This window comes from Trichosurus vulpecula, chromosome 3, assembly GCF_011100635.1.
Source record: "Trichosurus vulpecula isolate mTriVul1 chromosome 3, mTriVul1.pri, whole genome shotgun sequence".
NCBI lineage: Eukaryota > Metazoa > Chordata > Mammalia > Diprotodontia > Phalangeridae > Trichosurus > Trichosurus vulpecula.
Window position 1 is genome coordinate 22422390 of NC_050575.1, and position 72089 is coordinate 22494478.

Below are 72089 nucleotides of genomic sequence, written 5' to 3' on the forward strand. Positions count from 1 at the left end.
TTCATGCATCCTCTCTTTGAGATCAGTATGTTTTGCTAAGTGAGCATATTTTCTTTTAATGTTACTGGTTTTTGCTTCTCTTCTTTAGATTGTCCTTCACTTGTGTATATTTGCATTCCTAATCCATTTTCTCTCTTTTGTTTCTTTGATTATATTTGCCATCACAGATTCCGGTTATTTTTATTCTGCTCATTATTTTTGCTATGCAGGTCATAACTTCTGCTCTGATAATTCTCATTTCTCTTTAGGACCACTCAGGAACAGCATGTTATGGTTCCATGCTCTCCTCAAATTCCATAGGGTTCTCTATCTCTTTAAGTATTGGATCATTTTCCTTTGCTTTGCAGTATTTATTCATAGTTATCGGAACTTGTTTAGTACATCTGGAGGCCAAATGACCTTCTGTCGTTAATATTTTCCTTGTTGATTTATCTGTTTATGTTCAAGGCCTTTGAGTTTTCTTCTTCCTGAGGTCTTTGGTAATTCCAGATATTATGATATGAATCGAGATATAATTTCATAAGGAGGAGAGGTCATTGAATGATGGTGACAAAGTGAGAGACTGGAACTGGCAAGGGGAGACAAAAAGTATTCTCCTCCTATACATGTAATGGTTATGAGAGAAGGTATAGTCAGTTCTGGAGACAATGGCCAGGCACATAGTTTTATCAAGGAAATCTGAGTGACAATATGAGTAAGAAAATAGAAAGAGAATAAAGTTGAATATGAAGAAAAACATGTTACTTACAGGAACAGGAATTTCATAGGTCACAATGGAAGAGAAAGATAGAGTTGGATTGGGATAAGGAAGAGATGAGCCTAAGGAGAATGGGAATCAGAGAACAGGAGGTAGGGGTTGAGGAGGAGGGAGATGGTTTATTTTTTTTCTACATGAAGCTTAAGATCTATATTGTCTATAGTTTGTTTTTCTTTTTAAGTATATGTAACCAATGACTCAAAGCTTATTTTCATGGGACACTCCTCAGGAGTAGAGATTAATTATTCAATGTTCCTGCATGAGGGACAAAGTTGATGAGAATTTGATAGTGAGAGATGTGGTCTTCCGGATTTCAGCTTCTACACATGTTTCTAGTCTCTATTTCCCTCAAGGGAGAAAAAAAGACCCTGGGAAGAAGCTAACATTCTAGTAGAGGAGCTGGAAACCTCGATCATGTCCCTAGCCCCAGCTTGCTACACCAGGGATTTTAGGGAATTTTCTTAGTTGACTTAGCCTCTTAGTTATCTCACTCTCAATGGCAGCATATTCACTCTGTATTGTTTGATACATTCTTATACATATACCTTGTGATTTGGTTTCTATTGACTTGGATAAATGTGTTTACTTGCTATTTACTACATGTGTTACTGTGGAACTGGCATTTGATAGGAAGGAAGTCAAGCCTTGACTGTATAGCTTGGGGCACTCCTTCCCCATTAAAGGACAGCAATTAGGAACTCAACTTGAACCTAAAAATTATTTTCCCCAGACTAACAATATTTAAGGGAACAGATAGATATAATTCTATTTAGCTAGACCCTCTCTCTGAGAAGGGTAGAGTGATCAGCCTCTGGCCCCAACCTCCTATTTCCCCTCCTGGCAGAAATCAAAATCTCCCTTGAAAAAGGGTTGGGGGGAAGGTGGGACTAGAGATATTTGTTCATGCCTACCTGAAAATCACATTTAGAAAGACTCATGTGGACACCCATAATCTACACAGGCAGCACGATACATTCCTTACATACATAATTATTTCAACTTGTAGCTTTCAAAGCTGTCCTGCTTGTTTGTGCTTCTTTAAGAGTTTCCTTCTGTTCCTTCTCTGTATTTTTAAAACAGATACTTCATTGACCCTCTTTATTTTACTTTTAGGGAGCTGATGGTTCTGTGGCACAAAAACTGGGAATGACAGGTTGTAGTGGGAGTTTGCTAGCTACAGCTGGTAGCAGCGGTGGGTGGGAGCAGCTCCACTTAAAGAGACAGGTCATTATTTTATTACTGTTTCTATGGCTTTAGTTCTTTGTTTCACAGCTCTGTTTGCTCCCAACCAGGGATCCATGGGGCAGGGGGTAGTGAGCAGCAGTGGGCCTCCTTCGGGTGGACAGCGCAGTATGGGGACTGGAAATGAGGATCAGGGAAGGCCTGTAGGTGTGTAGTCTGAGGATTCAGCCTTCTGTACCAGTCTCAATGTGTTGGGCAGGGCCATAAAGAATCCTAAAAGCAATCACGCCCGAGTCGTCTCAGTTTTAAGATTAAACATTAGGAGGCATCTAAGTACAATTTTTCCATACCTACCCCACCAATGCCAGTTGTTAGGGATAGAGTCATGAGCTGAAGGCACCTTGGATCTGACCCGGGCAATTCCTGATATTGCTCTATTCCTCCCATGATTCCCACAATTTAAAAGGCTTTTGGAGACAATTTTCCCAGGTCCAACTGAGAAGTGATAGCTCTTATGAAGGCAAATCTATAAGCTTTGGTGAAATTACTGCCACCCTCCCTCTCTTAACCACCCAAACCTTTCAACTATTAAAAGGAATTCCTGGAATCATGTTGAAGTACGTCCAGTGAATAAAATTGTTGGTGAAGAATTGCCTTTGACCTCAGGGACTGGACTGAAGTCCCTTGTTTATTTTTAAAAATAAATTCTTATTGGTATCTTCTGTTATTACATTGCATAATTTTCCTCCTGGATCCCTCTCCCTCCCCCAACATAAACATTTCCATATATAAGGAACAGAAGATTATATATGAAATCATGAATCTCTTTTATATACAGATTTTTTCAAGTATTTAGCAAATATAACACATTTTTAACATCTTTTTAAACTAATTCAACACATTAGTTCCCTATTCCACCACCAGAAAAGAAAAACAAATCCCCTAACAAATATGCCTAGTCAAACAAAACAAATTCTTGCTTTGGCCGTGTCCAATAAAGGTATATCTCAACCTGTACCGGGTCCATCATCTCTAGGTCAGGAGATGGGTAGCAAGTTTCATTGCAGGTCCTCTGAAATCATGATTGGTCATCGTGTGGATCAGTTACTAAATCTATTTGTACTACTAAACTTGTTTGCCTGTTACAATGTTGTTACTGTATAAATTGTTCTCTCTTGGTTCTGTTTCCCTTACTCTGCATTAGTTCATACAAGTCTTCATAGGTTTCCCTTAAATCATTGCTTACAGAACAATAGTATCCTATTATATTCATATCATAATTTGTTCAATACACTTCTTTGGTTTCTAACAGTCCTTTGCCACCCTCAAAAAGAGCTGCTGAAATTATTTTTAGATATATGGGTCCTTTCTTTCCTTTAGTCTCTTTGGGGTATAAACCTGGTAGTGGTACCACTGGGTCCAAGTGCACACAGTTTCTGGACTTTTGGCATGAGTAATTTGTGACTCCACGAATAACGCATTAATGCACCTGTTTTCCAACGGCCTCTCCAAAAATATTAATTTCCTTTTATTGTCAACTTTGTTCATTTGATAGTCATAAGGTAGAACCTCAGAGTCACTTTAATTTATGTTTCTCTAATTATTAGTAATTTGGAGCTTCTCCCTCCTCCCATCTATTGATAGCTTGGATTTATTCCTCTGAAAACAGCCTCTTCCTATTCTTTGACCATGTATCATTTGGGGAAAGAATTTTGTTCTTGAATTTGAATCAGTTCCCTGGAAATCTGAAATGAGATACTTATCAGAGATTTTTCTCAGTTACCTGCATCTCTTCTAATCATAGCTGCACTGGTTTTGTTTGTGAAAAAAATTTTAAATAATCAAAACTGTCCATTTTCTCTTTTGTCATCCTCTATCCTTCGGTCTTGAACTCTTCCCCTTTTCATTATCTGAAAACTAATTTATTCCTTGTTTTTCTACTTTGTTTTTTGATGTCCCTCTTTCTAAGTCACGTACACATTTAATAGAGCTTATTTTGGGACATAGCGTGAGATGTTTCTGCCAAACTGCTTTCCAGTTTTCTTTTAATCTAACAGTTTTCATCCTAATAAAAGGGATATTTGGGTTTATCAAATACAATGCTACTGTGCCTATTTTCTTATTTATAGTGTGTACCCAACCTGTCCTACTGGTCAACCTCCCTTTTGCTTTGCAGCATAGTTTGATTTCTAAACTTCCTCCCTTTCCGCTCTTTTCTTCCATTATTTCCCGAGATTCTCGACCTTTTGGTCCTCTAGGTAACTCATTTTTTTCTAGCTCTATGAAGCAAGTATTTGTTAGTTTCTTACGATATTTAGGTAGTAATGTCATTTTTCTTATATTGGCTGAGCCTACACATGAGCAATTAATAATTTTGCATTTACATGTTTTGTGTAAAGAATGTTTTATATTTGTATACTTCTTGTGCCTCTTAGCATATAGATTCCCAAGTATTTTGTATACTTTTTTTCAATGAAATTTCTCTCTTCTTGCTAGGTTTTGTTGGTAAAATATACAAATGACTTATGAGGGTTTATTTTCTTGCGATTTTGCTGGTCATTTTTTAGTTGACTTTCTAATTTGCTTAAACTCTCAAATCTTCAAAGTATGATTACTTGACGTCTTCTTTTCTTGTCATATGGCTATGCTCATATTTTCGCAATGTGTAAAATGGTAAAAAGGACAAATGGATATTCTTGCTTTTACCCTTTAACTTCTCTCCATCACTTGTTTGTTCTTGGATTTCAGGAAATGCGATTTACTATATTAAGGAAAGGCCCATTTGTTCCTATTATTTCTAGTTTTAGCATTAAGTGATTTTATCAGACTTTTCAGCATCTACGGATATAATCTTATGGCTTGGTTGGTTTAACATTTTTCCTAATATTAAACCATTCCCGCATTCTAGGCATAAATCCAATCTGGTCATAGTGTACAACCTTCACATGCTGCAATCTTCAAATTTAAATGATTTAAATCATCAATGACCATTAAGGACTTTAGTCTATGGCTTTCTTTGATCTTAGGTCTCCTTGGTTTAGGTATCAAAACCACCTGTTCATCATGTTTGGTATCATTTGCTAGTAAATCTCTCTGTGGTCAGGGTTTTGTTTGCTTTCATTTGGGAACACACTTATGGCTTCTTCCATTTTAGAGGGGTTAAGTCCTCTATTTTCTGTTAAACTGAGCATTTCACATTTTCATAAATATTGATCCATTTCACTTAGGTTGTCAGTATTACTGGCATATATAATAGGGCAAGTAACTTAACTAATGCTTTATCTTGGCCTGACAGAGGTACACTGAAGTCTTCCGCTGTTTGAAAAGAAATGCTTCCTAGAAACCTTCCCTTTAAGCATTTAGATGCTTTGTCATTCAGCGCATGCATGTTGAGGATTTATTGTCCACGGTACCTTTCAGCACGTCATTTGCTATTTGTTTTATGCAGGTCTGATTTTATCTGAGACAATTCCTACCCTTGCAATTTTTTTAAACTCCAACTGGGGCAAAACACATTTTGATCAAGACCCAAATTTTAATTGTCATTTACTTTCAAGTTTTTTTTTTTCAACAATTTATTAGATTCTGCTTGCTAATCCATCCGGCTTTCTTCCATTTAATATGGCCAAGTTCGTCCCATTCAGTTATAATCATTAACTGTGTATTTCCCTCCATCCTATTTTCTCATACTTTTCAAGACACATCTATCTGTAGTGACCTAGTGTCTCCTCTGTGGGCCATCTCCACCCTCCGAATTGCTGGCTCAGTCAAACCTCCATCACTAAGCATTTGTCTTTCATACGTGTACCCAAATCTGACTGCCTCTCCTCTGAAGCAGTTTAGTGGCACAGTGGATAGAGTACTGGGCTTGGAGTCGAGAAAACATGAATTCAAATCCAGCCCAAGATACTTAGTAGTTGGGTGACCCTGGACAAGTCAGTTAACTTGATCATCTGTTTCTTCAACTGTAAAATGAGAATAGCACCTGCCTCACAGGGTTACTGTGAGGATCAAATGAGATATTTGCAAAGTGCTTAGCATAGTGCCTTGCACATAGTAGGCACTTAAATACTTACTCCCTTTCCCCCTTGCACAATGGCCCATCAGCTAAGGTCTTAGACAAGCCCAGTTCCTAAACAACTAAAACAAATTATTACTAACCTCTGTTGTGGATTCATTTCACAAAATTCCTCAACATTCTAAATAGCTGTCCAGCCCCCAAAATGAGCAGAATGAACAACCCCCCCCAATTGTTAGATTAGCTAACAAAGCCCCTTCATGCTTTAGATCTGTGATCCTATTAACTAAGTTTAACAAGGAATAGAGCAGCCCACACTATATGTTCACTTCCTCAGAATGGGAGTGGAGCCCCATGTGCTGCAGGATTAAAGGTGATGGGATTTGAAGACAAAAGGCCTAGACTGTAAAACATGTCACTTTCTACCTGTGTGACCCAAGCCAAGATCTTTTCCTCATTTTAAAAAAGAGGAAGTTGAACTAGATAACCTTTGAGATTCCCTTCCAACTACAATGCTATATCCTATGGTGACTCCACTTTCCCATTATGCCATGGTGCAATGATATAATGAGCATTCACACACACAATCTGCAATGTATGTGAATTAAAATTTGCCTTATAAATCTTCAAATTCAATTATGTGATATTACCCACAACATTACTCACCAAGGGGGATATTAATTTCATCACACACAAAAAAACTGTTAACAGCGGCTCCTATGATTTCCCAAATGCTAAACACAACCACTATTTTCTCATTGGGTACATAAAAAGCTATCAAGGACTACTGCTTTAGCAAAAGTCCCCAACCTGTGGGCCAAGGATCCCTCAAAGTTACTGTAAGGTGTCCATCTCATTAAACAGCCTAAGCAGTAACGATGCTGTCTGTAGCGTGAATGTCTCACATGTACATGTATTGCTAACTTGCACATACATTCAGATACTCTTGTGAATAAAATACGAATTCAATTAAGTCACTGAATTCATAGTAGTTTTAAGCTATTTTTTTTTCCAATCCATGATATAAGTTGGGATGGGCCATGGGGAAGGGACTGATGAGGTCCATAAAATTTTTTATGAGCACTACACAGCATAAAAGTTGTAAATTACTGCTTTAGTGCAAAATTCCAAAGTCCAACATCAAGAAAATATCCAAGGTTTCCATTATATCTATTCTACACCAATTTAAAACTCATGCAGTATAATCCAGTGTATTTATTTCTTGTTAACTTTTTGTATAGTTTTGTATCTATTTGATTCAAAACACAAATGAATTATTTGCAGGTTTATCATAGATATTCTATGGTAATAGCCAGTGTGTGTCAGAGCTTAAGAAATTTGCAACTCTCACTAGGAAATTATTCCCTCAACCGTCAAGGCTAAGCAGCATCTCCCAAGACAGACAAAACATTCCCATTAGAGTAACCGTCTAAGAGTACAACTCAATCTGAACAGAGACCAAAATGTACATTTCTTGGGTGTGTTTTACCTTGATACACACCCTACTTCACATCTACTAAATTCAGGAAAACATCTTACCCATGATATCATACATCCATTAAAGATCTGCTTAAACTCTGGCGACCGGGATATACAACACAGCTTAAGAAGCGTATTTCAGGCCTAAAAACCTGATTAAAATATGTCCCCACACTCATTTAGCTTGTATTCCAAATAGGTTAACATACATGGCACTTGCTAGGAGGGAATCTGTTCATTTAAGGAGCGTCTCAACATACAAGCAAAGAAAGAATTAGGGAGCCATCATTTTCTGTGCTACGGAAAAACCTCAGAAAGCCATGCCTTTCTTGTTTCCCTCCTTCCCACCCCCAACAATGTTTAAAATACATTTACACCTGCAAGCCTTTGGCCAGAGCATCCTAATAAGCTTGATCTCCAGCTAATTACAGATCTCTGGCCTAGATCTCCATAACAACCTTCTTCCTCCATCTGATCAAATATAAAAAAAAAAGGAAGGAACTGCTGCTTCAATAATTTCAAAATAAACAGGGATAACATAAGAACTAGGGGAAAACATTCAACATATTGGATGGTGTACTGATGCATTTTTCAGTTTTCATATTCAATACATGGATTTCCCTTCGAGAGAAGAAAACAAACTAAATAACTTGCAATATTAATCTGCTTTCTTTGCTATTTAGAACAAAGTTGACAACTTAAAGCTTTATGATAAGTGGGCTTTAATATAAACAAGTGCTGGAATTAATCAATGTCCATTTCAGGAAGTTTCTTCTCAGAATCTGGGGAGGCGCTTGGATCTATATTCTGCTCAGTGGACTGAGCCCCTCCGTGGCTATTGTCTTGTCCTTCTACTGGTCCATTCTGTTCCACATGTTCATCATCTTTTGGAAGCTCCACTTTGGGTCTAGGTTTTGTAACTATAGGGTTACAGGTACTTGTAAGCTCCTAAAACAGAAAACAAAATCATGGGGAATTTTTTGGCAAATGGCCATGAAACAATTTACTTATTTTATTTCAGTCCCACCTCTGATGCTTACTATCTATGGGAGCCTAGGCAAGTTATTTAACTTTCCTGGGCCTCTGTTTACTCATCTGTAAAATGAGGGAGTCAAGATTAAAACTACCTCTACTGGCTCACTGAGCTCTAGATCTACAATCGCAAGTGCCAACGGGGCACATTTTATCCCAAGTTCTATAGATTAAGATGACTTAAATGTTGCTCTCGAAACCATGCTGAGTCATGTAATTAAAGGTAACTAAATGGGAATGAGGTCATAAACATGTAAGACAGTAAATTACTTTAATTTTTGCTTCAATATCCTTTGTCTTTACAACTGGATCCACAGTAAGACTCTGTTTGTTCTGAAGATTTAGCTTGCTGTTCATCCATTCCATTGCTTCATTAGTGCTTTTCTCTACTTTCAACACATCGGCTGCATCCAAATGATCATACTGTTCTTCCTATAACAGGATGAAAAACTAATCAATAAGTCAGGCCAGCTGCCTTAAGATGTTTTCCCCTCCCAAGACACAGACAAGATTGCACCTTACACCAAAGTAGAGGTCAGATTATACACTCAGAAAACTAAACATCTTTATTAAAATACACAATAAATATGAAACAAGGTGCTTTCAAATGTCTTTAAAGAAAAAATAATTCCCTTATTGATACTGTTTTATTAGGAGAGGTTTTAAACTCCAAGAACATCTGAAGAGAGTATTAATGGAAAAGATTTCATTAAGATTTAAACCATTTTCCACATTTGAAAAAAGGTAGGAGCTGAAGAGCAAATCCAAATGTATTAAAAAATCAACTTTTATTCTTGTAGAATCCAAGAAGGTGTCAGCTTTATTGAATAAGCATTAGAAAGCAATAAATATCATTCAGCTATTAAATAACAAATTAATGAATATTAGAAATAAAAATTAGAAATTAAGGGTTTTGAAAAAAAAAAAAAAAAAAAAAGAAAGAAAGAAATTAAGGGTTTGTACCTCCAATTTGTAGAGGCAGGTAGGTGGGGCAGTAGATAGAGTCTTCTAGGCTGGACTCAGAGTCAGGAAGATCTTGAATTCAAATCCAGCCTCAGACACTTAATAGCTGTGTGACCCTGGACAAGATGCTTATTAACCTTTGTCTGTCTCAGTTTCTTCAATTACAAAATGGGGATAATAAAAGTACTCACCTTGTAGTTAGGTATGTCGTGAGGCTCAAATGAGATGTGTAAAGTGCTGAGCACAGCGCCCGGCACGTAGCAGTTATAAGTCTAGCTAGTATTATTAGTGTACTGTACTGTCTACAAGTGGAAGTGGAGGGAACACTAAAGTATCTAGCAATCAGAGCCCATGTAGGGCAGTAACAGCGATGAGACCCAGCACCAGAAGACTTCAGCTGGACTGCAGTCCAGGTTCTTGATGTATACTAGCCACGTAACCCAGATCACGTAAACCTGTCTGTGCATCCTTACGTGTAAAACGTGGGCAAAATACTAGAGACTTTTATGCAGTGATAATGCCTGTGGAGTATTTTAAGAAATCTCTTCAAAAAGAACAGTGATATCAGCAACCTGGATGACATTTTTGTGACAAGAATATCACTCTTTGAAAGAAACAAGAAAAAAATAACTGAAACGCCTCAAAACTATCCCGTAAAAGGAAAAAGATACCTTGTTTCTGAAAGAGTCAATAATTTTCATAAACATTTGGATTTGTTTTCCCAGTTCTTCAAATGCCTTTGGTCTTTCTTCAGATTCCTGGAACCGATTTTTAATAGGCTGACCCAGATTCTTGGTGAAAAAGAGATACACAATGCATTGTCAGAGCAGTTTCAGGGTAACCAGAATTTTATTTTTTCTACTGTTAAACAGAACACTGAAATATAGAAATTATCATATTTGAAACAAGTATATTCAATTCCCACATTTGACATGGGGATAATCAATTCCAAGTCTAAGCAACAAGTCAGTTTCTGGGCTGCTCCCCCAGCACAGCTTCCCCTCTCTACCAAATACAGCAGTCATGCTGAAGAATGCCCAAGTCAGATGCCGTTAACACTTATTCATGCCAGAGCAGGAAGCTAAGCTGCAGGTCAGTGAAACACAGCACATAGTAAGTGCTTACTGACTTGACATTGTATTCTCCTTAATGCACGAAATGTTAATTTAACTCTTTAAATTCCTAAACCTCCCAATAACATTAACAGCCTGATCCTTTCAGCATTGTCATTCAATTTCCTGAGCCAAGTTTTCAGTGCTACACTTTGCTGATACCAAGCATGTATTTGTTACAATGAATTTCCTGATGTTACAACGTGTAACTTTACTATTACCAATGAGACTCAGCATCTTATTGCATTTCCCCTTTCATTATAAAGGCAGCACAGTGGATAGAACACTGGGCCTGATGTCAAGAAGACCCAAGTTCAAACCCACCTGAGACACTTCCTGGGCAAGTCACATAACCGTCTGCCTTGGTTTCCTCATCTGTAAAATCCTTTCTGTCCTGCCCCTCAGGGTTGTATGTAAAATGGGATAATATTTTGTAAATCACTTTGCAAACCTTAAAGTCTATAAAAATGCTAGCTATTATTACTATTATTTTTATTATTATATCTTTATTAAGACAAGAAATCACCAGTTACATTATCTCTATACCTTGCAGGTAAAACTGTCTTGTAATAGGTCGGTGGATATTTTAGGAAGCCCTCAAACTCTCTGGGAATGAGGTCCAATATGGACCTGACTTCTGCTGAATTTTTTCACTTGTTACAATAGTATTTCAGGAAACTTCAGTTCAAAGTTTATTATAGTTTCATTATGCCACAATAAAACATCATTTTAGCATTACTGTACTAGCCAATTAGCAGTTACCTTCAATTCTGTTAATTTATCAACATAAACATGTTTGGGCTGGTCTTCTCCATCTTCATACAACCAATTCTCAGTATCTTCCAATTTCAAAGTAAAACTGTTACGGTCCTAAAAGTTAAAAAAAATTTAATACATATAACCTGGAAAGAAAAAATAATGAGCTTATTAATTATGTTCAGACAACCATCAGGCAATTGGCTCCTCCCTTTCATCACCAAATAAGAAAAAGCAGTCCACACTGGCTGCCTCTACTCCCTCCCCTCTCTCACTCACTCGATGACTCTGCAATCTGGCTTCTGATATCATCACCCATATGAAGCTGCTATCTCCAATAGGCCCAATAGGAGGGCACAGCACGTGACATACTATTGAATAAAAGCTTCCTTGGTGATACTGCTCTCGGCTCTGTGTGGCCACTTCTCAGTCTCCTTTGCTGGACCATCATCCATCTCCAATGGTAGTCGCACCAGCACTCACGGATTCACTTACCTCAACGCAGATGACTCTCGGACCAACGTATTCAGCCCTACTCTCTTTCCTGAGCGGTAGTCAGTCCCATATTCCAAATACGGAAGCATCTTAACCTCAGCGTGCCCAAAATACAACTCAATACTCTTTTCTCCAAACCCATCCCTTTTCCCAGCCTTCTTCTTTCTGTTGATAACACCACACTCCTCCTAGACTCAGTAAGTCTCGCTGTCTCCTTTCTCCACTCACTAATCTCTCCTCTCTCCACTCCGGCCCTCGCAGAGTCCAATCTATCTAAACCCACAGCCAACAACATCAAAGCTTGGCTCAAGAAGCTTCAGTGAATTCCTCCTGTCTCCAAGATAAAACACCAACGACACTGCCGGGCTTTTCATGGCCTCTGCAATCTAAACCCAGCCCATCTTTATAGGTGAACTTCACGCATGTCCCTTCACACGTCCTCTGCTCCAGCTACAAAGGCCAAATGATGTGCCCGCCTCACTGCTTCTGCAAAGGAAGGCTGTACTGTTCCCATTCCCTCTCACCCCCACATTCCCACGCCTGGAATAAACTCTGTTCTTACGTATGCCTCCATGGAAACTAGAGACAACTGGCAGTGCCACGGATGGCCGAGCCTGGAATCGGGAAGACCCGGGTTCAAACTTGGCCTCAGACACTTACTGGCTGTGTGACTGGGAGCGAGTCACATGACCCTAGTTTCATCATCTACAAAATGGGTACAACAGCACCTACCCTCCTGGGTGATTGTGAGAATGAAATAAGACGTGAGAAGCGCTCAGCACGGCGCCCCCCACGGCCAGCCTCAGATAAATGTTATCACTGTGACTACTCAAGACTCAGCTCAAACGGCACTGTCTGAAGAAGCTCCCTTCTCTCGATGCCTCAGATTGTATTTACTTATATACTCCCCCAAGCCCCCCACGCCCCATCTGAAGGCGATTCCCGAGTCCCTCCTACTTTTACGTTATCACGCTAACTCAACAATGAAAGCTTGCTGAGTCCATGAAACTCTAGGCTGAGCAGCTTCAACCACTGTTCTCTCTGGATCCCAATGATGACTCATGAGTTCACTCACAGACCTGCACAGGGCACAGACTTCTCACTCCCCACCCAGCACTCACGTCCTCACTGACAAACTTCTCATACAGGCCGTTCAGTTTGTCTCTCATCTCATAAACGTATTCTTCCACCGCGTTCTTGGCGTCGTTTCTTTCCTTCTCCAGCTTATCCTGCATGATCATCTTACCCTGAGGAAAGGGAAAATCCATAAGACGCTGGCTAAAGACGCTAAATTACGGATGTGAGAATGTTATGAACACAATTTACAAGAGCAGAAGGGGGAATTACAAAAGCTTCCCGCCACTCTCCCAAACAAGAGAATGACTTTATTGAGGATGAAAGAAGGCCATTTTCATTTCAGTACTGAATTCTTTAAAAATTTCAAAGAAGATTGTATGCGAATATTTCAACACATGTGGGAAGGGGAACAAATCTATGGAGAACTAGAAACATAAGCAGAAAATACTGCAGCTAAATAAGAAAATTTGAAAACGAAGGGACTAATTGGTGGCCTCTGCTGGTACGACTCCATAATAAAACACATTGTATTAAATGCTCCTTACAGCACATTTAATACAGCAGAATAATCCAAAATAAATGCTTCCTCCGGCCCGCAATCCAAGTCACTCTGACCACAGTACCTGTTATATACTATCTGAACAAGAGGAGGGGGGGAAAGCTCAAGAACTCACCTAACAGTACACTTCAAAGGATAGCTATAAATCTCTGAATTCTACAAATTACTCCTCAGAACAAGACAATCTGTAATGATTCAGAAGATTTTGCTGAGCTATATGAACTACTATATCTCAAGTTAAAATCTACTTCATTTACTAAACTCAAACGTCTCTATGTTCCAAAGTATTAAGTCATTAGTTCGCAACTGAGAAAACACGAAAAATTACCTCATTCTCAATGTATAAGTTCAACATTTCTCTTCCTATCTGCCATAACAACTGATTTTCAATAGGGAGATCCACAGTGGTGGTTTTAACTTTTGCCTTCTTGGCTTGAGGTGGCTGGTCCATTTTCTTATCTTTGGACCCAGGCTGAGAAGTCTACAAAACAGAAAACAAAGACAACCAAACACATAAGGACAGACTGCTTTCAACTTTCATTTGGGTTCTGAAGCAAAGTTTGACCTAAGTCAGTTTGATACTGGAATGCATTCTCCACCCAGAAATAGTATGATAAATTACCAGTAGTTAGGTTCTAAATCAAGTCTGAAGAAGGCTTTTAATCCCACATTGCAATATATTGTAAAAAAAAAAAAAAAAGTTCTGCTTTATGTAGGCTTTAAAACTAGATGACTCCTAAGGTGCCTTGGAACTTAGTACATGAACTAGAATACTAGTCTAGCTTCACCTTAATACTTATGGAAAATTTTCTAGTAAACTGTAAACTCTGCAAGAAACCAGAGCCTTAAGAAAAGAATTATCTTCCTCATCACATGTGGTAAGCGGCTTCCCTTTTACCTTTACTTGCTGGGTAAAGAGTATTATTTCCTTTGACTTGCCTAAATCCCCAGCAATGCTGGAAAAAGAGGAGATCATATCTAAGTAGGTGTGACAGCAGGCACTCCTTGTTGCTGTTTGCCAAGCTGTTCACATGTAAACTAAATGCTCACTTAATAAGCCACCTGGACAAAGACCAAATCATCCCTCACAAGCTCTTTCACCGATACAATTTAGATTTGGAAGCTGATTTGTATAGCTAAAGAAATCCATCCACCAAAATTGGTTATTAAGTTATCAAACTGGATAACAAACAATCCTTTCCTAAGGTTGAGGTCAATACTTTAACATCCCTTCAAAAGTATTTGATGCAAAACATCATTTCAAAAGACTTTCACAGATATTATCAAAATCAAATGTAAAAATCAAGTTCAAAATAGGATCAAAGTCATTTAAAAACATGTAGCTGTACCACTTGGATTATTAAATTTAAACTCAGTTATGTTAGTGTTTAAACAGATGTTACACTTGTAGGAAAATCCAAATCATGCAAATTTTAAAAAATAAAGTATCAAAATGAACTCCAAATACAGGCTTTTGCTGAAAAATCAGTTTAAAACACAAATACACAGTGTCTGTGAGATATTTTAATTACTTAAGAGCATTCTAACCAGTCATTTGGACTAGTTACCACCCTAGTAACATTGAAATTTCCTAATGGTTTGTATTATAGCCAAATGCTGGCCATGGTTAATGTAAACTACAAAATCTATATAAAAAAAAATCCTTCAGCACTAAAACAAACACAAAAGATTTCCTAATCCTGCTTATTTTGGAGATTCAAATGCAATCCATACCTCCATTTCTTCAGATTCTGTCTTATTTTCCCCTTGTACTGGATTTTGGTTTTCCTCAGTTTTCTGTTCATCTTGGTCTACCTGCATCTTCTGTGAAAAGATGAGATCAGATTTTATATTACAGCCAAGCCAGAAATACATATTTTATGTTTAACAATACAACACAACACAGATATTAATCTGTGGTCAATATGCAAGTTATAGGCACATATAGGCCTTATACTAGATCCACCAAAAATTATAAATGGAAGCATGACTAATAAATATTACACAATAAAAAATTAGAAGAAAACCATATTACCTACCCGAGGGAAATGGCAATTACAGAAGATAAAAAGTATAATTATACAAAATGGAAAAGCTGCTCTGCCATTCCCCAATAATACAAGTAATAATAGCTAATAATAAGTTAAAATAGCATTATTATAGCACCTTAAATTTGCAAAGTACTTTTAAAAAAAATCTCATTTTGAGGATTCTGGGAGGATGGCAGAATGGATCAGAAAATTCCAAGCACTCAAGATTTTCCTGGACAAAAGATAAAATAGCACCTTAGGATCAACAAAGTGCAGGTAAAAATAAATAAGAACAGGGGCACAACAGAGGGCTTCTGGGGATAATTCAAGAAGATCAGAAGAAAAATTTCAGGATGAGGTTTGGTTCCTGTGAAGAGTAAAATACCTCCAGGCTATGGTCAGCTTTAACAAACCCTGGGTTAGTTGGTTGAAGAGGCTGCCTCAGGCCCAGCCACAGGAACTTTTACCCTTGGGACAGTGAGGTAAGTTGGGCATCTGAGCTCGGGAAGATTGAGGAATTTCTGCTGATGAGGAACACCAGACCCAGCTGTGCTGAGAAGAGCAGTAGGGGCAAGAAGAAAGGTGAGTGCAAAAGAAGTGGGGCAGAAAGCCCCTGGCTGTGAGCACTTACAGGAGGTTGTAGGTTTGGCTTTGGTTCCAGGCTAGTATTTATGTTTTGAGTTTTGGGGGTTTTTTTGGGCAGGGGGGAGAAGAAGCCATCAGGGTTAAGTGACTTGCCCAGGGTCACACAGCTAGTAGGTGTCTGAGGCCACATTGGAACTCAGGTCCTCCTGAATACAGGGCTGGTGCTCTAGTCAATGTGCCAACTAGCTGCCCCCACCAACTGTATTTAACATCCAAAGATTATAACTAGACCAGGACTGCAATCTGTTGAATACTAATCATCTAGCCAGTCTGTTACTATTTTTGTACTGGGTTTAGAGTGTACAGGCTTTTGGGGCCTGAGATTACCTCTTCCTCTTTTGCATGCTGATCTGTTTCCATAGGCTCTTCACATTCATCAGACTTGTGTACCTCCACAAGGGATGCACTAGATACACTGAAAATACCATGCACGTTGACTCGAACTTTTACTTTCACTTTTGAACTGGATCCATCAGTCTGAGGAGTCACCTTCTGAACCAAAAATTGGGCTAAACATACCAGGGACAAAGGAGAACAATGTTAATTAATAAAGGAAACTGTAACTGTAAAATATGCAAAAAAGGAATGAGAACAAGAAGCTACAAACGGAGATTCAGAGTAAAACCAAACCCTAATACAATTAGTATACCATTGCAATCGCAAATAATTTTCAATGGTTACTTTAAGTAACATAAACCTTAGGGGTACTCTCAAAATCACTGTCAGTCAGCTTTAATTCTTTCCCTTTATACCTAGATAATGTTTTATTAATTCTTGCTTCTACAACAGCACTCTACTCCTCTTCATTCAAGCCATCCTAATATATGCCTGCCAATCTGTGCCTGAATTAATATAAAAGCATCTGTAATGATCAAAATGGCTCCACTGTCTCAACACTTCAAATCCATCTTTCATGCCACTATCAAATTGTCTTACTACACAACCTGAACTCACACTGTCATGGTCATCCACATAATGCTTACTTTAATAATTTCCACTTATTTACCACAGCTAAAATTCAAATTTCTAACACTCAGGCACCCCACAACCTACATTATCTCCTACTTCTAAACATGCTCCCCCAAACATGTACTGCCATTTCTATACTTGTGCTTGAGCTATCTCCTAGTATGAGGTGTTTTCTTACCTCTTACCACCAATACAAACCCATCCATTATTCTTCATGGCCTTCCCTAACCAGGGTAACCTGGTCAATGACCTCTCCATTCTCTAGAACCAGACAACCCCTTTCATGCCTTTGGCATTTAACATAAACTGAATTGTAATATTTCTTGTATTGTTTATATTCCACTTCTTTCTAATCAATTATGTACACCATCAGTTCTGAAGCTTAGTAGGATCAGGGCTAGAAGGACTACCTGAGAAAGTCTTCTCCCATATTTTATGGATGAGCAAACTGAAGACCAGAGAAGTTAAGTGAACCCAGGTACTGATTCTAAGCTTCGCATTCTTTCCATTGCACCAAACGGTATAATTTTTACAGATCTCCAAATATTTCTGATCCCTCAATTCTCCAAGTATACAGGAACAATTCTGAGAATATCCACCATTTCATTCCTAACCCCTTTAAAATACCTATAGCAGGATCTGGGTAAGGTAAATCCTTAGGAGAACTATAATAGGCCTCGAGAGTAAACGGTTCCTTTCTATAAAATGTGAGAACTTTAGAGAAAGGGGCTGCATGATTCTTCGAGAAGACTTCACAATCACTAAAAAGAAAAAAAAAAGAAAGACATTTAGAATAACCATATTATTTTAGAGTACATTCTAACTTTAATCTATTCTTGGCTTTTATCAATTCCAATTTTTTTCTAGAAAATATTTTACCACAGTCTGTTAAAAAAATGTATAAAGATACAATTGACCATAAAGTCAGGAGGGGAATGGGCTGTCATCTACCTTAAATCCCCTAGCATGGTGCTGAACGATGTACATAAAATATTTACTCTAATAGCTTTTCTGGTGATAAACCTACCTTATTTTAATCTATGTTACACACAATTCAATTAAATTGCTAGGAGATCTTATTACCTTATTCCTTCTTCTGCTGGGGAATTCCATCGAAGAGATATTGGATATGGCACTACATCAGTGGTAGAAAACTCTCGTACTTTGAAAGCAGGAGACAATATTGCACACTAAAACAACAAATTAATCTATTACAGATTGGTCAAAATATGGTCAAAATAATACCATATATCCAGTATCAACATATTTATAATTTGATTTCTGACAAATCTTTATTGGTCTACCTTAAATATGAATTTATGTATTGGAATTCACACTCTTATTATGTTGTGTCCAAATCAGCATTTGCTAAGCAAGTTCTGTAAAATTACTTATCTGTATGGTCCATCCAGAGCTTGCCAAGCCAACAAAAGAAGACTTTGGTGACAAAGGAATATAGTCTAACAATGTCTAATTTTAGTTCCTTCCCCCTTTCTGCCAATCAGCACAATATAATTTGTCAAAATTCTAGTAATTACCTAGCTTTAGAGTATATATATTTTGCTATTTTTGTAGCCAAATTTATCTTAAATTTCTTAATTTGTGCAATTAAGTATTATTTTATCCCAGTGATGTTACTTTCCATTTTAAGAAGTTATGAAAACATACTGAAACCTGCTAGTAGTTCATGAAATCAACTCACCTGCAAAGCACACCCTCGTGTGACTGCTTCATCTGCATTTAATGTTGTACTGAGTTCTTTACCAAAGAATTTGCTGATCTTCTCTTTCACTGCAGGGATCCTAGTGGCACCACCAACTATCTCTACTGCATAAATATCCTCTTTCTTTAACTCTATTTAAAAGAATAAGAAGTATTCAATATTGCCTAAAATATTTACTTGAATTATAAGCTTGTGATGAACTATAAAGATACTATGATTTCATTGCATTTAAAATTTCATTCCCAAATATCTTTTTCATCATTAGTCATATTGAATAGACAATGGAGTTCCAGAGTGAAGTTAAAAATATAAATTGAGTCAGAAAGGAAAGAATTGTATGAATGACAATGACAGAAATACATCTAGAATATACATAATACGGCAATCTCTGGATAAGTGATTTTGTTTTCTAACAAGAGGTACTCCAAGATAAGGGTTTACCCTGTTAGAGAAACAATGTTCTGACTGGTTATCAGAGTCCCCCATTCTGAACCTGTATGCTGGTATTTGGGTCATATAAATAAAATTTCCTATGAGACAGGAGCATGTCTGGTTACCAGCTTTGCTGGTACTATCAATCTGACAAGGAAAAAAAACAGGTTTTGTTTTGGGGGCTTTCTTGTAAAGAGAGAAAACAAACTTTTAAGCCAAGATGTCATGAATGGTTGTAGCCAAAGCATCCTGGGTGAAGGAAGCTTGTTCTGGGATCGGTCCACCTCCAAAGCTTTCACATGAGTCTACTGTAGCATCTTAACCCCTCTTTCAAGATATCTTTATTTCTATTCATTAAACAATCATTTATTGCCTTTATGTCTATTGCCTATTATGTGTAAAGCAATCATGTCTATATCTAACCTCAACTCCTCTCTCTGCAACTGAATCCATTTTCGCTTGTTCTGGCCTTCCTGGTGATAATGGTTGATCACCATCTTCCATAGAAAAGCCTTTCGTATGTATACCTAAGGACAATTATTAGGGAACACTCAGCTTCTCTTCTCCAACCTAAATATAGCTTATGTAACTATGATGAGTATAAGACTTAATCTTTTAGGGTTTTATCTACAAAACTGGGATCTAGGCAGCACGCAGAAAACATCACAGAATTTGTATTTTAAAAAAATGGTCAAAGTTAGTATCACACTGTCAAACTTAAAAGACATTCTTTCTGTTAAAAAAATGGATAAATCCAACTTTTCCAGGAATTGTACTTCTGTAGGAGTTTGTTGGGAAAAGACAGTCTATTTCAAAACAAAATTTCAACATTTTTAATTTTAAAAAAAATTTTTTTTAGAAAGTCAATGACATTTAGAATTAGCTTGTCCAACAAAATGTTCCACACTAATGAAACACCAAAATTCTCACAGGCAATGAGACAATCCTTATTAGCATTAAAAAATCCTCTAATTCAGAATATCAATAAAATTTTAATTAAAAAAAAAAAAGAGAGCCAACATTTTACTTAATAGCATCTGAATTATAGTTATTAAGGATTTATCTGGATTCTCTATCTTTGAATTTTCCTAAATATCTGTGTTGGTAAGCAAAATGGTGTAGCATCAATTGAGTTGGGACTTTCTTACTGTTTTAAAATGACCAATTAAGTGTCTTTGAGTTTTACTAGGTACTAAGCCCCAGGCCCAAACCCCAATTAAGTGCTAAACCTATGTGGGTGTGAATTGGTAACCAAGGTGGGGCCCCAGGTGGGGCTAGGCTAACTAAAGGAAGGCCTAGTTTACACATGAGTTTGAGTGATAGGTTTGGGACATCAGAGGCTTTTAGACCACGTGGGTTTCAGTGGCCTCTTTGTGATGATTCTAGGTCACGTGGGTGAGTCGGGGTGTGTGTGTGTGTGTGTGTGTGTGTGTGTGTGTGTGTGTGTGTGTGTGTGTGTGTGTGTGTGTGACTCACCCCTGACCGTGTGTGTGTGTGTGTGTGTGTGTGTGTGTGTATGTGTGTGAGAGAGAGAGAGAGAGAGAGAGAGAGAGAAAGAGAGAGAGACTCACCCCTGACCTTGAAAAAGATATAAGACCAGGAGTTGGCTTTCTATTTTCTGGAGCTCTTACCCACAGCAGTGGTGGAGTGGTGGCGCATGTGACTCTGGCCCAGCCCTTGGTATGAGCTCTCGGGCTGAACCTACATGTTGGTAACTATGAATCTGTATTTGATCTGTTGATGTTTGTAATTTGTTTGTATTTTGCTCTGAAGTTCAGGGTGCTGGCTTTTTCCCCTGAACTAAGTGAGTGATATTTGTATGCTGAATTAAAGTAAGCTTGTCAACCCCTTAACATTGCTTTCCTTAGTAAAGCAGATCAAAAGAACCTATGCTTTTGCAGCATGCTGGTAGCGTGCTTGTTGTTGGGCTTCTGTTGGTCTTTCACCCCCACAACAGCTGCTAGCCGGATTGTTGAAACAATATTAGAAAAAGAAAAGTTAGGAAGAAGGGGGAAGGGGTAAAAATCATCCAAAGTAAATCAAACAGTTCCAATTATGGAATTTTTACAGGCAATTGTAGGAAATGGTACTTAAAATGTCTAAGTTTCCATTGAAGTAGTTAAATGTTTGGCTTTGAGATACATTTATTTATTCCCTATTTCCTAACAATGAAGAACTTACTGGCTTGTTCCAAAACACTTCGAAGTGGTGGCTCCACTCTAGCTAAGAGATCATCACACATCTCCAGAAATTTGCTCCTATTTTAAGAAATGATAAGTTAAATTACATTCTCCTTTTAACAAACCAGGATTTAAAAAAAACAACCAGCTACTCACTCCCTTAATATCATAAGACTTCAGAACTCAGTTGGACTGTGCCACTTTAGATCTTTGACCACCCAACACATAAGTCTCAGTAAAAACTGTTAAATTCTCTCTTTGATAGCCAAGAAAATAACCTTCCTTCAATTGTTAACAACTGTAAAGTACTATCTTTAATTGCTCTTAACTTCTACTTCATAACTTTGAAGGTGTTAGATCATGCTTTTCCAAACTTATCAATCAAGTATCTATTAAGCACCTACTAAGTACAGGGCACTCTACTTGCTAGTCTCTGAAGTTGTAATGTAAATATAAAGAATGAAATAATGTGTCTCTCAACTTTGTCAAAAAGGTTCATGGCCAAGAGTGGGCTCTGGGTTCTTGACAACTATGCAAAATAAAGGTGAGCTCTGTCAAAGTCTATATACCAAGCTAGAAAGGCCTAGAGACAGACTACATGTTGTCAAGAACTAACTCATAGAAATTTCAACAGGCTTATAAGAAAGCCATCGGGAATGATAGCTTCTGAAGGAAAAATTAAATAAGCAACTACCTTTAATTTCAACTATTTGTTTGGAATTAACTGAAAATTTCTAGTTTATGTAGCTTACTTATGGCAATGCTCAGCTAACTCAAATATTAATCAAAACCTGCAAATGAATGGTAGCTTATTTTATTAGAAATTCATTTCTCAGTCACAGTGAAAATAAAAAAGGTCAGTTTAATTTGAGGTTTCAGTTTTGCTCCTCACAAAATTAGCTTATTAACCATCTCAAATAAGAATCAATGATTATATCCAAGTTTAAGGCTTATGATTAAGAATAACACAGTAAAAATCAAGCTTAAAAAAGTAATTTTTAACCCTTATTTTGAAATCCTGAGAGATACCTGTTCATAATTCCAGATACATCAACATCATTCATGAAACATTCTATGTTCATAGGGAGGTCTGAAGCGTTTGCACTCATCAATTTCTTGAGCTTTTCACACTCCTGAGAAAGTCGCAACAACGCACGAATTTTGGACTTGATGTCTAGTTTGTATTTCTTCCCAAATTCTTCACAGAAGTGATTTACTAACATTTCATCAAATTTTCTACCTCCCAATGTTGGATCAAATGCAGTGGCAAGAACCTAAGGAAGAATATGATAAAATGACTCCAATTAGCCATCAAGTGAAAAATGTGTTGTTATTAATAAGCATCAATTTTTCACATTGACATACTGCTTTAATGTTGGCAAAATATTTTCTTTACAGAGACACCATGAAGAAGGGAGATTATCTGCTTAAGTTAGTATCCAAAGAGGGTAAAAACAAAAATTAGAAAAAAACAAACTCAATGTCTTTAAATAACAGGTTCAATTTTCTAAATAAAAGGATGCCTAGCCCTATTAATACCAGACATTCTAAGAATCTCAGTGCTGTCTAAGCCTTGGAAGCTTACAGCACCTCTAGCTTCTCCAAACTTCCCATCTCCACTGATTGACAAGGGGCTAAAATACCCCTTGACACAGGTGACTGGATGCCTTTGCTCTTTTCAGTACTCCTTTTCCTAAAGGTTTAATACTTGAAAAAGCATTATGAAATTGGATTTAAATAATTATTTACATTTGAGTACATTATACATATTAATTTTATCATATAAAATGTACTGGGTACGTATAAAATTTACTGGTCACTTAAGGTGTGTCATTTTCTTTTTGTCTATTTATTGCTCTATGTCCACATGCACATTTCTTTCCCTTTTATATAAGTTGTTAGTATGTAAGCTATTCTTACCTTCCTGCTCCCCTTTTCCTCACATTTTTATAGAACTTTTAATAAACACTTATATCCCCAAGCTTATCTATCGCAGAATCAAAGAATTTCAGAGCTTAAAGGAACTTAAGAGTCCACTGAGTGCAACCCAGACTTGAAAAACAATTCCCTCTAAACAGAGTAAGTGTGAACACAGCTGTTTCTGAAGAACTCTTCATCATGAACAGTCACCTCCAGAAGGCAGCCCACCCATTCACAGAATCATAGAATAATCTGGAAGCACTCTCATTTTACAGAGGTAAAGTAACTTTCACCCCAAGATCAGAAAGGCAGTAAGATTCCAATGTAAGATTTGAATACAGGTCCACTAATTCCAAATCCAGTTATCTTTTTCACTTAACCACACTGTTCTTCTACAATACACTATGGAAAGGCTGTTTTTGTTTGAATCAAGCTTAAATTTAACCTTTGTTTACCCCAGTGCTCCCTGAACAAAAAGAACTACATAATCCTCCTTCAACATGACCACCCTTCCAAAACTCAAACACTGTTATCAGTCCTGACTCCTCGTACCACCCCCCAAAATCTCTTTTCCAGGTTTAATAGCCTCAGTTCCTTAAACTGGTCTCATGACAAGGAATCAAGGCCCTCCACTGCCCTGGCTTCTCATTTCCTTATGGCTTTCCAGTATATCAACCCTCCTAAAAGGCAAGAGCTAGAACTGAACACAGAACTGCAAGACTGCATAACCATTACCCAATTCCTTATTCCTGAAATCTATGCCTCCCTGAACATAGTTCAGGTTTGCATTAAGTTGTTTTTTCTTTTTGGGGTGTGGGTTGCCACATTACTGCGCTACCCTATAATGATCTTGACTTTTGCCCCAATGAAGCTCCTAGATCTTTTTCAGACAAACTACTATCTAACCATGCCTCCCTTCATCTTATACTTACGAAGTAAAATTTTTGAGCCCAAGAGTAAAGATGTTACATTTATCACTACTGAATATCATCTTCCCAGAATGAAATCATTGTCGCAGCCTGACTAGATTTTCAGAGATATATCGTATCAGCTATCCCTCCCATTTTCAAATATCTGAGAAGGATGGCATCTATGTTATTATCCAAGTCACCGATAAAAATAATAAATGCTATACCAAAAAACTAGGTAAAGCATACCTATAGAGCACTCCTGTAATACGTCAGTTTTGCAATCTTGTTTTTAAAAAAAGAAATCAAGTTAGACTGGCATCACTTGTTTTTGCTGAAGCCAAGCTTGTTTTCTGATTACCACTTCCTTTTCTAGCTGCCAACCATCTTTTAATAGAACATTTTAGAATTTTGACAGGGAGTGAAGTTACTCACTGTAATTTGCAGGCTCCACACTCTTCCCTTTTCCAAAAATCAGAACAACTAATGCCTGACCTTCTTTTCTTTAGCCCTAAGATTTTTTTTACTTGCCACAATCTTTCAAAGAGTGACTCAGCAAAATCTGCCAGTTCTGGAATAGTATAATTAAATTACACTATATTCCCATTACGTTGGCACACTATGATTTAGCCATCCTTTCCCCAACTACAGGACACTTCAGGTTCCAGGTTTTTGCAATAACAATGTCACTATAAGTGTTTTACTATAAACCTTTTTTCTCTGATAATACTCTCCAAGTAAATTCCCTCAGTAAGAAGATTACTGGGGCAAGGTTGTTTTTAAAATAACTTAAGCGGTTTTCTACCAAATTTTTTTTTTTTGGAAAATATATGCAGCAGCATACGGCTTTACTTGTTTTACCACAGGCCTGCAAAGCACTGAATTATGGCATTTAAACTAGTTTAGCCTTTTTGATGGGTGTAAGCAACTTACTGGCGGATTTTTAGCCTGCATGCCAAGACGGTTTACAGGATGTGGCTGCTACACACACTCCAGCTTCTTGGAGCCACAGATGAGATTTGGATGAAGGTGGACACCAAAGGTGGACAAGAAGCCCCTCCTAGAACACCCCACACACCTCATGGTGTCAAGGCAGTCTTAGTGTGAAAAAAGAGTGAGAATCTACCCATCAGTTAGAGGGAATCCTTGTAAGCACTGAGCATGGTCTGGGGAAGACCAACCCATAGACTTGAGGTATAATTTGCCACTGAGGAGGGGATGAACATGCAGGACCTACATGCAGGTCCTGTCTTTGCCAGGCCCTACCTATCAGTTGTGGGACAGGAAAGATAGAAGGCTCTTTTTGGGGTTTAGAAGTAGCTGAGCAAAATGCCGTAATAGATTTTTTCTTCTTTCCCTCTGTTTTTAAAAGGTCATATGGGTTTTTTGGGTTTGCCTTTTAAAGCCAGGGTCCTTTGTTTCTTATTATTTCACTGTCTTACTATGATTTGAACTACAGAGAGATTAACAGGTATAAGTTTACAATTAAAGAGGCAAAGTGTACAACTCAGATGCCACTGCTACTAAGTTATTACCTAAATAAGTATTGCTACTTAAATGTGCTAAGTTCTGAAAGTTTTACTTCTTTAATTATCATTTTTTTGTTGGATCACAGTCAGTAAACATTTATAAAGCACATTCTACACTGTGCTAAGTGCTGAGTATGCAAAAAGAAGCAAAAGACAGTCCCTGCCTGCCAAGGAGCTCACAATCTAATGGAGACAACATGCAAACAAATATATACAAAGCAAGCTACATACAGGATAAACAGGAAATAATTAACGGAGGAAAAGCAATGGAATTAAGAGAGGTTGGGGAAGGCTTCTTGTAGAAGGTGGGATTTTATTTTCAACTTAAAAGGAAGTCAGTAGTTAGAATGGAGAAGGGAGGGTGTTTCAAGGCATGGGAGATGGCAAGACAGAATGCCTGCAGCGGAGAGATGGAGTATCTTGTTTGGATCGAGGAATACATGTCAGGGAGTAAGGCATAAGAGTACCAGACAGGCAGGAGAGGCACTAGGCTATGAAGGGTTCTGAATGCTAAACAAAGCTTTTTTTATTTGCTCCTAGAGGCAATAGGGAGCCACTGGAGTTTGAGTAGGGGGATCAATGTGGTCAAGCACGTTCTAGGAAAATCATTACAAACAATTTTTAGGCAATCATGCAAACAAATCCTGGTACCTAATCTTTCCTACTTAACAAAAACAAAAGGCTCCAATCACTTTTCAGATTAGCAAGAACAATAAAACCTTTAAGTTCTGCAAAGTGCTTTACATGTTATCTTGTCCTGACAACTCTCGATGCAGATGCTATTATCAGCCCCATTTTATAGATGAAGAAACTGAGGTTGAGAGAAAAGTGACTAATTCAAGGTCATACAGCTAGTAAGTATCTGAGGCTGAATTCTGAACTCAAATCTTCCCGACTCCAGGCTGCAACTCTTTACAGTGAGGATTAATGTGAGCATTATATTCAGCGTGAACATGTAGCAGAGTCTTGGGGTACACACACAGCTAGGTGAAATGTGAATGATGATCTAACAAAGACTGAGAAAAAAAGGACATGTGGGGAGGAGAGAACCAAGAGACTCTCTAAAGAGAACCTGTTTATAAGTGTCAAATGGAGCACAGAGCTCAGGAAGGATGAGAATCATTGGTAACTGCAAAAAAACAGCTTGACTTGAGTGATGGAAATCAGAAGCCGTAAAGATTACAATAGGCTAAGGTAGAAAAAGAAAGAAGACGAAGGGTAGGCATTGAATTTAGAGAACTTTTTCTAGGAATTTGGCTCTGGAAAAGGAATAAAGATAAAAGAGAAGAGGTGAGTGATAAGGTCAATTTTCCTCCTAAGAAAGGGGAAAACATAAGTATGTCTGTTGGAGCAAGGAAAGAGCCTGTGGACTAAGAGAAAATGAAGATAAGACAAATAAGATAAGACAGGAGAGAGAATGAAGAAAAGAGAGGAAAGAAACTTATGATAAAAGAGGAAAAAAGGGAGAGATTCAAGATGAGAGAGGAGACAGATGATTTCAGGGGAGACAGCAGGGAATGAAAGGTCAATCTAAAAGGGATGGCCCCAGACAGAAAGAAAATGCAAGAAAGAAAGACAGAATGGAGGATGATGTAAGGAATTTTAAGATACAGAGCAGTAGCCATTATCAGGCACAACAGCCAATATTTCCATAGTACCAAAGAATTTTACATATATCATCTCATTTGGTATCTGGTATATCTCAATAACCCTGGGAGGTGTTATTATCATCTCCATTTTGCAAATGATAAAACTAAGGTTCAAAGAACTTAACTGGGAATAAGAAGGAAAGGAATAAGCACTTATATAGCACGTACTTTGTGCCAAGTGCTGAACTAAAAGCTTTTACATACATTATCTCATTTGATCCTCACTACAACCCACTGTACTGCCAGCTGCCTCTACAGTTAACTGATTTGTCCAAAACCAAGTCTAATCAACACCAGAGACAGAATGAGAATTCAGACATTCCTGAGTCCAAGTCCAATGTTGTATCCACAATGCCAACATGCCTTTAGTACCTATATTAAATTTTACAAGACTTATAAGAACAACACCCTATGATGATACTATACCACTTTAGCACACAAATCATAAAACCCTAAAGCCAATTTTAATTAGTGGGTACAAATAATTTAGAAACTACTAGCTTATCTCAAAATCCATTTCCTCCCCCACCCAAATACCGCAATCACATTACCCTGATAGAAAAGGGATATTTACTTTGAGTTTTCCTTTGTTGAATGCACACACAGACACCTGATAGGCAGAATGTCCCATGTCAACAAACACAACATTTCTTGGTTTCTCTTCCATGGTGGGCAGATCTTGTTTATAGATTCCATATGCAAGGGCAACTGGAAAGAAGAGAAAATGTTCTAAGTTTATTATAACATCATTCAATGACAGGGAACATTTCACAACAATAAAATTAGAGGCATTAAAATGGATTTTCTATATTCAAATTACATTTAAATGGGAACTCTGTGAGATATAAAGGAAAAATATAGCACTTACATTTTATATTTAAGAGAAATACTTTCTTACATAGTTGAAATTCGACTTAAAAGAGAGCTGGCCTTGAACTTAACTAGTTATGTGACCAAAGGCAAGTTACTATCCTTTCAGCTTCAGGTGCCTTACGTGTTAAATGCAGATACTAAAAGTATTAACAAACAGGGTTATCTTGAGGAAAATGCGGCGTAAGCCTTAGAACACTATCCATAAATGCAAATGCCTTGAGGCTCTCCACAAGAGGCTGGAAAATGTGAATTACAACAGTTACTCCTAAAAAGCAGTTCCTTAAAATCTGTGCAGGTGTACATGACTTTTGCTTCTTGAAGCATCAGAAGCCAAAATCAGAACCCTTTCTAGTGTCACTACCAAACTGTCATTTTTGTTTTGTGATACCCTCATTATGTTCTTCCCCTTCCTTCTCCAATGCCTTCACCTGGGAATCCTGACCCCAAGCTATCCCTGTTCCTTCTACTCCCTCCTCCCTAGCCCAGCTACCTGTCAAGCTCTCCTGAGGCCCTCCCTACCCAGCTCCTCTGCTACAGAGAGCCTACATTAGAGAAGAAACAATTACTTAACCAAACAACGGTTTTCACGGACATTCTGGGTTTTAAATTTTCTCCCCTTCCCCAAGACAGTGCACAATCTGATACAGGCTCTCTATATACATTCCTATTAGATACATTTTCACATTAGTCATGATGTAAAGAAGAATTAGAACCAACGGAAAGACCCACAAGAAAGAAGAAACAAAACAATAAAAGAAAAGGAGCAAATAGTATGCTTCCATCTGCATTTAGATTCCGAAGTTCTTTCTCTGGATGTGAACAGCATTTTCTATCATGAGTCTTTTGGAGTTGTCTTAGATCTTTGCATTGCTGAGAAGAGCTAAGTCTATCAGAGTCAGTCACTGAACTGTATGGCTGTCACTGTGTACAGTGTTCTCCTGGTTCTGCTCATTTCACTCAGCATCAGTTCATATAAGTCTTTCCAGGTTTTTCTGAAGTCTGCTTGCTTATCATTTCTTATTACACAATAGTATTCTATTACATTCATATACCACAACTTGTCCAGCCATTCCCCAACTGATGGACACCCCCTCAATTTCCAATTCTTTGCCACCATATAAATTCAATTAAATTTTCTAAAACCAAAACAATAAACTGTTAATACAAGCAAAAAAATAGATTTTTTTTTATCATTAGGATTTCGATGTGTTTACAAATAATGAAGTTTCAAGAATCCCACTTTTATATCAAGGTACTCACACCAAAGCTCTAAGAGTCCATTTTTTTTACATGGTTTCACTGATAGAAGGAAGCTCTTCCTGAGGACACTCCTCCTACCGATCTAAGGGAGTCAATTGCTCTAAAACCTTAGTCTTGTCGTTTAGGGCGCTGAGAAGTTGAATGACCAGCCCAGAATCACACAATATATAAGAGGCAGACTTGAGCCCAGGTCTTCTAGATTCCAAAGTCAGCTCTATCTGCTAATGCCACAAGTGAATTGAATCACAGAAGGCAGCCTGTTATTATTAATAGGGTTGGACTTGAAGTTATGGGACCACTCTGTATCCCACTGCAAGGCATTTAGTAACTATGTAACCAAGGACAAGTTATAACCTCATAAAGCCTCAATTTACTTATGAATAAAATGGAAATATTAGTGCTCAAACTGTCCACACCACACAAAACCATTGTAAGGAGAGCACTTTGCAAATCTTAAAGCACTATAAACACTATATAAATGTAACTTACTACTTACTTCCTACAAGTAGTTTAACTAAGACAAAAAAATGGTTAGATGTGCTATTCGACAATTATCAATCAGAATATTTCATATCTTAACTTGCTTTTATTGTTACTAACCTACAGTTTCACCAAAACTCCAGATGAAATATGTCCTGTTCTATTTATTTTGTTACAGGTAACCTGATACACTGCTTCATGAATTAGCCAGAATGCCAAAAAAGCTTGAAGCCTTCCAAATAAAATTACACCAGTCTGTATGGTAAATCACTTCATAACTGGTGTATGAAAGTAGAAGCAAGAGAGAAGGAATGTGACTGAAGAAAAAGTAGCAACAAGGAAAAACAAGTTCACATCACTGATTCAGTCAAAAGAAAAACTTAAATGTTCGAACACATCCAGCCCACTTCCTATGCCTTCTACACCTATAGAATTGTGTAACTCAGACATTATTCCCAAAATCAAAACAAAAACAAAGCTAAAAATTGATTGTCTTTTGTGATAAAATTATGACCCAATTTGGCAAACCCTAGGCATTATACAATGCTTATGAGGTTAAATTATGCTTGATGTGGTCTATTCTGTAAGACAGGAATGCAGACTAATATAAACCAATGCCAGAAATATCTGCACAGCATTCTTACCCAACTAAGCAGAATACTCCAATTAATAAAGATTTTTACTATGCTCTAGTTCAAAAATTTGTAGTTTAGCAGGATGCCTTGAAAATGCGAACAATGCCAGCTTTAATACTAAAAACACACAAACATATCATCTTTATCATCATTCAAGTCATAGGTATTTTTTGTTGTCTTTAACAGTGCTGTTCCTGTGCTTTGTGTTGTAAGTTTAAAGCAAGTACGAAAATAACTCCTCACCTCAACTAACTAGAGAGATAAGACACATGCCAATTAATATGAAGGGCCAAAGGTGGCAGAGTGAATGGTAAAAATTTAAGTTCAAAAAAAGCCTGGATCATTCATAGCTGGAATATTTAGAATATGTCTCCAGGAAAAGATGAAGCCTGAGCTGAAACCAAGGATCTGGAAGACTTAAGACAGGAAAGGAAAGCATTCCAAACAGAGGAAACAAAACAAAATAGTAGTTTCATCATCTAATGACTTTATTTACATTAGATAGTCGAGTCATGCATTCCCTTTTACCTGCAGTAGTTTCATTCATCAATCGCAGACAATTAAGACCAGCAATCTGTGTTGCATCCAGCACTGATCTTCTCTCAGCATCTGTATAGAAGCAAGGGACCTACAAAAGATATTAAAATTATAACAAGAAGGAAAATCCTTGCACTTGCTTAAATGAGATAAAATATATTGCTTTGTAAACCTTAGAGCACTCTATAAATGCTGGTTATTATTATTGTTACTGGGCTCAAACTTCAATGCCATATCATAAATATAACCATATGCCTTCCAGCTCTAACAGCCCAAATGATTTTTCATACAATCCACGCACTTTATTCTGTAGAAGTGGTTCTCTGAAAACATCAGAACAAAAAAGCCTGAAGCCTGGCACAGTGCCTCTCCACCCCCAGGTGAGAAGAGCCCAAATTTAGCATAAAGTTCATAGTGAAGAAACAGACTGGGAAAATGAGCAAACGACAACAAAAAAGGAACCTGACAGGTGGCAGGGAAGATAAGACCAAGACGGAAACTTAGAAGATAATAATGTGAAAACAGCTACAAGCAAAACCTCACAGAAAAATGCCATTTGGAAACAAGGTCACCAAAAATTCCTGGCAGAGCAAAAATTGGGAAAAGAAATGAGTGATGCAAGAAAATTTTGAAAGTAGAACTCTCAAAAGAGACACAAAAAATGCTTAAGAAAATGATACCTTAAAAAATGGACTTGGCCTAATGGTAAAAGAAGCACAAAAATTCAATGAAGAAAAGAACTCCTTAAAAAGCAGGAATAAAGTGCTGGGTTCTAACTAATTCCAGTTCTGTCATTAGTCAGCTATTAGGCAAATTACTTCAACTCTCTGGACCTTGGTTTTCCCTATCAATAAAGCAAGGAAGCTGGACTAATTTTTGGCATCCTCTTCTAAGCTTTTATATCCTTAGGGGTCTATTATTTAATTTCACTTGTAAGCATCAGCTTTCAAACAAATGCTTCTTTATAATGAATCCCTGTTAACTTACTGAAACTACACAGTCAACAACAGGTTTCTTCAGGGCATTTTCTGCAGTTTCCTTTAGTTTGGACAAGAGCATTCCTGTGACCTGCTCAGTGGTAAAATTCCGCTCTTCCTCCATATATGTTACCTACAAGAAAAAATTCAGAAGTCAAAAATATCAAAGAAACCAAATTTATCATTTCATAGGTAAATCAAGTGTGCATTCATTCCATCTATTCAATAAATCTTGGGTTTTAGCACCTATGAACAAGTGTACTAGGGCTGGTGATTTTAACATTGTCAACAAACAACTAATATGGGAAAGAAATAATTTTGCTTAGAAAAAACCTTGGAAATAAACAATTTGTGATTTGTCTTCAAAGATCCTTGCTCATCTCCTGTTAACCCCTATGTGCATGGCAGTAAGACTTGGGATCACTAAGAAAACGGAAACTTTAAGGGATAAATAGGAAAGACTATGGGATTATTACCCACTACTTCCAAGTTTTAAAAATCAGAAACGAATTAATTGCAATCCTGCTTTCCCAATACTTCCAAGGTTTTTCCAATAATGGGGCGGGGAGGGTGTGTGTGGAAAGATCAAGAATTTCTAAAACAAAAAATAATGTATTCCAATGCTAATTTCTAAAACAAAAAATAACTTATTCCATTGCTTCATGGAAGTCAGCCTGGATTTAAAAAGGCCAAGACAGTGAAGCAAGTCCTACCAAATCCAATCACATCCTTCTGTTATCACCACCTTACATAAATTTAGAAAGGCTCATCACCACAAGGTTGGCCAACTGGTGGGAAGTGTAATGGATACAGAAAATCAGGAAAGGTTTATGTTAAGGTATAAACAATTTATAACCTTCATCAATAGAGGCAGTATATTCACTGGAAAATGTCTTCTTTTAAATAAAGTACTGCCAAGGGAGGCTCAACAAAGTTTGGGAAGCTACAATCTGGATGGCCTGGAGTCGGACATATAGATTGCTTTCATCACAGCATTCCATAAATGAAGAGCAATACATCTGTTTAACCTACCAGCGGCACTATTTCAGGACTACTGGATTGCCAGGCACGTACACCATTCTGACTAATGTTCTTATGTGTAACTTAACAGGATCTATTAACAGCATGAGCTTCTCAAAAGGCAGATGTGGATAACAAAAAACTTTCTAGCAGGTAAAGCTATTCAAAAGTGGAAAAGGCTAACTTGGGAGTGAAAAGGTTCCCCTTAAGTATGTCTCCAAGCAAAAGTTAGCTGAGTATTTGCTGGAGATGTTATAAAATGGATTCCAGTACCAGTACCAGTCAGACCAAATGGCTTCTTAGATCCTTTTAAACTCTGATATTCTGTGAAATTTTTCTCTCAGGTGAAGAGAACTATTTATTTAGAACTATTTATTTACTATTTATTCAGTTTCATTTTTATCTTTTGCATTCCTGCTCATTTCTAACAAGTCTCTTACCATTTAGTAGGCATTTAAATGCTTACTGAGTGATTTCCACCTTTTAACTATAAATGTTACAACCTTCTCTTTCAACACTCACTACTCTGCAAAGGCTCATCCATGGCTTTTACCATCACCTGTACATAGGTCATCCATATATCTAAGTTTCTTTAGCTACCCAGACAATAAATGAAATGCCCAAAACTAAAACCAAAATTGAATTTTTCCATTAAAAGTTAGTCTCTCTTTTCAATGAACAATTACACGGTCAGCAAGTGGCATCGCTGGTCAATACTCCTCTTACTCATCCCATGTAGTCACTAAGCCAAGTAATCAAAGTCCTCTTTCTCCCTCCAAAACAAATTTGCCATTTTCTCCTTCCTTTCCATGGGAATTACCTTAATCTAGAGATCCTTCACTATTTCTGCGATAGCCTAACTGGCTTATCTGACTCTAGGGTGTACCTACTTTATGACACACAGAACACAGAAGTTGCAAAGAAAAGTCTTACTGCTATTATCCTGCCAGCTGTTCCCTATCAAATGTAAATATTCAAGTTGAGGACTCATCCTCCAGGAATTCTTCCTCACAAAGAGGCTATCTTCTATTTCTTTTGCATCCCCAAACAGCTCATACAGGTCTGACCACATATTAGATGAACATAACACTATGTCAATGATTCTCTGAAAACCAGCTAGCTACCAAACAGGTAGCTATATAGGTTAAGAGGATACAGTGGGAAGTCAAATAGCTCAGTTTAATTTTCACTTACTCTACAAGTTACTCAATATTAATCACCGTCTATCCTACACCAAATTTAAAAATTGATTCAATTTGCTTTAAACAAAAAAACTTAGTCCTACAGAATGCCTTTCCCATCCTAGTTTTAATTCTGGGATATGAAATACACATATAATCTCAAAGGACTGTTCCTTATGAACAAATAAAATACATTTTGTATCAATATATGCTATACGGGATCCATAATTTTATCATAAAATACTGTCTTAAGTTTACCTTGATACCAGCTGAACCTGTTGGTAACTGCACAACTTCATATGCAAGATGAGACTTCTCTTCTTGAACAAATGGATCTGAGAATGCTCTGCCATGAAATCTCTTAAAACCTTGGACTGTATTCTTTGCATTTGAAATAACCTAAAAGAAACAAAGAATTAAACAATGAGGACTGGCTACTGATAAATATCAAAGAAACAAAACTATATGACCTCAATTTTCTGTCATTCCTTTGAGTAAGAAAAAAACTGGCAACTCAAAATCTTAAAAAAATGAATGCTGAAAACTATCTTCACATGTAATTGGAAAAAATATTACTAAGTGGGGAAAAAAAAACTTTCCCTCAAATCTGTGGTGTTTCATTATTGTAGCTTTCTTTGATAAAATTCTCTGTTGTAGAATCTGCAATTCATTCATTGTTGCAACAGTTCCTTAGAATTGTTAGTCTCATTGCACTTTATTTTAATGGACTTTAATATAATTTCATTAAATTATGATCAGTAAAAAAAAAAAAAAAAAACCTATCCTTATTAAAGCTTTAGTTTCCTAGAGGGTTCTACTGAAAATGATCCTAGAGACTTATCTTTAATCTTTCATTTTATAGGTAAAGAAAATGAATCCCATAGGGTGATGAAAGGACTTGCACAACTAGTTCTGCAAAGTTCTAGTTTAGTTTTCTTTCTCCAACATATTCAACATTCCTTAATAATTTTTTTTCAATTCTACTTCAACCTTTAATAAACATGAACAAAATAGCTATAAATTGCAAAGATTATACTTTTAAAAAGTCTTCTGAATACAGAATTAACTTCACACAACATTGGATACCTGAGAGTCTCTATTATGAGTTACATGGTCTTCATTACCTCTACCAGGAGGGTTATTCTTCCATGCTAACTTGGAAGGAAATAATAGGGAATCCTTAAAGGGATTATAGTTGTCCAGGGAAAGGAGTGAGAGGAAAAACTTCTACCTGGCTTTTAGCTGCAGCTCCAATTGAACGATTCTTAGGACCAAAAGAAACACAAGCCCTAGAAAAAAAAAACATTAAGACATTTTTAGAAAAACTTTTGGAATGTACAGTATAATAAAATTGCCACAGACCAAACCTTGTTGCAAAGGGCATTACAATAGAAATACTAGGACAAAAGTATTCCAAGTCCTAAGGAAAGGTATTTATTTCCAGCTATACTTAATGAAGGCAAAATTTCAGAATAAAGTGATGATACATTATAATGGGATGCCATACATTTCATCCAAAATAGTAAAGGGAGGGAGAGGGTAAGGACCCTTTTTCAAAAAGAAACAACTTATAACCACTGTATAGTTCAGACACAGAAAGTTCCATGTAACTAAATTTTCCTAGCTATCAGTAGCATACTTGTTTCCAGTGCCCCTATTCTTCAGATACATAACTTCTCTCTGTCACACCTCCTGGGTGCATCCTGCAAGGGCTGGGGACAGCAGGGATTTGGTTTTCTAATTCCCTATTCCACTTGTTCTATTAAATCACCATCTCCCAGTAGCTTTCAACTAGATTCACACGCTTCTTTTGCTAGGGGTAAATCAAGAGCAAACTTAAAGTGCTACAAAGTCTAAGGAGTCAATGGTCACATAAAACCAAGTGTGTATAACTGTCAAGCCTAGTACTAGGGCTGAATGAATGAAAAATCATTTAAGTGCTCACCATGTGCCAAGTACTATATTAAGTGCCAGAGATACAACAAAAAGCAAGATAGTCTCTGCTCTCAAGGAGCCCACATTCTATAGAGACTACAGTAGATTTCAATTACAAATCAGATGGAAAAAGATGACTTTAAGGGTACAAAGCATATGGCAATGCATTTATAATACAACCAACACTATGCTCAAGACACCGTGCTAAGTACAATTATTGTCTCATTTGATCCTCATGGTAACTTTGTGAAGTAGGTGCTATCATTGTCCCCATTTTATACATGAGGAAAAGAAAAGCAAACAGTGGTTAAGTGACTTGGCCTTCTGAATATGCGAGGCTGGATTTAACCTCAGCTCTGACACTCTATATGGACTATACTACTCAGCATCTGTATTAACTATATTTGTTTCTGATGTTGAACCACTTGACGCCGCCAAAGATTTTTCTGGTTTTTCAGTGGCTGTAGTCAAGTTGGTTATTGTTTGGGCATTTTCAGGGGCATCAGACTCTCCTTGACCACATCTGGGGTTTTCCATCTTCTCCTCCAACTCATTTTACTGAGGCAAAGAGTGATTTGCCCAAGGTTATACAGCTAGTTAGTGTCTGAGGCCACATTCAAACTCAAGAGGATGAGTCTTCCTGACTCCAGGTCCAGCACTCTACCCACTGTACCACCCAGCAGCCCAGTGAGTTTAACTTACTTCCATATACAATTTACTAGCATGTTACCAAGATACATCTCACTTTCTTTTTTTTGTTGTTGTTTTCAAACTCAGAGCATACTAGGCAGAGTTGCCAAGTCCTCCTTTACAAAATATTCTCAAGTCAATGAAGAAACCTCACTGGCTTCTTTTCCTTTTCTTCTTCCCCTTTTCCAGGTTATGTACCAAGAACATGAGCATAACTCTTCCTACTATACTTGGCCCACCTTACAAGCCCACTCAAAAAATTGACAATACCATTAACCTTATAATTTTAAATTTCTTTAAATGATTGTCAATAAAAATTAAGAACCATAACAAAAATATTACTTCTATTATAAATGCAATGGTCCATTATCTCAGTGAGGTAAAACATTGTATTAGTAAGGACAGACAAGGTGTGAACTCATGGGTTTGATCCTAACGGACAAATATGCTCTGACAAAAGGAAGGGTGGCTCAGCCTGCAGAGGTCCTGAAGGAATACACAACTCTAAGATCACATATTTCTGCTTTCCAACACAACCCAGATACATTCTGTACATCAAACAACAAAACTTAAAGACACATGAAAAGAAAATTACTATACACAGAGTGTACCCTAAGCAAGTTTCTTGGTGGGGGGGGGGGGGGGGAGAGAATAAAAACAGTTGATATTGACATATTTTTAAAGTTTATAAAGCATCCTTATATACATTGTTTAACTGGATCCTAACATCCCTATAAATGGATACTATACTATCCCTATAAATGGATACAACTCCCATCTTACAAATGAGGAAACAAAAAAAATACAACTCATTCAGGGTGGCACAGCTGGTTATGTTAGGGGTGAGACTCAGACCCAGGTGCTTCCTGATTCCAAGTCCAGTGTTGTTCTCAATATCCTCCAGTGTCTCTCACTAACGACTTATTAAAGGGTTTGTGCCACTGACTCCCAGATAATATCAGGATGAGAATTTCAAAAGGGACAACAGACACCACACTGAAACTTCTATAAACCTGTGTAAGAGCAGTGGTCCTTACTGCTAATGAAAATGATAATCTCAGTGAAATCAACTGCGCTATAGAACTGAAATCAGAAATTAACCAGAAAAAAAAATTATTTTGGTCACATTTGCCAAACCAACCAGAAGATTTTATGCATATGAAGAATATTTCTTTCCCACCCACTACTACCCCATCAAGGCTGAATTCAGGTGCTAACGCTTCCTTTTCCAAGAAGACTTCCTGGATTCCTCCCCCCCTCCCCTCCCCCAACCTACAAGTGATTGACATTAACTTTTCAACTCACAGGATTTCTTACTCATTTTAAAAACATACTAAAAATTAAGACTACTGCTCCAGCCATGAAGACATCTCTCTTAAGAGACTATCAGATCACTGAGAAACAGGACTGTATCTCACTCATCTCTGCAACTCCTCTAGCACCAAGCAAAGCACTACATACTGTCAAGCACATCAATGTGAAAAAAAGATGAATGGATAGTGCTGAAAAACCCATGATTTTCTCATGAGAAATCTTCATTCAGGCTTTTGGCAGAGGAGAGATAAGATAAAACTAACACATAGAACATAAAACTACCCTCCATGGCTTTCTATTTTCCAACAAAACAAGCTTAAACCCCTCTGCCAAGCCTTTTAAAACGTCCCACTATCCAAAATAATAACAGCTAACATTTATATGGCACTCACCATGTGCCAGGAAGTGTGCTAATAATAAGCACTTCACAATTGTTATCTCATTTGCTCTTCCCAGCAACCCTGGGAAGTAAGAGCTATTATGATCCCCATTCTACAGATGAGGAAACGTGGGCAAAAAGAGGTTGTAACTTATCCAGAGTCACAGAGTTAGTAAGTGTACGAGACTAGACTGAATTCAGGTCCTCCTGACTCCAAGACAGGCACTCAATCCATTGTGCCCCCTACCTGGCCTCCACTGAGGAAGGAGAGAAAATGTTAGTAACTGAAGTGGCCACAGGGAACCTAGGAGATGAGCTTTGAAGACATGCCACTCGTGAGCAACAGCTTATGTGAATGTACGCAAGTGGGAGACAGAATGTCCAATTCGGGGAGTAATATTAAATAAGGCTACAGAGGAAATCTGGAACTAGACTGTAGAGTTTTGTGGGGCTTTTTTCTCAGAAGTAATAGGGAGTTGTTCAGTTTTTATTTTTATCAAAATGTGGCTTATGAAGCTTATTTTGATAATGGTGCGGACAGATTGAAAGGAGGAGATCAGAACCAGGAAAACCAATTAGACTAGTTCAAGCCAAAAGGAAATGAGAACCTGAATTAGGGTAAAAGCTGTGTAAAGATAAGTGCACATGATATACTTTGTGACAACAGAATCAATAGGACTTGGCAGTGGATTGGCTGAGGGGAGAAAGGGGGAAGAGAAAGAGAAATCAAGAATGATTCTATGTAACAGTGGAAAAGAAAAGCTGGATTTCAAGCAAGAGGACCTTGAGTTCTTATCCTGGCTCTGCCCCTTATTTATCTATGAGACTCTTAGGGCAAATAACCTACTGGGTCTCTGGGCCTCAGTTTTCTCATCTGTAAAATGAACTTTGACTAGACGACCTCTGAGGTACGTCCCAGTTCTAGACGTATGATACTATGATTTCCAGGTTACAAAGCTGCATGATTGGGAAGGTGGTACCCTCAACAGATAGAAATTTGGTGAGCAAACCTGGGAAGATACTGACATCCATTTTGGGTATGAGATGCTACAACATACAGTGGGGATTTTAAGAGGCATAAATGAGGAAAGAGTATATCCTGAGCATGGGTACAAGCCTAGGCAAAGGCACAGAGGAAGGAAATAGGAGATGGAAGATGAAGTTCAGTAACAGCTAATAGGTCAATTTTACTAGAACAAATAAGAGGGAAAGTTCAGTTTACAAGGGTAATAACAATCTCAGTGGGTAATATAGCTTTATGAACTCAATCTAAAATGAGAATAGGTGCTAACTGAAAGTGGTAGAAGAAACCTGCTAAAGCCCATCTCCCAGCCACAGTCCAGGGATGTGCGAGAATGGGTAGCTCTAGAAAAAAGAGACAAGGGATGACATGTCTTTAAAGGAAAGATAGATTTTCATGCACAACAGAAGATGGAAAGAATTTAAGAGGAAGAAATCAAGAATGAAGTATATACTAGTACACAATGGAAGGAGGCAACAGAAGAGTATAGGAAGTAGGGAGGGGTAGGACTGAGTTGGACAGACATCAAAGAACAAGGATGTACAGAACAAAATAGTTTTTACCTCATAGGATACAAAAATGAATCATGGAAAATGAGAGGTGGGAAATAGCTAGCCAGAGGAAAGAAATAAAAAGTATGAAGAAGCTTTCAGACCAAATCGGTCTCAAAGTTTTAATTATAAATCTTATGTAAAGATGCCTGTTAACGATAGTGTCTCTTTAGTTCTAGGAACAAGACAAGGAGAGTCTTGCATCTGGAAAGATCATGTGGTAAAGGGGGTTGGTCTCTCTTCCATCCCTTCCGTGCATAATCCTTATAAGAGATTGGAGCTGACAGGCTATACAGCACAGCAACAGCAAAGAATAACATTACCCTCAAAGAAAAGAAAATATTAAAGCCTGAAGAAAACCGACAAGCAAGAGAATCCTGAAAGTTACATGTTTAATTATATTTTAAAGAATAAATCAATAAATATATAAAATAAAAGATTTGCAGTCTGGTGTATAATCCTCTTTTTCTGTTCTTTGTATATAGTAATTTTATTTGAGGCTTGTTAAGTTCAGAACAAAAATGAATTTTTTGAAAAGAATTCTAAAGTTCTCCAGCAAAAATTTTAAAGAAAGTCTGAAGCCTGAAGCATTTTTAAATGAGTCATCTTTTAATTTTTATTTTGAAATATGCCCCAGTTCCTAGTACCTTACCTTTTCTGTTTTCAATCATGCATTTAAAACAAAACAAAAAAAGCCTCATTTTCAAAGAGCAGGGAAACATTAGCTATTCTGAGTCTAAGAAGTCTAATCCTTATTTTATCACTATAGTAAGGAGAATCCTTTTTAACTCTAACCTCCAACTTTTTTTTGGAGGTTCCAAAAGAGAAACTAGTTTACCAAATACAAATTCAAAAGGAAAGTAATATTGAATTACTTTTTCTTTTTTTTTAATTAGCGAAACTACCTCTGTAACCTTGGGAAAATTACAAACTTTCTGGACCTCATTTTCCTGATCTATAAAATGAGGGGGTTAGACTTTATGACCTTCTCTAGGTCCCTTCTAGCTCTAACTCTATAAGAGCTATGATCACATGAGAGAAGTAGGAGAGCTAGGATTCAAACCTAGGTTCTCTGACTCCAAATCCAGTATTCTTTCCGCTATACCCTATCATCATCCTCTATTAAAACACTCTAGAGTACCATGGCAATGATCCAATCCTCACCAAGTCCAACAAGCTGGAAATGTTTTAAATGGTCAAAGTCAACTAAGTGTAAGAGCTTATCACCACAAGTTTAGACACTAATTGATGATTCTTTTGACCACAGCAATCCACGAAACCATACTGAAGCACAGAAAGATGGTGATCTACATCAATGGGAATATCCAACCCAATGAAGCATTTCTTTTTTTCAACTATTGGAAAAATATTCTATACTAAGGGTTAGTGAGCTAATACAGCAACATTTTCAAATCGTCAAAATTATACCATGGTCCAGGTCAGTTATTATCCCCAACCTTAAGACTCTCACTTTGAATTACTCAAGAGTTATCTGTATGCTACAGTGCCTATGACTTTCCCCTTGCTACCACAATTGTACCTGTTCCATGTTAAAGCAAAGTTACAAGTTCTGATTTTGAATTCTGGAGAGTTGATGATTTGTAAATAATTATCAGTAAAGATTTACTTTTAAGTGACTATTTGGAAGGAAAGTACCTTTCCTTTCCTGGTCTTTTAAGGTTCTTTTCAGGGTTTAAGCACTGTTGATCTCAAGGAAAGAATCAGAGAGCTGTCAAAGCCCTACTTCACAGCCTCCCCAAAGTACTGGAGGTACACCACTGGTCCTGTAGCCTAGGCAACCCTAGTTTAGAAGTAAAGGAAACGAATGACTCAGAGTCTTTCCCACCCCAGCCTCCCACATCAGCTTCTTCAGTGTAATTCTGTGTACATCAAGGCAAGGACAAAACACTTTTTTGCTTGGTGAATCCTCTGCTGGCAACTTTCTTGCTATTTCCCTGGGGCTCCTCTCCACCCATATATCCAATTAAGTCATCAGCTCCTCCTCTCAGCCCTTTTCACTTATTAGTTTACTTTTTACTTATTGAGGCAACATGACATAGCAGACAGATTGGCGGACTTGGGAATCATCAAGAAAATCAATCTGAATCCTGCCACTGATATTTACCAGTGGTGTGACCATAGGCAAGTCACTTAACTTCTATGTCCCAATTATTCAACTCTAACTCCGGAGCTGTCGTGAGGATTAAATGAGATAATGTATGTAAGGTACTTTGTAATCTACAGTGCTATATAAATTAGTTATCATTATTACTTGCCTTTAAATTTATTTCTCCACTGCTCTGGGACACTGTACCCTTTCCTTCCAGATGAGGTTCTGGCAACAGCAAAAAACCAAGGTGTGCACAACTGTATAGCTGAGTGACCCCATTTCAGGTGTAATTATAAAGGCTGATCTAGGGAATTATTTCGATTTCATACACAAAAGCTTATTTGTCCTAATATTTTTCTAAGTCCTATTAAATTGTAATATTTCATCATTCTGAAGTGGAGAGTTAAGTTTATGAACTGCCCATCCATGGTATATCTTCAGTTCACATTCCTGACAATTTCTAAGTGATTTGATGGAAGAACCTTTCTTTTCTTCTTGACCAATTTTAAAAGCAGGGTTTAATTGGATTAACAACCAATTATTTGCTCTAAGAATAAGGGTATAAGTTTATTTTTTTAATATATTTAAACTTTCTGTTTTACATGAGTTTCTCTAATTTTATTGTAAGCCTCAAACAAAAGTTTTTTTCTGAAATATGGAGACCTCCAATGTGTTTTAAGAACTTCAGTAACTGTTCACTCCAAATCTTTCCAGTCTAGGTGATGGAAGAAACATATAAAGCACATGTGAAACCCCAGTCATGTGATTCTTATTCAGAACTGCACATCCAGATGCAAAATGCCATCAGGCTTTAATGACCTACAGGCCATTTCCTATTTTCCTAATTTAGGAATATACTGAGTAATATGCAACTACTGCCACTAACAGCTCTTTATAATTTTTTTTCCAAAACTAATTTTTCCTATTAGCAAGAAAATCTTCAGAACTATACTATTACCCCAGATTCATTTAATGCTCCAGTCAAGGCCACCCCCAAACACTGGAGAAATGATTCATATTTTCTTTACCCTTCAAATCTGTATTAAACATCCTCCACATTTGATTGTTACTTCCATCCTCAATATCTCCCACCTGCCATTTGGAAGCTGTTGCCAAGGCCTGTCAATTTCACCTTTGCAACAATTCTCAAGTATGTCCTGCCTTTGATAGCACCTCAATTCTAAGGCCTGCCTTCCTCACCTCATGCTTGGATTACTGCAATAGACTGCAGCTGGATCTGACCCCTCAACTTTGCTATGACTCCAAGCCATTCTCCATTCAGCCACTTAAGTGATTTTCCTAAAGTTCGGGTCCAATCACATCACCTCCCTACTCAAACTTCAGTGGCTTCCTATTATTTCCAAGAGCAAATACAAAATGCTACGTCAGAATATGAAGCTTCTTCATAAACCCAGCCCTCTCCTACCTCTCCAGTCTTTTTACACCTTACACCCTGCCACTTACTCTTTGACATAGTGACACTGGTCTTCTGGCTGTTCCATGACCAAGTCACTCCATCTCTTGGGCATTCTCTCTGGCTTTCCCCATGCCTGGAACCTTCTCCCACTGAGGCTCCAACTACTGACCTCACTAGCTTCCTTTAAGTCCAAAATAGAAACCAGTCTTCTACAGGAAGCTTCACCCAATCCCTTTTTTTCCCCAAGGCAATGAGGTTAAGTGACTTGCCCAAGGTCACATAGCCAGTGTCAAGTGTCTGCATTTCAACTCAGGTCCTCCTGACTCCAGGGCTGGTGCTCTCTCCACTGCGCCACCTAGCTGCCTCAACAACACCACCCTCCCCACCCCCATCCCTCTTAATTCTAGTGCCTTCTCTCAACTATTTCCTACTTATCCAGTATATAGCTTGCATTGTATATATTTACTTATATGTAGTCTTTCATTATACTGTAAGCACCTCAAGGGCTGGGACTGCCTTTTGCCTCTCTGTACCCCCAGTTCTTAGCACAGTGTCTGGCACACAGTAGGCGCTTAATATACGTTTACGGACCGACTGATAATTTATTTGTGACCTGTTCAGTTTAAATTAAATTTTTTTAATTTTTTTTGGAGGGGGGAAGGTATTGGGGTTAAGTGACTTACCCAAGATCACACAGCTAGTAAGTGTCTGAGGTCACATTTGAACTCAGGTCCTCCTGGGCTGGTGCTCTATTCACTACGCCACCTAGCTGCCCCTGACCTATTCAGTTTACTTTTCACAAACTTTCAAACTCATTCAAGTAAGACAGGAAGTGTTTGAATGGGGGGGGGGGGTGGAGGGGGGAAGTGAGGGGCCATGCCACCTCATCTTTCAAACTAGAGCAAATCACATGTTGAGGAAAACTGTCCCAATCCTTAAAGAACTTACAATATTGCTGGAGAGACAAAATACACATAAAAGAGTTGGCACCACAGCATAATATCATGTATTACATCTACTCTGTGCAGCAATCTCCCCTCCAGCAACATGAGAGCATCTCTTCAATCTTATTATTGGAAGTCACTGGAAAAATAAGTAGCAGTAGCTAGTCGACCTGCAATGCATCTATTCTGTACAGTAAGTGATATCTATACTGCAGAGCTAATGGTATTTCTGAAACACTCAGAATGTTAAGAGGAGGAAAGGTTCATGCTATAGTGGAAAGACCCTGCCTGCCTTGCTGTGCTACTTTTATGACCCTGGGCAAGCTACAACCTCCTCTGCCTCAGTTTACTCATTTGTAACTTGACATTGGATTAGATTAAGGGTTCTTAACCCTTGAGTCCATGGACCCCAATGGAATCCATGGATAGATTTCAGGGTTTTTTGCTGCTTTTCTTTAGTATTTTTATGATTACATTTCGACTTTAACAGTTTTCCTTTACAATCCTTATGCATCCAAAAACATTATTCTAAATATAAAGTTCATGGGTTTCACCAGAATACAAAAAGGGTCCACAACACAAAAAAGTATAATGCTAAATGATTTCCAAGGTCTCTGCCAGGACTAGATTCCATGATTCTAGAGTAAGTATGGTATATATATAGTGAATTGAGGAAGGGTGAGAGGGTGGAGTTCCAGATGGGACATCCAGCCATGCTTTCTCACTGTATGCCCCAGGGGAAGTTTCACTTTCTCAGGGCCTCACTTTCCTCAACTGTTAAATAAGAGTCCCCTACTAGATCTCGAAGCTGAAATCATTTCTAAGTTTTATGATCCCATGATTTGAAAGATGGTGTTAGCCAAGACAAACTGATTGGCAGCTTTTGTAAAAATTCATTAGGACTAGGTCTCCATAATTTACTTTCAAATGTGGAATCTTTTAACGAAGCTACCAATAAAAGGTAAGTACCTCGTTTGTTAACATTGGGGGGGGAATATTCCAGAGAATCCATGATGAAATACCTACAGACAGAGAAGTGAGAGACTCAGGATGTGGAATGAGACATTTTTTGGCCATAGACAATGCAGATATTTGTTTTGCTTACCTAAGCATATTTGTTACAGTATTCCTTTTATCAAAGAGGAATGGGGGAGAGATTTTTTTTAAGTAAAGAAAAAAATTGGGGGAAATATCCTCGATCATGTTCTAATTCGGTAGGAAAGCTGAACAATAGAGTGGTCTAGTCTAAACCTGCAGACAAGCTAGAAGCGGGGACTGCAAAGGATAAACCTTCACTAAAGATAATTATCAAGTCCTCCTCCGATTATCTAGCATGCTACCAGAGCAGACCTTTAAACCTTGGGATCACAGGATTTGAAGTCAGGGCCCAGGTGAAAACCCAGCCTGGCCAGCTCCAACCTGTGTGACCTGGGGCAAATCGCTTACAAACTCTCTGGGCCGCAGCTCCTCATGTACAAGATGAGATGGGCTTGGATGAACATTAAAGTCCCTTCCAGCTCTAAATATACGGTCCTTTGACCTCCCTTGGCTCGATCTGGACATCCCCAAGGTGAAGTGGTCTCCTTACCGATAGCCCTGGCCTCTCCAAAATCCCACCCTGTCTCAATAACCCTCCTTCTCCCAGGCAATGAAAAATCACTCGTCTCCTCCCTCCCTCACAAATCCGGTGGCTTTTCGGGGCCCTTCTGGGTCTCCCAGACCCCCTCACAGGAGGCCTGTGCTGTTCCCTCCCCCACGCTCTCGGACCCTATTTTGCACCAGACCCTGCTATCCTTGGGCCCTGGGACTCCCTTACTTTGGGGCTCGGTGCTTGATAGAAGGTAGGCGCTTAATAAATGCTATTCAACTGACTCATCCTCTAGTTCTCTGCCCCCCAACGCCCCCCCACACACAGCTCGACCATCTCCTTTCAGGCTAGCCCCAAATTCCATGCCCTCCCTCGGCCTCTGTCCTCGTGGCGGGAGCGGGGGGGGGTGTAGTGAAGAACCCAGGACTTGGGCAAATGCCTTCGCCCGTCTGAGCCTCCATCTCCTCATCTGTAGAATGGGCAGTCTCCCGCGAGTTGTCAGCAAAGCACCGGGGCACGTCGGGTACCCCGTCTCGCCCCGAGTCGTCGGGCCGGGACCCTGACCCACTCGGTCCCCGGCTCCCGCCTCCCTCGCTCTCACTCACGGGGTGCAGCGGTCGCTGTACTCGTTGGCGATCGTCTCGATGCCGCCGGCCCGGGCCACGGCAACGTAGCAGCTTTGGAAGCCCAGGTCTATGCCCACCACCGACATGGCCCCGGCCTGGGACGGGAGCCCGGCGGCCCCGCGCGGCACCGGGGGAGGGGCTGGGGAGAGCGCGAGGCGCACGCACGAGGCCCCGCGTGGCTGCCCAGGAGCGCGCGCCACCCGCCGCCGCCGGGCCTGAGGACTGACGGACGGACCGACCCACGGACGGACGGGACGGAGAGAGGGAGGGAGAAAGAGAGGAAGAGAGAGGGGAAGAGAGAGAGAGGGAGGGAGGGCGCGAGGCAGCGCGCGAGCGAAGCGGGCGCACGAGCTCCGAGCCGGCTCGGCTGCCGGGACACTGGCGGCAGAGAGGGCTGCGGGGGCGGGGGCGGGGGCGGGCTAGGGAGGGGGCAGAGGAAGCTCTCGAAGGATCTCGTCGCGTCTGGAGGAGGGCGGGGTCAGGGAGACCGGAGAAAGAAGGGCGCTTCTCGCGACGTTTCGCGACTTTTCCTCTCTCCCCACTCCCCTACCCCCACCTTCCCGGGGCTCCTCCCCCTACGCTGCTACGTCAGGCACTGGTCCGGGGCGAGGGAAGGGAGGGAAAGGGAAGGAAAGAGAGAAGTGGAGGAAGGCTTTCATCTTGTTGCAGTGCGCCTGCGCCACCTAGGGTGCCGTCTCTCCCCCACCCCCTCGGCAATTAACTCGAACAATGAATGGGGACGGGGCCAAAGAAAAATTGTCTTACGGGCACATTCACCAAGCCGAATATGCTATCGTCATCCGCCTCTGTCCACCCCACGTTGGTTCCGTGGAGAGGAAGAGCGCGGGATCTGAATCCACATAACGCTTGGATGACCTGGGGCAAGTGTCCGACCTGAGCCCTTAAGCCTCACTCCCTCCTCTTCGGTTAAAGTGAACCCGTCGATAACGGCTAGCATGCTTGCTAGATTTAAGGTTTACAAATATCTCGTTTTATCTTCACCACAGCCCAGGGAGGTAGGGGCTGCTACCCTCATTTTGGAGAGAGGTTGCACAGGCTTACTATGGCTGTTAAGTGTTTGAGGCTGGATTGGAGGCACTTGACTTACATTCATCATCTTAACCATTTCCGTATATTATCTCTTGCTCCAGGAGCCCAACTGGCAGACACAAAGTCTCCCAGGCTGAAAGATGTAGATTTTGCTAGGCTTCTGACTCCTACAAAGAGCAAACCTAGAAGAGTCACTTAACCTCTCAATACCCCCAAGCAAATCAGTTTAATTGCAGAACGGTTGCCACATTTGTAGTCCTGTACTCTGCGCAAATTGTGCAGTCCTTCAGTTGGGTTGGACTCTTCCTTACTCAGTGGACCATAACATGCCAGTACTGTCCGTGGCATTTTCTTGACAGATAGTGGAGTAGTTTGCTATTTCCTTCTCCAGTGGATTAAGGCAAGGTTAAGTGACTTGCCCAGAGTCACACAGCTAGTAAGTGTCTGAGGCTGTATTTGAACTCAATTCTTCCTGACAGTGAACAGAGCACTGGGCTTGGAGTCAGTTCAAATATGACTTCAGGTACTTGCTAGCTGTGTGACCCTTGTTTGCCTCAGTTTCCTCGTTTGTAAAATGAGCTGGAAGAGGAAATGGCAAACCTCTCCAGTATCTTCGCCAAAAAAAAAAAACAAACCAAACCCCCAATGGAGTCACAAAGAGTTGAGCACTGCTGAAAAGACTGATCAACAGCCTCCTGACTCCAGGCCTAGCTCTCTATCCACTAAGCCACCTAACTGCCTCCAAAGCACACAAGCATGGGCACATAGTAGGTACTTAACGTATGCTGTTCAGATGTTCATGGGGGCGAGGAGTTTCCCCAACTATAGGTTCTTTTCACCAATAAAATCAAAGATGGGGACCCAAAAAATGTGATTCCCATTTCATAGGTGAGGAGACAAACCCAATGAGAATGGAACAGCCTTAGCTGCTCAAGTCATTTTCTGAGAGCTGCAGTTCAAGCTTTTTCTTCCCTCCCTTAATCTCTTAATCACATTCTCTTGACTTAGCTCCACAGAACAGATATGTGCTTAGTCAACTTGCTTCCATTTCTCGTAACTTTTAAGCATCCTCACCTTCTCTGGTCATAGAAGAGGTAATGTTCCTCTATCTGTGCCTGCCATCCCATTCCCTCCCTCTTTGTGCATGCCTTTTGTTATTACACCAGTCGTTTCCAGAGGCCTTGCAATAAAGGGAAATAGTTTCAGTAAAACCAACTGACACAAGAACTACATCTAATAGTGAATGCAACATTCTATATCCATAGTCCCCCCCCCCTTGCCAACTCCAGATTAAAAGGGGTAGGTGCTTCCTCATCTCTTCTCCGGGACAAAGATTGATTGTTACAGTTACACCAGCCTTCAGCTTAGTCTTACATGCTTTCCCCTGGTTCTGCTTCAGACTGTAGAAGTTCCTAAGTTTTCCTATGTTTCTCTGAATTCCTCATATTTGTAATTTCTTACATTCTAATGTTACTTTGTTACATTTATGTACTATGTTATTCCATTTGGCCATTCCACAATTTATTGGATACATTGTTTCCAGTTTTTGCTGCCACAAAAAGTGTTGCTATGAATATTTTGCTATATTTGAAACCTTTCATTCTCTCTTTAGCATCCTTGAGATAAATGCCAAGTGGGATCTCTGGGTAGGTTCTCTCTCACTCGCTCTCTCACTCTCACTCACTCTCTCTCACTGGCTCCCATTTGCCTACAAATATGTTCTAGTCTCCTTAGTCCAAAAAAATGTTTGTGATCCTTCTGCAGTACCAACTCCCGTCTCTTCCCTTCTCTTGCTAAACTTCTTAAAAAAACTTGTCTGCAACAAATGTTTCTACTTCTCCATTACCCACTCTCTGTAAGCAGTTGAAAAATCTGGTTTCTTCTCCCACTACTCTACTGAATGAAGGCTTCTGGCAAGATAGGTGATATAAGTTAGTTCCCCTAACCACCACAAAGCGTAGAATTGATCAAAAAGTAAGGCTTTATTGGGGCATATGGGGTGTTCATGGGGTAGCACCTCTGTTATGAGGGCTTTTACTGAGCGCTTCTCAGGGTTGTTCATCCATCTGTGATGTCTACACCCTGGTAAAAACCATCTCAGATGTGCTAAACCAGGTTAAGGGTAAGGTAACCTACAGGCCTCAAACCTGTTGTCAAGTTAAGGGAATGCCTACCCTAAGCATATGAAGACTTCCCCTGGTTGAGTGAGCAGATGAAAACAATTTGTTCCAAAGGCCATCATTGAGGCCTGAAATAGCAACAGGTGGATCCTGTCTGAATGAATTCGACCCAAGCCTTCTTTCAGCCAAAGAAAAACAAGTTTTATTAAAGATCCACCATATTGACCAGACTCTTAAGGAATCGGAACATTTGTAACACTAATGTAAGCAGGACAGATTGAATCTGAGCACCTTAATGGAGGCTGAGGTAGATCTTATATACAGAAAGATTGTGGGAGGGATCTCAGGTTGGCCAAGTAGGCTGAGACCACTAGAGGTGGGGGGTGGGGGGGGAGGGGGTTTAGATAGAATCAAGGGTGGGAAGTAGCCCACCCTTATCCGGAGATAGCAGACAATGGAAGGCTAAGTTAGGTTAAGGGTAACAGAGAATTGGGCATATGGGATTTTGCAGGACCCATAGGCAAATGGGGCCCAAATTCTTTTGGGGTAAGGGGCAAAGGTCTTGGCTTGGGCCCCCATCAACCATGAAGGAAACTAAAGCAGGCCTTGTGTAGTGCTTAGAGCTTGGTCAGACATCTATGCCAAGGTTATCCAAGGGTATCCTGAGCCATTGCCAGTCATCTTGACTTTTGACCTTCCACTGGATTCTGATGACTTTGGATGAGTAAGGCTGATGACTTTGCACAATACTGCCTCACTTAAATCTCTCCCTTCCCCCCGTGATTGTTTCTCTTCAAAAACAAAGGACTAACAACAATTAAGCACCTACTCTGTGCCAGACCCTATAGCAGACACCGGGGACACAGCTAGGTGGTACAGTGAATAGAGTACTGGGATTGGGAAGATGGGAGTTTAAGTCCAGCCTCAGATACTAATAGTGTGACCCTGGACAACTCCTTTAATTTATCTCAGCCTTTGTTTTCTCAGCTGTAAAATGAAGGGAGTTGGACTCCATGGTCTCTCTAGTTTCTTCCAGCTCATTTTCCTTTTCTGGTTTGTCTTCCCCATTAGAATGTAAGTACCTTGAGGGTGGGTACTGTAGTTTTGCTCATATTTGCATTCCCAGGGTTTAGCACAGTGCCTAGCACTTTGTTGGCACTTAATAAATGCTCATTGATAGGATATTATGGAAGTAGGAAAGGGGGAAAGGGAAGAAAGGAAGGAAATAAGCATTTATATAGGGCCTGCTTTTATGGGGCTCTGTGCTAAGTGCTAAGGATACAAAGAAAGGTAAAAGACAGTTCCAGCCCTTGAGGAGCTCATAGTCTGATGGGAGAGACCACATGCAAATAACTATATACAAACAAGCTAAAGACCAGATAAGGAGAGAAGGAGAGCTGGCAGTGTGGGACAAGTGAGCCTATATCTGAAACAGCAGAGAAACACCAGCCAGAGGACTGAATTAGTGGTTAGCCCCCCACCCCTCTCACCAAACCAGATTTTTCAACAAGTGTAATATCAATAAAGTTAGGTGTCTTTGATTGAGTCTTATCAGGTGCTAAGCCCCAGGCCCAAACCCCTGTCTATTAGGTGCTAAGCCCCCAGGATCCTAAGGGGAGTTGCTAAGACCAGAGCCAATAGTAAGAGCCTAAGTTCTGGTCACTCAGATGATATTTGATGAAGGCTAGAGTGCATAAAAAGAGAGAGCAGAGCTATTTGCTTTGGACTCTCACTCTTGAAGGTGTGTTGATGTGGAAACTCTGGGCAGCTGTAGTTAAGAGCCCGCCAGCTTGTAAACCCAGACGTTTGGACTTTGTGAAACCCTGGTAACTATGCATTGAGATTTGAATCAGACAAGGTCTGTCTGTTAATGTTTGTAATTTGTTTGTACTTGCTCTGAAGCTCAGGGTGCTGGCTTTTTCCCCTGAACTAAGTGAATGATATTTGTATACTGGATTAAAGTAAGCTTGTTAACCCCTTAACAGTTGCTTTCCTTAGTAAAGCAGATCAAAAGAACCTGTGTTGGAAGCCTTCTGTGTGCTGGTTGTTGGTGGGTCTTACACCCCTTCAGCAGCCGCTAGCATATTGTTGCAAAAACAGGTTACAAAGGGAGTAAGTAGTGAGAAACTGTTAACATCTGACAACTTTTTCAAGAGATGACATAATCTGTATCAAATAGCTTGCCTTCTCAAGGAGGGGGGAGAGGAGAGAATTTGGAACTTAAAATTAAAAAAAAAAAACCTAAATGTTTAAAATATTTGTTTACATATAATTGAGAAAAAAAATTAAATGTAAAAAAATTGGCAAGAGAAGGGAACATAAGGAGAGAGATGGGACTGTAGCAGGATCATGGATTTTTTTTTCATTAGGACTGAGGAGACTAGAACATGGTTGTAGGCAAATGGGAGCAGGTAGCAATTGAGAGATCAATAATAATGCATGAGAAAGAAAGCATAGACCCCACTGCTTGGTATATGTCTCAAGGATACCAACGACAGAATGAAAGGTTCCAAATACGGCAAAACATTCATAGCAACACTTTGTGGTAGCAAAAACTAGAAACGCCTTATAGGCACACCAAGGCCAGCTAGAAACACACCAAATAAACTTTTTTTGAAAAAATTATACTAAGCTTAGAAGAAAGGAAACCCACAAGGAAACCTCTACTAAAAATCCTACTAGAGTACTCTAAAAAGAATAAGAGGTAATGAGCAGTTAAAGAAAAATTCCCAATTGTGAAGAAATGCTACAGGGTAAAAGAATACCAGAGTACTAAAACTTCAGAAGAAGAGAATAATACTAGAATAACTAGAACTAGAACCACAGAAAAGAAAAAGGGGATGGCCACTAAAACAACTAAGGAAGAGTGATTAGTAGGTCTAATAAAAGAATAGAAGGAAGGAAATTAGAACTCAATACAAAATTCAAAAGGAAAGTCACCTGCTTAGAATAGACAATGGAAAACTTCAGCAAAGCAGTGAACCTGAAGGAATAAAAGAAAAGAAACCAAACTCAGAAAGTTCAAAGATGCAAGAATTATTAGAGGAAAGTCAAAAGAGCAAACTTGAAAGTATAGGTGAAATAAGTATGATTTTTTTAAATGACCTAGAAATAGAGGCACAAGAGAGAATCTAAGAATCATTGTCCTCATAGAAAAACATGATGAGAAAAATCCAACCCTGAATATCAGTAGTAATCTGGAAAATCTCTGTGGTTTTTCTGGCCTGGTCTTTTTCTGTCCAATAGGATATATCTATTCCCTAGCCACGGTCCTTCCTCCTGCCTGGGACCCTCTTCCTTCTCCCCTGCCCTTTTTCTGCCCCCAGTATCTTGGAACAAATAGGAATTTCTGGCTATAGCAATAAGAGGGAAAACTGGTGGCAACAGCAAAGGTAGTGTAGTAAGACATGTGTCTGGGGCTCATAAGCAAAGCCAGAAGCTCCAGAAGCCACAACAATCTGTCAGTGCCATATAGAACACTGAAGAACTATAGTCGTAACAGCTGAGAGATAAGAGATACTCACCAAGCAAAAGAAAGCAGGATGCTCCAGAGAGAAGAGGAACAATAGAGGTACCGGCTCAGCTCTTAAATATGGGCCTCACCTCCAATTGCACTGTGAGGCCTTCACCCTGTGAGGTTATTTTGCAGGGTCTGTGACTGAACTCTTGGGAGGTTGGAAGAAGGAAGGAGACCGTAGGAAAGAGTGAAACTCACCAAAAGGTGGCCTATAACCATCCCCTTGCTAACCTGGTCTAGGATACTAACTTTTTCTCAGTTCTTATTTACATTTTATCATCTTCATATATTTTTCTAGACTTTTGATTTCATCAGTGTAAGCAAGCTCCTACTACCAAGCATGTTGGCAATTGTTCTGCAATGTACTCTTAGATAGTTACCTGAGACTTAAATGGCATAGCTAGGGACACATAACTAATAGGTGTCAAAGGTGAAACTTGAACTCAGATCTTCCTGACTCCAAGGCTACCACACTTTATCAAACTACCTCTCTCTTCTATACAATTTTAATAAAACCTGCTCTCTATTCATTAGCCTGTTAGTGTGATGCTTTCAGAAGAACTTAATATCCTAAAAGAGAGTTAGACTTTCATGTTCCCAGGGAGGTTTCTGAGTATCAACAAAATGAGTCATAGAGTCATTATCTGAAAACCTTCAGGATTGATCTCAACCTATGTGAACCTACAGATATGGTTATGAGCTAAACTAAAGCAAACAGTCACTACTACCCTCCTGTACTATATCCTTTCCTACCCACTTCAACTCAGTCTTTCAAAAAGCTTCCAGAATAATCTTTCTTATGCATGTATAAATTCTATTTCAAAAGACTCTTCTGCTGAGGTTATAGTTACTTTTACTGTAGCTTTAAGAGCCAAATAGTATGTTTAGGATTTGGCCCTTGAGGCTGGCAGAGTTTGGGAAAACTGAAAAGAAAGTTAATTAGAGATGGGTTAAGAAAAACTATGGAGAAGACAGAGAATAATGAGAAAAAAACTTTTTTCTTGGGAAAATTGTCTTAGCTATTGTTTTATGAAGAAACATTATAATTTTATGATTGAGTTTTGAGAAAGGTTCCACATGATGGTTTGAGAAAAGATGAATAAACTTTTCACGTCATGGCTGGAGTGAGTTAGAACAGACAGTCAAAGAAGATGGAAAGGCCCTTCTTTTCAAAATTCATTTTTAACATTGTTTTCTTTTTAAATTTTGATTTCCAGATGTTCTGCCTCGATCCCATTCCTCTCCCACCTACTGAGAAGACAGTATACCAGTTATGCAAGTGAAATCCTGCAAAATATATTTCCATATTAACCATATCATAAATAATAAACAAACAAATAAATGAGTAAATAAATAAAGCAAAAGAATTATACTTCAATTTGCACTCAGAGTTCATCAGTTCTGCCTCTGGAGTTACTTGGCATTTTTTCATCATGAGTCCTTTGGAATTGGTTTGGGTCACTGTATTAATCAAAGCAGTCAAGTCTTTCACAGTTGATCACCATTACAACATTGCTGTTATTGTATAAAAGGATCTCCCAGTTCTTCTCACTTCACTTTGCATCAGTTTATAGAGGTCTCGCCATGTTTTTTTCTGAAACCACCCTCCTCCTCACTTCTTATAGCACAATAGTACTCCATCACAATCATATATCACAACTTATTCAGCTGTTCCTCAATTGCTGGACAACCCCTCAATTTCCAGTTCTTTGCCACCACAAAAAGGGCCACTATAAAGATTTTTGTACATATAGGTCTTTTTTTTTTCTTTGATCTCTTTGGGGTATAGACCAAGCAGTAGTTTTGCTGGACCAAAGGTTATACACAGTTTTATAGTCCCTTGGGCTGAGTTTTAGATTGTTCTCCAGAATGCTTGAATCAACTCACTACTTGGCCAGTTCATTAATGTACCTATTTTCCCTCATCTCTTCCAGCATCCATCATTTCTGACAGGGGTGAAGTGGTACCTCAGAGTTGTTTTAATTTGTCTTTTTCTAATCAGTAGTGATTTAGAGCACTTTTTCATATGACTATAGATAACTTTGATTTCTTCTTCTAAAAATTGCCTGTTCATATCCTTTGATCATTGGGGAATGGTTCTTATTTTATAAATTTGACTCAGTTCCCTACATATTTAAGAAGTGAGGCCTTTATCAGAGAAACTTGCTATGAATTTTTTTATATTACTTCATTGTCTATGGTACCTTTTAGCAAAATGTAATTTTCCTGATTATCTCTTTCAATTAGGTCTATTTTTGCCTTTGCTTTGTCTGAGATCATGTTTGCTACCCCTTCCCTCCTCACTTCAGTTGAAGTATCATAAACTCTGCTCCAGACCTTCATTCCAACTCTTTGTGTGTCTTTCTGTCCCAAGTATATCTCTTGTACACAACATGTTGGATTCTGGTTTCTAATCCATTCTATTACCTACTTCCATTCCATGGGTTAGCTCATCCCATTCATATTTACAGTTATCATCACTAACTGTGCATTTCCCTTCAACCCATTTTCCTGTGTTCATTCTTCTCTCTTTTTTCATCTTGTCCCTCCCCAAAAGTCTATCTTGGTTCCAACCACTACTTCCCCCAATCCACTCTCCCTCTTATCATCTCCCCCTTCCTCCACCAATATCTCTTATCCCCTTCCCCTCCTATCTCCCTGTTAGGTAAAATAGATTTCTACACCCAACTGAGTGTGTGTGTGTGTGTGTTTACTCATGTGTGTATACACACACTTTAAACTAATTCCCTCTTTGAATCAATTCGAATGAGCATGACATTCAAGCATTGCCTGCCACCCTCCTCCCCCATTTTCCTCTCCACTATAAAAGCCCTTCCTTGTGCTCCTCCTTTACGTAAGAAAAATTTCCCCATTCTAGCTAGAGAGTCCTTTCTTGATGGAATTTTTTGACCCTAGTCTTTCATAGAAGGTTAAAAGGATTCTTGGGAAGACTTTATGTATTTTTAGTGAACTGAATGGTAGAACTGTGCTTCCTCGAAGTGAGGAGAGCACCGGCCCTGGAGTCAGGAGTACCTGAGTTCAAATTCAGCCTCAGATACTTGACATATTTACTAGCTGCATGACCTTGGGCAAGTCATTTAACCCCAATTGCCCTGCCTTCCCCCCCACCCCCGCAAAAAAAAAAAAAGCAAAACAAAAGAACTGTGCTTCCAAAAGTAAAAAGTCATTTGCAATTACAGAGATGGTTACGGATGACTCTGGCTGTCCTCTTTCTCATAACTAAAATATCTAAATGGTGATTTTTATGTCTTCAAAGTTCAGGAAGGTTAGAGGATTTGCCTGTGTCCATGTAGGCAGCAAGAATCAGGGAGAAATGGAAACTAGATATCTCCTGAATTCAAGATCTCAACTCTGCTTTGCTCCGGACCTATAACAAGCTCTACCCCGTACCTGCTAAAATCTTACCTATCCTTAAAAGCCTAGTTCAAATGATGCCTTCTCTGATCCCCCACTCAGAAATTATTTTGCTTTCTTCAGACTTCATATAATGCTTACATCTTTCTTGCGAATCACAGAATTTGAGGGTTGGAAAGAATCTCAGCAGCCATCTTTGTTCAATCATTTTTCAATCATATGCAACTCTGTGACCCCATTTGGGGTTTTCTTGGCAAAAATCCTACAGTGGTTTGCCATTTCCTTCTCCAGCTCATTTTATGGATGAGGAAACTGAGGCAAATGAGGTTATGTGACTTGCCCAGGGTCACACAGCTAGTAAGTATCTGAGGCTTCAGCAGCCAACTAGTCCAACCCAAACCTACTATAATGTACCTGACAAATAGTCATTTAACCTTTGCTTGAACATCTCCAATAAGTTGGTCTCGCATCATGATTGATAGTTATATATAGTTATTTTATAATTATTTAATTTATATGCATGTTTTATATCGTAAGATCAGATTATCCAATCTAACCTTATCGTTTTATAGATTAGGAAACTGGTAGCCAAAAGGTCAGTTTGCCCAGTGTTATGCCATTAGTGAGTGACAGAGCTGGGATTTGGACCTAGGTGCTCTGACTCCAAATTCACTGCACTTTTCCCTGAACTACACTGCTTTTGCACTGTGAACTTCATCAGAGAACACTTTTCATCTTATTGATAGTTTTTATTTCCCCCCTGCCTAGCACAGTGCTCTGTACCTAGCAGTACCTTAATAAATAAATACTACCAGTGATTGTTAAGTGAATGACTGAATAAACAAAAACAATAATTATAATGTATGGCTATCTATCCAGGAGTAATAAGCACCAGACATATACAGCGGAGTCTGCTCTGGCCTGGAACGTACGGCAGTCTCATCAGTCCAATAAATGAGATCTCCTTTCTCTGTAGACTTCAACAATAAGAAGTCTGTCACTGACACAGCAAAAGTGAACAGAGCAGACAGTTGTCTCAGTTTATTCAGCATAGGCCTTACACTCCTGGTTTTCTTTGGCACAATACCCAGCAACCTAACCCATCATCCTCACTGAGATGTTCCCTTCTAAAAATAAGCTGTGACCAACATCAGTTCCAAAACCCTTGTCCCGCTATAAATAGTTCTCTGTATCATCAAACATATGGTTCATGAGGCTATTCTGGGACATTTGAGCATCAATGAATCAGATCAGCAGAGTTCAGAACTATGGCAAGCCTAAAGTATCACATTTCTAGGAATTCTGTTGTAGAATAAACCATTTACAACATGGTTCTCAAAACATGTAGCATGTTGGTGGCATGAATAAACACAATACTTTTGCCATCCATAAAAGCTTCTCAAATATCATAAGGGCATGACATTGTTAAATTCTTTACTCTATTAAAATGATTAAATTTAGATCAAGTCAATATGTATTTATTGAGTACCTTACTGGATGCTGCTGGGGTCTGGGACATAGCAAAGAAATCATTAGTTGATACCTGCAGTACTGAGAGGTATTCCTATCTGTCTTCTTAGGAGATACAGAGAAAATCACAGGATCCCATAGTTAGAACTGGAAGAAACTTCAGTGGTAATCTAAGCCAACCCCCTCATTTCAAAGATGAGAGAGTTGAGGTTAAAAAAAAAAGTTAAGTTAAATTCAATCAAGTTTTTTTTTTAAAAAAAGTTAAGAAACTCAGTCAAGGTCACATGAGTAATAATTGGCAGAACCAGAATTTGAACCCACTTCTCTTAACTCCAAATCCATAGTTCTTTCCACTGTGACATGGATTATATGACCTCTAAATTCCCTTCTATCTCTGGGATTCTCTAATTCTGACTGACACTCTATCCACACTACCTTATATGGCGTAGAAGATATCCTCTTCCCAGAAGAGAGAATAAGCTAAAAAAGGTAAACAGTTTAACCTTGTCATAGTAGCAGAGCTTGGGGCGGGGGAGGGGGAGGGGGGGGAATGGAGGAGGGAGGGGGAGGACGGAGAGGAATTTAAAGCCTGCTTGTTCCCCAGTATGTTACTTGCAAGAATGACATCCATACATCCTGAATTTTATAACGGTCTCAATTTCAATAAAAGGAAGTATGCTTCCTTCCTTCATTGTAAAGGTGAAGGACTATGAATGTGGAACGTTCTAAATAATTCTGTTAGACAGTTGTTAGTTTCGCAACAGCTTTTTTTACTTTTTTCTTATTCTTTGTGATAGGGATGGTACTCTGAGGAGGAAAGAGGGAAAGGATATATGAAGGTGATATAAAAAAAGATATTAATAAAAAGGATTTTTTAAAGTTTAAAAATGTTCAAAAGGAAAAAGAAAAGGAAATATATTTTAATAAAACCTTGCAAAATGAATTTCTTTTGCCAGATAAAATTCTGATATCCCCTACCCCCATCTCGAGTAGGTGACACTGCATACACACAGTCACTGTCCTGAAATGTTGAATCTGGAGTGTTCAGCCTGGTTTCTAGGAAGCCCTTTTCCTTAACTAGAGATTCCCTTGGCCTGGTAACCTGGATTAACCAAGGTGTCTGGTGGTACCAAGTGTTGGTCTATCATAAGGGAAGACCCTAAACTTTCTTGCAGTAGAAAAAGCCCTGAAATTGGAGTTAGAAGATCTGAGTCTAGTTCTGCTCTGCCTCTCACTATCTGTATGACCTTGAGCAAGTCACTTCCTTTACTGGCTTCTGTGTTTGTCATCTCTAACTGGGAATTATAACTCTTTCACTATATACCTCAGGGGGCTGTTGTTGTAAAACAATATGGAAATTGTAAAACCCCACATAAAAGTGAGTTATCATCATTATTATAATAACTTGCAAAATTGGTGTCAAACATTTAATGTATAGAAATGAGTCTAGATTGCTCTGAATAGATTTGGAGCATCCAAGGTCAGAATATACTTTGCTTCTTCCTGCAGGATCCAAACAAATGTTGTAGACATTCAATACACGATCAACGGACTGTGAACCACATAGTGAGAGTGATCAAGGAAATCCCAGATTTGCTAGACAAGGGCATCTCATACATTTGGACACATATGAAGGTTTCATGCTAGGTTACATTGGCCTTGCTTGCATGACATAACAATTCCTCATTGGTCCTAGTCATGGGCTCTGCCTGACTTAAGTTGATAACCTGGTAGTTTAGGTTTGATATTGCAATGAAAATGATTTTTACTTGGCCATAGCAGGGGAAAAATATTCAACAAGAATATTCAGTAAGGACATCACATTGATTCAACTTAGCACAGCTTCCTAGTGTCGATTATGCTGTCAGTCAGTGGTCAGAAATGTTACAGAGGAACTGACCCTCTGGCAGGGCCTTAGGAAAAGCATATATAACAGGACACTGGGAAATATTGCTCTTATCACAGTCCCCATGATCTTGGTTGTTTGAAGAGAATTGGCCCCTGAGAGTCAGGAGGATAGACTCTAGTCAGATTATAAGAGCTGTAGAAACAGCCCCACCTGTACTCTTTGGGGACTCTTTTAGTGCCTTCTCTCCCTTGGAGTTCTAGCAAAACAGGAAGAAGATTTTGTTTCCCTCCCACTTCTCCCAGGGAGCACTCTATAATAGGAACACATGGGAGCAGAGACCCATCCTTGCCTATGCAGGGATAAGGGAGAACCCTGAGCTCTCAGCTACCTCCTTCTGCTTTCCATTTTGTTGAGTTTTTTTCTTTTTGACTAGATAAAAGAAGCCATTCTCTGTCTCATTTCTTACCTAGCCTTAATCACTGAATGGGCATTACCCCAGTCAAACTGAAAACTGGGAAACACCTTAGGTTAAAAAGGCCAAGGTCTCCCACTGCATCCAGGGCCATCTCCAGTCGTCTGTGTCTTGCCCCTGGACCCAGATGGCTCTGGAGGAGAAAGTGAGGCTGGTGACTTTGCACAGCCGTCTCTCACTTAAATCCAATTCACTTACATGTCACGGCATCACCTCCCTGATATCATGGTCCTCTTCGAGAATGAAGGACAAACAATAACAGTTTGTTTTCTGAGCATATCTTGACAACAAGTAGTCTTGAGAAATGGATATTTCTAGCCCTGTGGGCTTCTTCATGAGTTTAAGGGTTCCTGATTTGGGTGGGCTACCCAGACAGAAATGAGAGCAGTAAGAGCATACTTCTCTGAGGAGAAAAAGCAGCACCCCCAGGAGTAGCCTGTGGCTACAAACTAATGAAAGCATCCTTGCTAGCCAGGAGATCTAGACCTTGGGAGTTGCTTGGACAGAGGTCCAAAGTGAACATAAGTGTAAATATCTATCCAGCTGTCCCATAAAATTTATTTTCCCTTCCTTGGTAGTATAAGAAATGAAATGAGCTATTTGAGATGTCTCATATTTTTGTGTTTGCTGATGCACTCCTGTGAGTCTTTTGCAGGGGTATGCTAGCTAGTAAATGTTTAGCAGCAATAGCCAACATTTATATAATGCTTTCAGATTTGCAAAGCGCTTTACTTATGTTAGCTTGGCTGATCATTACAATAGCCCTGGGAGATAGCTATTTTACAGATAAGGAAACTAAGGCTAAAAGAGGTTAAATTATTTGCCCAAGGTCATACAAGTAGTATCTGAGGCAGGATTTGAACCCGGGTCTTCCTAACTCTAAGTCCTAGACTCTGTTATGCCACCTAGCTAAAGACAAAGGGCAGCAGTGTGTTTTATCATCTCTTCCCTGGAGCCAAGATTGATCATTACAATAACTCAGCATTCAGCTTCCTTTCAGCATTCTTTTTTTATATTTATGTTATTGTAGTCATTATGTATATTGTTCTCTCTGATAGTCATACAATTTTCCCACTCTTTTCTGAATTCCCTATATTTGTCATTTCTTGTAGCACAATATTATTGAATTATACTTACATATCACAATTTTTCAACTATTTTCCTATCAATGGGCATCTACATTATTTCCAGCTTTTTGTTTTTGTTTTTGGGGTTTTTTTTGCTACTACAAAAAGTGATGTTATGAACATTTCGGTGTTCCCAGTAAGATTTTCTTTTTAGGCTTCTTGTCTGAAGAAGATTCTGCATTTAATCCTAGGATCTAATGAACAACCAAAATCAGAATGCCTCAAGTTCACGCAGCATCTTAGCCAAACATGGCTTCATGTTCCAAAGGGGACCATTTATTAGTCGTTGACAAGTAGTTATATTTAATGTTCAAATGAAATGTGAGTTCAAAATCTAAAAATATCCCAGATGATTAGAGATGATTTGACACTTGGAATGCCCACTACAAAAGCACTAACCAGGAGAATGGGTAGGACCTTGGTAACTAACAACATGTTTTCCTGGGAACAGCACAGAGATATGGAGTTCCCCATGACTAAATGGGGTGTCAGATTCCCAGGAGTGAAAAAACTGCATATTGGAAGTAGGATCACAGCATCATGGGTTCGAAGCTTAAAAGGACTTAGGAACTTATCTAGTCCCCTCCCACCCTTGTTTTTCAGGTGACTTGCCCAAGGTCACGGAGCTAGTAAGTATTAGAGGCAAGATTTGAGTACAGGTCTTCCTGACTCCAAATCTAGCACTCTAGCCACTGTACCACACTGCCTCTCAAGTTGGAATAAAGTTCTTCCAAACAAAGGTCAATTTCATACCTGATTCAGGCAGGTTCAAGATTGGGACTGGAATGAAGTCAGACCATCTAACATTTAACACACAAAAGAAAAGAAAGTTTATTTAGCAGTAGCATGCAAAGGATATTTGGCAAGGATATAATCCTGGGTCAGGTAAACATAGTCTTCCTCATCACCTTATAGGAAATGCCTATTCTCTGGAGGATAAGTTGGCTCGCTTGGTAGTAGATAGCATACTGGTACTGGCAAACACTTAACAAACAGCTCTGAGTGGAGCGAGAGCAGGGAAATGTACTCATGACACACTTTTAAATTTAATCTGCAAAATTAACATTGCCTCCATCATTTTCTTAAGTGCAAACAACCAACAAAACAATAAATCAAGCCCTGATTTATAGTGTTTGCCGATTATGAATATAAATGATAATTTAACAATCAGCTTTTGCAAGCTGATTTGAGTAGCTCTAGGACATTAGTTAATGTTTTTAGGGGCACCAATGAGAGAAACGGTACCAGGAATATGAGGGCCACAGCATAAATGATGATAATTGCAGCAGATTAGAACATGATAACAATTCTCATCAGAGGTCAGGATCATTACCCTTTTACCAATTACCCTATAGCAAAGTCAATATGGAGACTTCCTCTACACAATTACCTACTTAATGTTCCCCAACCCACCGACCAAGACCACCACCTTCCTGGATCTCTATCACTGCTGTGGGTCAATGGGGTCTTAAAAAAATTTGGCAACAGTAAAAGGTTTCTGAAAGTGCAATGACCCAGAATTAATTAAAAATCAAATGCATAATGAATCCAAGGTGTTTCTGGCAGCACTTGGCTGTATCACATTGGGTAACTTCACTGCAGCCTTAGTTCTGAACACACAGCATGCACACTTTGCATTGCACATGCCCTCAGGCTCTCAGGCCATGGAATGCCAATGCTGCCAAAATGAGAAAAGTGGAAAAAGTTTCCTGAGTGGAAAAAGTTTAAGAAGCCCTGCTCTATTGAAGGAGAGGAGGAGAGAGAAAGGTGAAACCAAATCTTTATCCTTTTAGAGATCTGTAAGAAAATCTTTCTTCCACAGTGCTGGACCAGGACTGTTACTCATCTTCATTCAGGATTTCCACCAAGTCACTAAGATATCTTTCTTACAGCCAGTGATGCATTCACCATAGCTGTGCAGAAATGGTTCCATATCCTCCATAATATTAGAAAGCAAGTCATCTTCCAACAATTCCCTGATCTCCAAAGCTCCTTCTAAGGGAGGGAAGGCAGAGCTGTCCAACTATCCAGAGCTAGTAGAGACCTGCCAATTGAGAGGCAAAGAATGCTCCCTCTACCACTCTATCCTCCATTTAAACCTCCATTAACACCCATTGGGTTAATCCCAGTAGCTCAGTGGAGGCCACATCTCTATTCCACTGAGAAGACTCTCCATATGAAACCAGAAGCATCATGGTCACAGGGCACCAAGTTACCATTTCTGGCCATAGGTTTTCCCCAATTATTCTATTCTATCTTATCTTCTGCATCATTCTTCCCATACTTCAACCAGAACATCTGCTATGAGGTCATTACAATCAAATCCTGCTGACTAGTATCAAATGTGGGAGATTTTAATATACTCCTAGACAAATCTAACCAAAAGGTAAACAAGAAAGAATTTAAGGAACTAAATAGAACTTTAGAAAAATTAGAAATGATAGATCACTGGCAATTACTCTATGAGAATAAAAAGGAATTTACATTCATTCCTACTGTACATAGGTCATTTGCAAAAATTGAACCATGTATTGAGGCACAAAGCCCTCATCAAAAATGTAAAAAAAAAAAACTAACCATAAAAACAAACCCAAGAATACTTACCACATCATTTACTTATCATAATGAAATAAAAATTGTATTAAATAAAGAACCCTTAAAGAAAGAACTAAAAAGTAATTGGAGACTAAATACCATAATTCTAAAGAACTGGAGAGTCAAAGAGCTGTAGAAATAATAGAAACTTTCATCAAAGAAAATGGCAATAATTAAACAAATGTCAAAACTTATGGGTTACACATAAAGCAATTGTGAGGGTAAAATTTATATCTCTAAACATGTTCATTAACAAAAGAAAGGAAAAAACCAATCAATGAATTAGGCAGGCAATTTTGAAAACTTGAACAAAGGTAAAAAATCACAACATACACAACAAGAAGGGAAACATACTGAAAATTAAAGAAGAGATTGAAACAACTGAAAGCAAAAAAGACCATTAAAGTGATGAAGAAAACTAGGAGCTGATTTTTTAAAAAGCTAATAAAGCAGACAACAGTTAGCCAACCTGATTTTTTAAAAAGACAGAAGAAAAGCAAATTGTCCATCTCAGAAAGAAAAAAAGAAAATTTAGAACAATTGAAAGGGAAATAAAGGACATTTTAAGAAACTATTTGACCATTTAAATGCTAATAAAACTGATAGTTTAGAGAAAATAAATGTCAACAAGAGAAGAAATAGACTATTTAAATAGCACAATATCAGAAAAAGAAATTTAGCAAGCATATATTAGCCCCCAAAGAAAAAAAAAATCCAGGACTAGATTCATTTACAAATAAATCCTACAAATGATTCAAGTAACAATTTTACAATATTCCATAAACTGTTAGCAATAATAAGAAAAGAAGGCACTCTTCTGATCTCTCTGTGTTACTAATATGGTTTTGGTACCTAAACCAGGGAGAGACAAAGAAGAGAGATAAAACTACAGATCAATATCCCTAGTGAACATTGAAGTAGGCTATAACATCTTAGAAAGATTATATACTATGATCAGGTTGGGTTTATATCAGGAATGTAGAGTTGATTCAACATAAGAAAGACTATAAAAATAATTAACCATGTTAATAAAATAAATAAAAAACATATGATCACATCAGTAGATGCTTAAAAAGATTTTGACAAAATCCAATAGTTGTCCCTACTAAAACCTTTAGAAATCAGGCAATCAACTAACATTTATTAAGCGTTTATTATATGCCAGTCACTGGGCTAAACTCTGGGTATACAAAAAAGGCAAAAGACAGTCTCTGCATTGTCTAATGGGAAGTGTTAGGAATAAATGGATCTTTCCTTAATATAATAAATAGTATTTATTCAAATCCAAGAGCAAACATTATATGTAATGGAAAAACATTGTAGGCCTTTCCAATAAGACCAAGGGTGCCCATTATTACAATTGTTATTTAATAGAGTGCTAGAAATTCTAGTTATAGCAATAAGACAAGAAAGAAAGAAAGAAAGAAAGAAAGAAAAAGAAAGAAGGAAAGAAGGAAGGAAGGAAGGAAGAAAAGAAAGAAAGAAAGGAAGGAAGAAGGAAAGAAGGAAGGAAGGAAGGAAGGAAGGAAGGAAGGAAGGAAGGAAGGAAGAAAAGAAAAAAAAGAAAGAAAAAGAAAGTAAAAGAAATTGAGGGAATAATCATAGGCAAAATAAAAGCAAATTTATAACTTTTTATAGAAATATACTGTATTTAAAAAACCTTAGAGAATCAACTAAAAATTAGTTGAAATAAAAACTTTAGCAAATCTGAAGGATATAAGATAAATCCATATAAATCATTATCATTCCTACATGTAAACAACAAAATCCAGCAAGAGGAGCTAGAAAGAGAAATTACATTCAAAATAACTACAGAAACTATAACATTCTTGGGAGTTTATCTTCCACGATTCTCTCAGGGACTATAATATATGAATCCAACTATAAAGACATTCTTTGCAGAAATACAGAACTAAATAATTGGAAAAAATTAATTGCTCACAGGCAGATTGAGAGTATAATAAAAAAATGACAATGCTATTCAGATCAATTTACTTATTCACTGCTGTACTAAATTCCCAAAATATTTTGTGGAACTAGAAAAAATAATAATGAAATTTTTATGGAAAGGGAAAAAAGGTGGAGAATTGCAAAGGCAATAATGAAAAAAAAGTAGGAAGGAAGGAGATTTATTAGTACCAGATCTCAAACTGTACTACAAAACATCATTAAATTGATTAAATACTGCTGGCAAAAATGGACAGTCGCCTGGTAGAAATTAGGTTTAGACAAACACATCACTTCATTCACCAAGTTCCAAATGGATCCATGATCTAGATATAAAAAGGCCCATAATAAGCAAATTAGAGGAGCAAGGAAGAAATTACCCTTCACTTATGGATAAAGAAAGGGTTGATGATTAAGCAACAATGATTAAACAATAGAAAGGATTATATAAGATAAGAGGGACAATTTTAATAATATAAAATTAACCTAAAATGTTTTTGCGCACATATTTAATGTAGTAAAACTTAGGATGGAAACAAGTATATGGGGAAAAAATCTCTGCAACAACTTGCTCTGATAATGCTTTCATTTCCAAGATATACCATATTTCCCCATGTATAAGATGCACCCTTTTCCGAAAAATTTGGTGTCTAAAAACTGGGTGCATCTTATACAGCAGTTGTAGATGTTTTTACTTGCATTTCCCACTTATTCTGTGCTTGTTTTTGTGCTCATTGTTGTAGATTTTTTTTACTTGCATTTCCCGCTTTTTCACGCTTGTCTTTGCACTCATTGTTTTGCATTTGTTACTGGTATGTTGGGTTATATTTTACCACATTCTGCCCAGAAATGGCTCAGAAAAGATTTTCATACAATGCTGAATTCAAATTAAAAGTGATCCAGTTTGCAAAAGTGAATGGAAATCGTGCTGCTGAACGTAAGTTTGGTCCTCCTTCAACTGAGAAAACAATCCAAGACTGGCTACGGGAAGAAGAAACCCTACTGAAAATGCCACGGCAGAAGAAGGCCATGAGGGGCAAGTCAGTAAAATGGCCTGATTTAGAGAGGGAATTGAAGATACGGATTGAAGAGCAAAGGGTAATTGGAATTTCTGTCTACAAAGATGGTTCAGCATGAGGCAAGAAGAATTGCTGATGAAAAAGAAGTTACTGATTTCAAAGGAGGACACAATTGGAGTTTCAGGTTCATGAAATGGAATGGACTAAGCATGTGTACACGCACCAGACTTGCCCAAAAGATGCCTGAAATCTATGAGCAGAAGGTCCTTGAATTTCATCATATTATTGTATGAATTTTATGATGAATAAAACTTGAGTTCAATAACTTTATGTCATACATTTTTTTCAAATTTTGGGCCCCAAAATTAAGGTACATCTTATACATGGGGAAATACAGTATAAAGAACTGTTTCAAATTTCTGAAAGTAAAAGTCATTCCCTGGTAGAAAAATGGTCAGAGAATATTGAGCAGGCAGTTTTCAAAGGAGAAATCCAAGATATCAACAACAACAGTAGAAATTTGTTATTTGAAAAATAAAAATAATAAAATATTAAAATTTTATCCCATGGCAATAGGGCATCTGTTAAGTCCAAGAAGAATCAAGTCCTCATGGGCTGGATACTGTAAATGGCTGGGGAACAACCTCAGGGACTTGAGGCTTTGTCACCCAGGCCAACCAAACCTTGGGAAGTCTTCACTACAAGTCAGGGGAAAATTTGACTACATGGTTAGAAAATTAGACTACTAGCCCCTGCTAGATTTTGGTTGTACCAAAAACTAAAACTAAAACAAACAAAAAAACCCCTAAAAATAAAGAAGATATTTAGTTACTGGGGGAATATTTGAAACAATATAACATAATAAATATTCCTTCTGCCTCTTGAAATATTTTGGAACAAGAAGGTTTTCTGGAGGAAAAAGAAAATCTACTTACACAAAACAGACAAATGTTGTTTTTATATATAAAGGAGAACTGGCCAAGCTCATATAAACATGTGCAGTACTTATAAGCCTGCTTCCAGGAGGGCTTGATGATATGTTATAGAAGGGCCCTGCTCCTGATGTAGACAGTGCACAGGTGGTGTTTCTGGTCGGCTTGCCACATGAAGAAGAGGAACCTTTCAACTGACTACCGGAATTGGAACTGAGAGTGCTTACAAAAGGCACTAACCAAGAAAGGAAGGCATTTTCTCTTTCTCGTCTGGCTGTGGTCAGAGGAAGACATCCTACACCTGTAAGGCTCTGGGTGGAGAGAAAGGCCTGAGTTTTCAGTCTCTTTGCCTGGGCCTACATGTGGCCATAAATATGTGTCTTTGTTCTTTTTTGGTATTAGGTGAAGGAGTAATAGAGGTGGCTAGAAACATGTGAGTTTTGATAGACTAGGAGAGTGAGCCATGCAAAGTCCAAAGATGGCTGACCAGGCCAGACTTTGCTTTTAGCTAAAACACCAACGAAGCCCCAAAGAATGGGAGTCAAGCCTAACAATAGCTGAGATGGAGATTTATTTAGTGGTTCAGAAGTGAATTTGGTAGAGCTCTGTAGAAACTAACAAGCTCTTTTAAAGGAACCAAGGTTGTATAGTTTCCTTAGGAAACTTCTGTTCTTGCTCTATTTTCCCAAGAAATATTCCTTTTAAAAAACTGATTGATATTAGTTGGTTAAATGAAACGGGGCACTGATCACTGGTGATTGATATTGGGAAGAACGCTGGAATGGGGGCATGAGCCAATAGCATTGGAGAAATAAACTTCCAATCCTCTATAGAGGTGGAGATGTAGCCTTGCTCTTGGGGATCCAACCAACCTGTGAGAATGAGAGTTGGAATAAGGATGTCAGAGGTCATATAAAGGGTACATGTAATACTGTATTATATAATGCATAATATGTGTGTCTGTTCTCCTGATGTGATTGAAGACAAAATTTTGGTTTCTATTCAACAATAAAACTATAAATCATGTTTGAAATAGCTTGAGTTTTCTCTGGGTTTTTTTTGCCCATTGCATTCTTCTGAAAGCACTAAAATGACAGGAAGAATGTGGCTCTTGTAGGCTCAGAGAATTAATGCAAAAAGAGTTGCCAAAAAGATCACGTAATGTTGTGTCGTAGCAGAACATTTTTTAAAAGATTTGTTTGCTTTATGGAAACTATGCCAAAAGAGACCCAGGGGAGAATGCATGGAAACAAACCAGACATACCACTGATAACATGGTCAGCCAGTAAACTTAGAGCATGAATTTGTGGGTTCTTGGGCCTTGCAAAGGGTGATGTCAGAGACCTCAGAGAGATCTTCTGATGGCTATCAGACTCCAAGTTCCATTAAGCAGTTGTTCAGGAAGAGAATGTTATCTGTACAGAAATAGAGGAGACGTTGCTATACGGTGAGGTGGTTCCTTTTGCCACTTCATGACTATGATAGAAGTATTTGGAAGTATACTTGGAAATACCTGGAAGTATTTTTCTACCAAGGTCTCAAGGCCAGATGCCTCCCCTTCCCCAGTAAGAGTCACAAGGCAGGTCAAAGAAGAAGGCAGGCAGAATTATAGGAAATGTAGTTTTTAAACTGTTCTAGAAATGACTAGCTCAGCTGCTGGGAGCTTTTAAATTTAATTTCTATTTAGTACATGTACTCAATAATGTGAGCTTGTATGAAGTTTTAAGGCTTACAAAACACTCATATACATGATCCACTGAAAAATATTTCGAGGTAGATACTATGAATCTTCTCTTTATTTTGTAGAAAACGAGAGGCCTTGATAGTATAAGTCTTGACCAAACATTATATAATTTTTGGGGTCATGCAAAGTGGGGAAGGTGATTTGAATTTTAGAGGGAATGAGGACACAAGCCTTGTAATTTATGATAAATTATTTTCTCCCTATAAAGGAAATAAGAAATTAATAATAATAATAGTATTTCTGTTTAATGTAAACCTTAATAAATCTTACTGCAAACCTTAATTTATTTATTGTACTTATATCTAAACCTCTACTACCCTTGTAAGGCAGGTACTCCTGTAGAGTGGAGAAACTTTTGGACCTTATAGAACCTAAATTGCTCTGCTCAGATGTCTATGTTCATATATTAGATCAGGGAGGTGATATTTAAACCCAAGAATTCTTTATTTAAATTTTTAAAAATTGTTCTGGGGTTTGATAGTACTTGCAAGATTTTGTAATGTTAGTCAGAAATACATTAATTGTGGGGTTCTTATCCTAGCTCAAATAAAGCCTAATGCCCACGAAGTAATATTTTAGAGGTCCAAGAAGGACTTGTTCAGTCATTTTTAAGTCATGTCTGACTCTTCATGTCCCCATTTGTGGTTTTCTTGGAAAATCTACTGGTGTGGTTTGCCATTTCCTTCTCTAGCTCATTTTGCAGATTAGGAAACTGAGGCAGAGTTCAGTGACTTGCCCAGGAGCACACAGTTAGTTAGATGTCTGAGGCTGGGTTTGAACTCAAGATGCATCTTCCTTATCCCAAGCCCAGTGCTCCACCTAGCTGCCCAAGAGGGACTTAGACCTACTCAAAATATTTCCTGTAAATGTCTACCACAAGTCTGACATAAGAAGTTCTTTAAAAAAAAATTAAATATCCTTTTTCCTGGATGCTCTTAAAATGCAGACATCCCTGACCAAGGGAAACATATTGAGCTTCCAATACCTCTGTGTGCTTACCTTCTTTACAGGTAGGGTAGGCCTGAGGGAGCAAAAGCAAGGGAATAAGCCCAGAGAGGAGGAAAAACAAATACAAACTTCTCCCACTGGGTCCCTGATCATCATGACCTGCTTTACATTTAGCAAATTAATCTGCCTTTAGGAACTGACCTCTACAGTGAAAATGAAGGCATATAATTAGAAGCTCTTTCAAGAATTGAGGAATAGTACTCTCTGAGAGGGAATCTCACTGGGGATACAACCATTCTTTCAAATCCTCCAGATGCAGCAGGAGATATGATAGACTATCTGTAGGAATCTCCTCTGATATCATTAAGGGAAAACAGGACACAAGCTCAGCCATTCTTCTCTGTAGGCTGATCTGTAAGGCATAAAGTAGCAGAGCAAATCTTATTTTTTTTGTTCTCAGGATCCCTTTTTACTCTTAGAAATTACTGGGGACAATCCCACCCCCATGATGAGTTTTCATTTATGTGGGTTTTATCTATCAAAATTTACCATATTAGAAATTAAAATGTCCTAATGATATTATAAAAATAGTTTTGACCTCATGGACCCCCTGAAAGGGTCTTGGACACAGTGAAGGGTCCTAGGACTACACTTTGAGAATCATGACTGTAAAGTGATAAAATAAAAGAAACAAGTATTTTTTTGAAATTTTAATAATACTTTATTTTTTCCAATTACATGTAAAAAACACCTTTTAACACTTTTTTTTTAAAGTTTTGAGTTCCAAATTCTCCCTCCCCAAAATGGTAGGCAATCTGATGTAGGTTATACATGTTCAATCATGTAAAACATTTTGTGCAAGAAGGAAGGAAGGAAGGAAGAGGAAAAAGAGTATACATCAGTCTGTATTCAGACAACATCAGGTCTTTCTCTGGAGGTGGAATGACATTTTCCATCATGAGCCTTTTGGA

At 38.5% G+C, this 72089-nt stretch overlaps 1 protein-coding gene and 1 pseudogene across 1 annotated transcript; both read right to left on the reverse strand.

The window, feature by feature from the left end:
* Positions 1-5454: 5454 nt before the first annotated feature.
* Positions 5455-47463, reverse strand: HSPA4 (heat shock protein family A (Hsp70) member 4). The gene is made up of 19 exons (XM_036748492.1): positions 46933-47463; positions 35610-35667; positions 34637-34777; positions 32188-32310; positions 31192-31291; positions 27990-28123; positions 22439-22683; positions 21411-21487; positions 18777-18928; positions 18158-18264; positions 17702-17835; positions 16433-16614; positions 15165-15254; positions 13759-13911; positions 12916-13041; positions 11306-11413; positions 10103-10222; positions 8739-8900; positions 5455-8384 (listed from the first exon to the last, which is right to left on the reverse strand). The coding sequence occupies exons 1-19, from the start codon at positions 47037-47039 to the stop codon at positions 8181-8183; spliced, it is 2523 nt and encodes an 840-aa protein (XP_036604387.1). The 5' UTR covers positions 47040-47463; the 3' UTR covers positions 5455-8180.
* Positions 47464-69253: 21790 nt separating this feature from the next.
* Positions 69254-72089, reverse strand: part of LOC118841968 — a 19883-nt pseudogene continuing 17047 nt past the window's right edge.

Excerpts from the sequence above, each read along its gene's own strand:
- HSPA4 (XM_036748492.1), bottom strand. The coding sequence starts at position 47,039 with ATGTCGGTGGTGGGCATAGACCTGGGCTTCCAAAGCTGCTACGTTGCC. Across the intron at positions 34,778-35,609 it reads GAGCTGCAGCTAAAAGCCAG|GTTATTTCAAATGCAAAGAA; the intron begins GTAGAAGTTTTT and ends TGTTTCTTTTAG. Across the intron at positions 31,292-32,187 it reads TTGTTGACTGTGTAGTTTCA|GTCCCTTGCTTCTATACAGA; the intron begins GTAAGTTAACAG and ends TATCTTTTGTAG.